This window comes from Clarias gariepinus, chromosome 1, assembly GCF_024256425.1.
Source record: "Clarias gariepinus isolate MV-2021 ecotype Netherlands chromosome 1, CGAR_prim_01v2, whole genome shotgun sequence".
NCBI lineage: Eukaryota > Metazoa > Chordata > Actinopteri > Siluriformes > Clariidae > Clarias > Clarias gariepinus.
In genome coordinates this window covers 31400366-31472454 of record NC_071100.1, presented here as the reverse complement: position 1 = coordinate 31472454, position 72089 = coordinate 31400366, and the positions used below count along the sequence as shown (strand labels likewise).

At 39.0% G+C, this 72089-nt stretch overlaps 1 protein-coding gene across 1 annotated transcript; it reads right to left on the bottom strand.

Annotated features, from left to right (window-relative positions):
- Positions 1-37968: 37968 nt before the first annotated feature.
- On the bottom strand, positions 37969-57041 carry LOC128524543 (cytochrome P450 26B1). The gene is made up of 6 exons (XM_053497157.1): positions 56359-57041; positions 46621-46845; positions 43009-43284; positions 42764-42919; positions 41943-42224; positions 37969-40395 (listed from the first exon to the last, which is right to left on the bottom strand). Exons 1-6 carry the CDS (start codon positions 56560-56562, stop codon positions 40003-40005), a joined length of 1536 nt encoding a protein of 511 aa, XP_053353132.1. The 5' UTR covers positions 56563-57041; the 3' UTR covers positions 37969-40002.
- Positions 57042-72089: the final 15048 nt, after the last annotated feature.

The following is a 72089-nucleotide window of genomic DNA, read 5'->3' as shown; positions in this document are numbered from 1 at the left end:
TTTGTGTTTTTGTTTATTGGACTTCATTTCCCAGGATGCACCTCAGTCAGGTGATGGGAGCATCTCGACACAATAGAGCATCTTTGATGTGGTGTAACGGGAGCTTTGTGCCCTGGATGTGCATCCCACAAATCTCCATCAACTGTAAAATGCTATCCTATCAATATGGGCCAACATTTCTAAAGAATGCTTTCAGCACCTTGTTGAGTCAATGCCATGTAGAATTAAGGCAGTTCTAAAGCCGAAAGTGGGTCAAGCACCGTATTAGTATGGTGTTCCTAATAATCCTTTAGGTGAGTGTATATATACATTATTGTTGAACCTAGTGGTATGCCCTTGTAAGTATACTCAGTTATTGTAAAGAGTTTAAACAATGTTTTCCATGCATGTTCAATTAACCATAATTAATTAATTAACAAGCACCTGTGGAATGGTCGTTAAGACCTTAACAGTTTACAGAAAGTAGGCATTTAAGGTCACAGTTCTAAATACGCAGGACACTAAAGAGACTTGTCTACCGACTGTGAAAAACACCCAAAGAAAGATGCCCAGGGTTCCTGCTCATCTGCGTGAACGTGCATTAGGCATGCTGCAGGGAGGCATGAGGACTGCTGATGTGGCTAGGGAAATAAATTGCCATGTCCGCACTGTGAGACGCCTAAGACAGCGCTACAGGGAGACAGGAAGGACAGCTGATCATCCTCGCAGTGGAAGACCACGTGTAACAACACCTGCACAGGATCGGTACATCCGAATATCACACCTGCGTGACAGGTACAGGATGGCCACAACAACTGCCCGAGTCACACCAGGAACACACAATCCCTCCATCAGTGCTCAGACTGTCCGCAATAGGCAGTCCATGAGGAGGAGATGCACTGCAGTACTTCAAGCAGCTGGTGGCCACACCAGATACTGACTGGTACTTTTGATTTTGAGTCTCCCTTCATTCAGGGACACATTGTGAAACATTTTTAGTTTATGTCTTATGGTGTTGACTCTTTTAGTGTTCATACAAATATTTACACATTAAGTTTACTGAAAGTAACAACAGTTGAAAGTCAGAGGACGTTCATTTTTTGCTGAGTATATATATGCCTGAATGAGCATGTTAAGAGATAACTTAAATGGTTCATGAAATCAAATTGTAAGGAGAAAATAGTAATGATTAGAGCATTTTGACAAGCACAATGTGAAGGGAATAAATACAATAGTCACCTACGGACCCTAGGTTCCTAGATGGATGGGGATATATACATTTTGTTTTATTTATATAATTCTTTATGTATGCCATATTCTGAACCCTGAAATCAAATGGTTATTTTTACTTAATCAAAACAACCTCAAATCTTTTTGACTGACATTTTCTGGAGTGCATAATAAAATATTATTAACTGTTCTTTTATATATTGTATATACTGTACATATACTGTTTCATTATTTCACACTCAATTCTCCACAATTAAAACATAAATATAGTTGGTTCTTATATAACAACTATATGTAGTGGTTTTTTTGATAATCTTTTAACCACTATGGCTGAAATATCCCATTTATATAAGTGCTTAGATCATGTCCAATGACACCTGTAATTGAGCTTTATCTTTTTACTAATCGCACTGGTCCTTGCAATGCTTTTACAACTTGACGGAAGTCCACCTGTGCTTAATTGACTTAATTGGACATAATTAGGAGAGGCCCACATTTCTATATAAGGTCTCGCAGTAGATGGTTTATGTCAGAGTAAAAGCACAGCCATGAGGTCAAGAAAATTATCTGTAGACCCACAAGACAGGGTTGTGTCAAGACACAAATCTGGGGAAGGATACAAGAAACATTTGTTACAAACATTTGGTTACATTGGAAGTGCCTAAGACCATGGTAACTTTCACCCTACAAATGGAAGCGATTTGGAGTAACCAAAAGTCTTCCGTGATCTGGCCGCCCAACAAAATTGAGTAATCGGTGGTAAAGGACCTTTGTCAGAGAGGCAACCAAGAACCTAAGGGTCACTATAAATGAGATCATGATTTCCCTTGTGGAGATGGGAGGGACTCCTAGAAGGACAACCATCACTGCAGCAGTTAGTCTGCAAGCATTTTGCAAGACAAGCAAAATTTTGTAAACAAGCAAGGTCTTAAAACACGAGTAGTATATGCGCTTTGTCTGGCGAGCATCACACTCTTATGTTGCGGGATTGTGGGTAACCGTTTCCCATGCTCAGTCTCAGTGCATGTGCGCCACTTGTGTGCGCACGTAAAGTTTTTTTTTTTTTCTTGGCCAAATGTAGTCATGGTTCTTAAGTAACTGTACTGCAACAATGGTCTTTGTAAAGAAAAGGGTTAAAAAGGCTTTAGCAGTATGGGAGATAAATCTGTTTATTGACAATGCAATGTCACATTTCGATGAAATCCTCAAAAAGAGTCAAAAGCAAGTGTCATTAGAGAGGTTCCTTGTTAAAGAAGTTTGCTGACAGAGCAGTGATTCCGCATGTGTGTTTATTTGTGCGCGCATGTGTGCGTGTAAAAGTCATCCTACACAGAAGTCCCCCTTCTCCTCCTGTCTTACTCCAGCCATGATTCCTTTCAAAGGTAAAGTGTAAAATAATTAGCATTATTTCTTTATATTTTTTATTAATTATTTCTATATGAATATCTTTGGGTTGTGGAATGAATCATCTGATTTTCCATTATTTCTTGTAGGGAAATTCGCTTTGATATACGAGTGCTTTGATATACTTTATAAGCACGCTTCTGGAATGAATTATGCTCGCAATCGAAGGTTTAACTTTACTTTGGAAATGGAATATTGTCTTTATTTTTATTTTTTTATAAATTAACAAAACACTCCAAACACATGTTTTTTTTACTTTGTAATTGTGCAGAAACGTGCATAGAATGATAAAAAGGGGATTTTAACTTAAGATAAGTGTGAAACAGAACAAATGTGGAAAACTTAAAATGTTCTTTAAAAAGTTTCCATAGCTAATGTGTATGTATGTACTGTATGTATGTATGTGTCTGTGTATGTATGTACACTATATTAAATTCAAGCACCTAGGCCTGTGTACCGCTTCTACTAACATTTGTAAAAGAATGGGTTGCTCTCAGGAGCTCAATGAATTCATGGTACGGTGAAAGAATGCCATCTGTGTAATAAGTCCAGTCGTGAAATTTCCCTGCTACAAAATATTCCATGGTCAACTGTTAGTGGTATTATAATAAAGTGGAAGCGTTTGGAAACAACCAGAGGTGGAAAGAGTAATCAAATTTTGTACTCAATTAAAAAGACCTGTTACTTCAGTGAAATTTTACTGAAGTACAAGTAAAGTTACCATTTTAAAAATCTACTCAAGTAAAAGTAAAATGTAGCTCATAAAAAATTTACTCAGAGTAAAAGTTGCAGAGTTACTTTTTTAAACAGTGGGGTGGGATGAGGGACGGAACACCTTCGCATAATAAATCGGTTGCCTATCTTGTGCTTGAAATCAAAGTGGTTGCTTAAATATGGACAGGGGTTTGTTTCATGAGAAAATCGATGGCAAATATCGCTTTCAGCTGGGGCTGCATCACGGGCATCTGCTTTGTCCGTCTCCATCGTTCTTGTGAGGTTAGCATGTTTGTTCTCCATGCCCATCAATCAATCAGTGCAGTGGTTTCCAGGGTTTTATTTTCATTAATTTATTTTTTACTCAGTAGCGACTAAAATTTAAAATGTAGCGAATTACTACAATACTTCAAACAAAACATATTTAATTAAAAGTGAAATTACAGATTTTAAAGCTTCTTTAAAAAATAGAAGTACATAAAAAATCTACTCAATTGCAGTAAAGTGAGTAAATGTAATTCATTACTTTTCACCACAACAGCAACTTAGCCATGATATGGTAGGCCACGTAAAATCACAGTGTAGGATTAGCACATGCTGAGACACACTGTAGCGAGTCAATAGCTAAATACCTTCAAACTTCATTTGGCCTTCAGATTAGCATAATAATGGTATGTAGAGTGCTTCATGGAATGGTTTCCATGGCCGAGCAGCTGCATCCCTTACATCACCAAGTGTAATACAAAGCATTTTATACAGTGGTGTAAAGCGCACTGCCACTGGACTCTAAATCAGTGTAGATGTGTTCTCTAAAGTGACAAATCACACCTCTGTCAGGCATCTGACAATCTGATGGATGTGTCTGGGTTCCGCTGTGACCAGGAGAACGGTACTTGTCAGACTTCATTGTGCCAAGTGTAATATTTGGTTAAGGGGGATTATGATGTGGGGTTTTCAGAAGTAGGTCACTTAGTTCCAGTGAAGACTCCGAACTGCTTTATTTTACCAAGACATTTTGGACAATTTGATGCTCCCAACTTTGTGGGAACAGTTTGAGGATGGCCCCTCCCTGTTCCAACATGACTGCGCACCAGTGCACAAAGCAGGGTCCATAAAGACATGGATGAGCAAGTTTGGTGTGAAAAACTAGACTGGCCTGCATAGAGCCCTGAGCTTAACCTTTGTTATGAATTAGAACAGATTGTAAACCAGTGGTTCCCATCCAACATGAGTGTCTGACCTCACAGATGTGCTTTTGGTAGAATGGTCAAAAATTCCCATAACACACTCCTAAACCTTGTGGAAAGCCTTCCCAGAAGAGTTGATGCTGTTATAGCTGCAAAGGGTGGGCCAAAATCATATTAAACCCTATGGATTTAGAATTTAATGTTCAAGTTCATATGTATGTGAAGGCAGGAGAGTGGAAATGTGTATGTTTTTAATGTTTGTATGTATGTATGTGTGAGTACTGTAAGTGTGTGCATTTGTCTAGATATACAGTGCTGATAAAACGTGTGTGTGTGTGTGTGTGTGTGTGTGTGTGTGTGTGTGTGTGTGTGAGAGAGAGAGAGAGAGAGAGAGAGAGAGAGAGAGATACATTTGCAAAGTCAGCCATTCTAATGTCTTTCACTATTATTGTCTTCCTTCTACCCTTGGTAGTGCCATCACTGGCCAGCTCTTCCACATCTGCCTCCACTTTTCACATTTCCGACCGCAGATATCCAAACATCTAGACAGAGCTGCCCTTCTCTGCAATGTTGCCAAATGGCAAGTGGTTATGATTCAGATACCATTAATAGTTTCTCTAGGCCTCTAACCTAACATACTATGAACAATGCAAAACATAAAGGATACACCTCTGATTCTGCAGTATTTGAGCATCTGTGTTTGTAACTGGGACTTTAAAACAAACATTGGCTAAAAGAGGAATGTATCTCACTTCCTTAAAAATAAATTTTAGGGTATTACAAAGGAAGCACTTGTCTCAATACCAAAATCTAGGAATGTGTCATTGGTTTGAGGAGGCAAGGGGCTAAACACACATTATAAGTAAACAAAGTAAGGGCAGGAAACTAAGTAATCAGTATACATTCAGTCTGTTGCTTCATATGTACCTTGACCAAATTTTCACCACTGTAACATCATTCCATTTATTTTATCAGCAGCAGTGTAAAGGCAGCCAGGGGCGACTTCATGGTGGGTTTCACTGTTGAGCTCCAGCAATTTATCTTAGTCAGCCTAAACTCTGTCAAGGGCCACAGGCTTCCAAAGTGCAATTACAGGGTTCCTGCTCAATTTTCATTTTCTATCAGCTGAAAAGGCCACAGCTGCCAACTAACTTGAGCTGACCCCGAATCCTCCATCATCAATACATAAACACATATGGAGCAAGATAATTTTCACTCCAGCCTGTTCATTTCTGTTAGTTAAAGGGTGAAGAAAGTAGTGCTGAAATGTCAATAAGAAAACAAAGATCCATTATAAAATTACAAGAAATATCTTGTCTATCTAAAACAATCTATAATTATTTTCCATTTTACCTTAACTTCAAAAACAGCAATATGACTTGTAACATCCATAAGTGCAAGCTTGACTGTAATCCTTGTGCAATGTGAAAGGAATACTAGCTCTCCAAGTTATTCCCCTGGTAGGTCTTCTCAATACATCTGTCCGGACTACACAGTCATTAGACTCTCATTAAGCATTTCCCCAGATGACCCTTAGAAGGAAAGTCAGCGTGAGGTCACTTGGATAAGCAGCAGTGGCTCAGAGTGGGCTGGCTGAATGTGAAGCACATTTAGGCATTGAGTTTCAGTCACTTTACGCTTCTTCTCTGTCTCATCAAGACCCCCTGAGAACAAGAGTACTCAGAACACAAACATGCACATATATGGCCAGCATAAAATTCTGTCCCAACATCATGCTGAAACACAATACAGCCAGGGATCCACCTGTGTCCAAAATCTATTCTCATTGAAATTGCACAATATCACTTTTTCCCAGCAAAATATTTACTGCATGTATGAAAGAAATCACAAGTGTTTATAAAGTGCTAACTGCCAGACATTTTATTCCATGATTACTGAATTGTAGTCTGAATAAAATGATGTACTTCCACAATGAGTGTTAAGGCCCACTGGACCCTAAGGTTCTGGCTATAATACAGTATGTGTTTGTAAGAATTTGTTTGTGAAAAACCCCACTGTTGTTTTGTGTTTTTCAGCCACTCGCCACTTCATGCTATTGATACCACATACTGTATGTTCACTTACAGTAACTTTAGTTTCTGGCAGCTCTATGTGGTGGCTGTTTGAACCCAGGGTCTAATTTCAAACCTCTGCTGCAGCAGGATGATGTAGTAGCCCAGCTATGTTGAGGTTTTGCCCTCTGTGCTGAAAACACAAGCTCATAAAAAAACAACAGAGGAGAAGAAAAAAATAGCTTCCTGGAAGGAAGACAATCATGACCTTGAACAAGGCCCAGGTCTCAGAAGCTGGCCGGTGTAACTGTGTGAGTATATTTGTGTGTGTCTGTGCGCACGCATATGTGCGTGTGCGTATGTGTGTGTTTGGTTAGAAGGCCAAACAGTCACTTCACAGTTTTCTCCCCCTTCTCCCCTCGGCTACCATGCTTATGTGCTGTGATTATTTTACTGGGATGGAATGGGTAAACATGCCAAACCTGCAGTGTGTGTGTGTATATATGTGTATTTGTGAGAGAGTCAAAGCACAGGCACTCGTTCTCACAGGGAGCAGCCAGAGGTGGACATAGTGACTCACCTCCGGTCAGGTACGGGTGAAAGAGTATAGAACTTTTTCTATTGATAAAATGAATTTTAAAATCCTTTTACAGTCATTGTGGTTCACAGGAAAATCATCAGCGAAGGGTCTTTACGTAGATTTGAGTGTGTCAGAGGAAATGACGTCTGGTATAGTTTCTGTATATTTCCAATGGTAGGTATTGATAGTTTTTATACATTGATCAGATCCAAATGCCCCTACATGCGCAGGGATGTCTGAAAGGTTTGACATTTAGGGGACAATTGCTTGCATATGGTAAGAAATTTACTATTTAAAAATAAATGAAAAGCTGAAAGTGTTTTAAGGGGTTCTTTTGGTTGCTGAAATTACCATCAGGGTTAGGTTTAGGAATAGATATTGCATCAAATAGCTGCATTAATAATTATGTCAGTAAAAGGTTCTCACAAAGATCATGTGACTGTGTACACATGCATTTATCACTGTGTGATAACCAAAAACAACGATAATTCTTAAACAAGAAGTATTCCAGTCAGCCCAGTTCACAAGAATCTGAAAATGACTTTTAAAACTGAAATAATAAGAAATATTTAAATAGTCAAAATATTTTTTTCTAGTTGCTGTTGTACATTTCAAGGTGTGTGTGTGTGTGTGTGTGTGTGTGTGTGTGTGTGTGTGTGTGTGTGTGTGTGTGTGTGTGTGTGTAAAAACTTGGTGACTTCTTTTTGGTACCAAATAAAGAACTTTGTGTGAGGTTAAGGGTATGCTGAAAATTCTGGCAGTTAATTAAGGCTGTTATTATGATATGTCCAATGCACGGCCAGAAAGCAGAACGTGAAAGGAAGTAAAGTTTGACTGAAGTGGCCCACCCACACCCGTAAAGAGTTTCTGTTACGTTTAGGAATGTGAATGCCATAAACACACATAGACAGACACACACATACATATACAGGGCCGAGTGAGTGGGAATTGGTCAAAGCTTAGGCAATGACTTCAGGACAAACACAAATGTCATAATTACTGTATCATGAATTATTGCAGTATAATGATCATACACAGGTGTCAAGTAACACTGGCTTTCTGTGTTGGTACTGAAGCATTTTTCTTCTGCACTCTCATGTAATTGCAAACAAACACATGTAGTTTATGCTGATGTGTAGAAACAAACAGACAAGGTCACTTTACCCATTCATACATCCTGTCTGTATGGCTAGAAACATGAATAAACAGTTTTTCTCATAAATCAGTGTTGTAAGCTGATTGATAAAACTCTTTTCTGTGCAGGTTGACTTAAGCACTTCTACCCTCTGCTCCAAATATCAGAATAAACATGCTCACTCTCCATCACATCTCTGTTATTGTGAAACACGAACATGACCTCAGCGCTAACAATGGAGTAATTGTCAAGCATGCATTCTATCTGGTATTTTCCAGCCTTCATTCCCTTCATTGTTGCTCTCTCTGTCTCTTTTCTTTTTTCCCCTCTCACTTTCAGAAAAAGTAGTGGCCGTGTCAGCAGACTACACAGGTTTCATACAGCTGTGCAAACAGGTTCAGGAAAAAGGAGAAAAAGGGGAAGAATAATCTGTCAGAGAGAATAAGGAAGGGGGTGGGTGGCAGGATTCTCACTTGTGTTAAATGGTGCAAGGGAACATTAAAAACAAAGTGTCCATATTACACCTACATGTTTCAAGATGTCTGCCGCAGACTGCTCAGTCAACACACCGCTCTGAGACTTTAGAGACAAACAGCTGGTGCTGGCTGAGTTTTTAAAGGCATATACACACTTTAAATAAAAAACATACTTACATAAAAACACCAAAATGTGCTTAAAGTTAAATAAATAAATAAATAAATAAATAAATAAAGTTTTAAAGAAGTAATTCTGGTGGCATATGACTATATGAATAACTGACATTTGGTCAAAATAAAAGTAGTGCACACTTCGTGCATATAAACTTTATAAAATGTGTTGCAGAGATGAATGTGTGTAGTAGTGATAGTAGCTGACATGAGAAAGATCAGCACCTTGGAGAGCGCTCTAGTGTTTTTCTTTGTGTGTGACCTTCAAGATTTATACAAGCAGTAGAACCTCACTCATCTCAAGTCGTCACAAATTATCTCAAACAAAATACATTAAGACTTTTATTGCCTGACAGATAAACCATATTTAGAAGTATAAATGATTGTTGCAGACTAATACACACACTAAATTGCTTTCTTCAGTAAATCATGTGTAAATCATTCTACATCTATAAGTTGAAATTTCCATGCTGAATTTAACTAAAGTACAGGTGAAAAGGCACATTGGTAGACATCTTAATTAGCATGCACACTTTGTTCTTTCCTACCAAGCCTGGTCACTTGTCACTTTAACATACTGAAACTTGCGAATCCATTTCAGATAATCATCATCCCTTGCTGAGATAGCTTAATATTTTTATTTACTGTTATAGTTATGGTTTAACTATAAACAGAAGTTATTAGTTACTTCAATGGAAAAATCACATTTTAATTATGTATTAATTCTGATCTTTGTAGTAAGTGTGCCACAAGCTTTAAACCTGTCTGAAACATAGAAACACAAGGCTGAGAACAGAACACAAACAACCTGATTGTAGTTGTCCCTGAATAAATGATAAAGTATGGACATCTGGTCTGGGTCAGATAAAGAGTCATGAGTTTGAATGTAGGAACTTCATGTACGGGGCGTTGATTATGTTAACAGAGATGTTTGTGTATAAAATAGGTCAGCTGGGAGAAAGAGATCACCTTTCTCCATGCTGCAACTGTTTGCTGTATAAGGCTGGTCCTTCTGCAGAAGTAAAAAAATTAAACTTTTGTTACTTTGCTCTTACCCACTGTAAGAATTACTTGTCTTTATAATATTTTCAGAATTTCCACCACAACTTGGCGCCCAATATGGGGCTCCGTGTTTGAGGAAGGCATTGGAGAATCCCGGGGAGGCGTAAGCGCTGACGCCTTAAAGGCTTTTTCACTTCATCTCAAACGCTTAATTGGCAATCGAGCGCGGGATTCACCATGTCACCTCAACACCGGAGTGAGTTAAAAGAACTAAAAATCGTGTGGTAAACTGGTTTCGCCAGTTTACGAAAACCTGGTCGTTTACGTACGCGCTCGTACGCGCTCGGTGTAAGGACCTCCGGAGGTAAATCAAGTCAGAATGCAAAATCAAAAGTCAATACAATATTAATATAAGAAGTTGTGCAAATTTGTGCAAACATCCTTGCATGCATCATGGACAGCCTGCCACAATTTTATATATACAGTATATAAAAAGGCAGGTATAAACATAGATATTAAAGTGTAAATTGTGCCAAGTGTCAGATCTTGTTTGGTTATGTTGCTTAAAAGGATTATCAGCTTGTATTTGATTTTATTTTATTGGGTAAAGATAGTGAAGATAACTATAACATATTAATTTAGACAGTTAATATCTCTTATAGAGGCATAAAACCTGATAGCCATTGGAACTTGTAATACTAAGCAGAACACTTCTACTGTACATTGAACATGAACTTAAATAAAATATTGCCAATATTTTCCAAAGAACCCTTATACAAATACTGTTATTTTTTTTCTCTTTTGACTGCAGACTATTAGTGGATTTAGAACAGAAATGCAAAACAACAGTATAATGAATCAGTCAGCCTTATTATTTGTTAGGATATTTTTGAAATGTTCTCTTTTTTGAATGTTCTCCAGTTCTGTGATCTCCTTGCAGTATTCCACACTATATTGTTTATCTCTAAAATAAGCGTCCTTTTGACTATGGTTAGTTATACCTGATTTAGAATGATGTCATAATTTTATAGAATAAAGAATTATTAATTGCTTATGGATCAATGACCCAACTATCCGAAGGTACAAACACATGACTCAGTCTAAGTGTTAAGCACTGCAACATAATCCTAAGGTTTACCAAAATAGGTTTACTGAAATACAGAGCAGTTGAAGAAGCAGAAGAAACTCCTTAATCCAGTGGGTATGACGTGGACATTGGTTTAGAAGCAGTGCCTGAAAAATGTGTTCTCTTTCTGGGGATGAGGTTTCTATGTCAATTAGAAATCATCATACCAGCGAGGCTGTAGGAATGGATACTATTTAGCCAGAAATATTGAAGGGCAAGGTCCGGGTTTTATAGTTAATATGCCACTTCAGTGTTTTTGACTGCCAAATAGAGATGGTGTTCCATATTTAAAACCTGTCAGGGGAGACCAAAATAATGTTGTAATTACAGGGGAATCACTCCTCAGTGAACTGTGATGGTGAAACAGTGAACAAGTTCTTTAGTCTGGCACAACTTTGAGGAAGAAGTTAAGATAGCCAACATGTTGTGGATTTTGATAAGGTGTTTAATTATATTTTTAAGTATAGGGTTATTTTAGTCTCTAAAGAATGTAAGACTTGATCATGGCTCAGAATATGGAGAGTCTGTCAGTGTTTGGAAGGGTCACAGTATGGGAGGTTTGTGTTAACTTGACATAAATCCCATATCCCTTGGATATGATTATTTTTTGGGGATAATTTAGAGTAGACCCCTATACACATTTGACTATTTCACAGCATAACTTTTGAAATGGATTGAGGGAAAAGAATCCTCTTAGGCCAAAGACCTGTCCCAGAAAATGTGAGATGCTCCCTTTAGGTGATGGGAAAGACCTGACACCTGGTGGAGGAGTATGTCTACAACTACCCTGTGGTCTCTGGAAGACAAGCAGGAGCTCTGTTTATCAGTCATTCTACAACCCAAGCCTTATCTGTGATGACAAGCTGTGGGTGGGATGGCTGCGATTTGGTTAAAATGGAAACTATATCAGACATTTTGCTGGGTATAGATTTGGGTCAAACCTAGACTACATTGAAGAGATAATATTCCACAGCTTAGAATTATCTTGGGATCTCTTTTTTTTTTTTTTGGCCCCAATTAAATAAGTCTTAAATGACCACAATAGCTTGTTGCCACTCTAATTCTGACCAGAACCTGCAATTGACAGTGAGATTCTTGGTGATTTGATCTGCAGTGTTTAACTGCTCAGTTAAAATGATTTTTTTTTTAAATATTAATTTGTGGTGATTCTTATGGGTATTTGAGATAAATACAACTATAGCAAATATTGTTTAACAAATCCATACTGTTGTTAATGTTTATGTGAGCTTACCGAATACACCTCTCAGCCATAGTATTAAAACTATTCAAATAAAAACACCTAGGTTTTGGGTTCTCCTTGTGCCCCTGGGGCATATCTGGCTCGGGGTATGAGATCTGGCTCTGCAGGGCCTCTGAGGCTGTGCTGTGGTGGGTGATCAACTGGATTGGGATCTGAGAAGTTTTGAGGCTGGATCAGTGTCCCTGTGGTGCACTGGTTGTGGTGCCTTTCTGTCATGCCTAAGTGGCCAGCATTTATGTCTTTCAGAAAAGCTGGTCTTTGCTCCCTGCATGTACAGTATGGGTGAGCCTTGAGGGCCCATGATCCTGTCACCAGTTTGGCTGGTGTACAGTTTGAGATCAATGTTGTTCATCCCCTGGTGGTTTTGATGTTATGGCTGATCAGTGTATAAAAAGAATATATTCTCTTAATAGAATCACAAATTAAATTATAAATAAAGCATTCCGTGCTTTTAAGCATAATTACATTCATTTTCTGTACAACTTATCCTGTACATGGTCGCAGGCCAGATTTTGGGCATGAAGCAGTGTACACATACACACACATATACACACACTATGGGAAATTTGGGAATGCCAACTAACCTAATCTGCTTGTTTTTTGGAGTGTGGGAGGTAAGCAGAGTACACCGAGGAAACCAACCAAGCATGGGGAGAACATTCAAACTCCACCCACGGCCCTGAAGCAGGAAACAAAATCTTGACCCCTGGAGGTGCGAGGCAACAGTGCTAACCACTATGCCACTGTGCCGTCTTGATTCACCATGTCCAAATGCTGAGAAAATAGCTACTGGAATCACTTCCCTTTTTGCAGTGATTAAAATAGCTATCCCTATAGTTACCAAGCTTTTCATCTATAATAAGAACTAAAATTTCAAAGAATCTTTATACAAACCATATGTTTTATGGGGAAAACCTACACTTCACATATGTCTCAGATTAGTTTGGAGTGAACTAGCTTTATGGTTTATAACTCACTGTGTATATTGTTAGCTTAATGCTCATGTTCATATGTTTCTCCTGACCTTATTTTTGCTATTATAGATGCACTGGGTACAATGAAAGTGACCTTCCTCGTGGTGCATGAAAATAGAATAAAAAGGGTAAAGAGTAAACATGGCCCAGCATGGGCACTGGTGGCTCAGTGGTACAGTAGGTGTTACGCCTGCCATGGAGGAAGACCTGGGTGTTCAATTCCCAGCCAGTACCCAAACCCCAGCCACTGGATGCAGTGCCGGTCCCAAGCCCGGATAAACTGGTAGGGCTGTGTCAGGTAGGGGATTCGGCGTAAAAACTTGTGCCAAGCTTGTGATGGTCCACTATGGTGACCCCTTGCCGGGAGCAACTGAACAACATCAGTGTGGTCCAGCAGGATTATAAATGTTAAATATAGCAATAAGACTTTGCACTGATTAAAAAAAAAAAAACTGCCATCTTGTTTTCACCATTTAAGGTCCATCATTGATACCAAGTCAGTAAGGCTAAATTCTAAAGCCTAACTTAAAGTAGTGACATTTTCATCTTTCGATATGACCGCTTATCTGTTAGATGGGTTTAACAATCTGCACCACATTGACAAAAAGAGAGACTGAGTTTCTTGAATGTACTGAGGTAAATATTTTAGTGGAAGAACCAAACAAGTGGCATGCCACAACTGGACTCCATTATGGCTCTTGCTTACCATGTTTAGGGTTCAGGAAGGTCGCAAGGGTATGCAACACCCCTACATTTATACAGAGTGTGTTTGAGGTTTGGCACTTGTTCACACACGCACAAAGAGACATACACATATGCATGTGCTGTCTGAACATTATTATTGTTTTCCTGTTGAAAAGAAAAACAGAGGGAATGTAAACAAAGGTGAAAGAGTGAAAGCAGAGGCACATTTGGCCCCGAGAAGCAGAGAGTGAAAGAGAAAGGGCAGAGGAGGAGGGGTTGAAAGGAGGGCAGAAAAACAAACTTACCCGAGGCACCATAAGTGGTGTCAAAAAGCTGACAAAAGGTCGAGAAAGGTCAAAGTTGAGAGAATTACCTTAATACTTTCTCTCTGGTTGCAAAGTTCAGATGTTGCACCAGATCGCACTTTCTGTCCCTTTGCTGCTATTAACAGCATTAATAAACACAATGTAAGCAACAGAATAAGTTTCCCTTTTACTAACCAGTGGAGAAAAGAAAATATAATGAGGACAACGCACTCTTCCCGGTCAGTAATTTATCATCTGCATTCCTATACATCTACTTGATGCTTCTCCTACAGGCAAAGCGAAGACATTACAGCGGAATCATTACGCAAAAAAGAAAATAGCAGCTGCCATGTGCAGCAGGGTGGTTTTTAGTCCTAATTCTTTATGTTCCTTCCCTGTGGAAACAAAGTTCAAAATCGGAAATTCACGTCAGCAGATTGTAGTGAACCATATTAGCACACTCCACTACAGCTCATCCAGTTTTACTCCCCACCATGTTTGTGTGTGTGTGTGTGTGTGTGTGTGTGTGTGTGTGTCTATCTGTGTGTTTTGCATATAGCCATATGCCTATTTAATGATAACCACAGGATTTTTTTATTGTTCATTGGTAGCATATGGGACTCGCATGTATGCCTTGCTCAGGAAGTTCTGTAAGACAATGCTGGGCTTGAGGCCAAGGTGTTAAAAAAGACCAGTGCCCAAAGCTCATCTACAGGACCTGGACCTGGACTCTTAACTCCTCTCTGTTGAAACAGTGTACAGATGTGTAGATGAACTAAAGGTGCATCCCGGGCTAGGGAGGGTGGGAATAGGATTTATCTGCCCCTGGTGGGGGTTAACAGTGGGTTTACTTAATCCCAAACTGCTTGTCAGGTTAAACACATTGATTTCCTCTGTGTGTGTGTGTGTGTGTGTGTGTGTGTGTGTGTGTGTGTGTGTGTTTGTCTGTGGTCATACATAATAAGCCATTTGGCTGGTACCCACGAGGAAAACTGTTTTTGTTTGATGATTTTTAAGACAAAAAAAAATTGAGAATTATTTGTTTTCCTTATATTTTTTACGTTTCTTTTTAATAACATAAAAATTATGGTTAGATTTAAATGTAGGCTTATTAACTACATTAATCATTTTGTTCACTTTGCATCACTCATGCCAGCAGCACAAACGCTTGAGCGAGAGGCTCTTTCCATCAAATGGGCCATAGAGGAACTGGCTTTCATGAGAGCCACTTTCATCATGGTGCTTGATAGGTTTTGCAAATGCAGTGCAATGCAGTGTTTATATGTATATATGTGTGTGTGTATATATATATATATATATATATATATATATATATATATATATATTATTATTATTTTTATATATTTTTTTTTTATTATTACATTATTTCATCACACACGGACCTACACAGTATGCAGTTATGTTCTTGAATATAAATAATGCACTTGGGTTATATGCTTATATGGAGTATATGCGCAGGTAATTTGGCCTGGTGCTGTCGTAATGTTTTTGTTAGCATTGTTAAGATTCTCATAGTAGTCAGTTAGCATTTCACTGAAGCTTAAATTTAAGTTTTCCAGTTTAGTTTATCCCACTGTTTTTTACTCTGGTTTCATTTCACAGTCCAAAGATTAAAAGGTTAGGTTAATTAGCATCTCAAACTGCTTGTAGTGTGTAAGTGTGTGTAAGTGTGTGTGCTCTGCCATGGATTGGCACCATGTCCAGGGTGTACCCTGCCTCGTGCCCTAAGCCTCCATGGGATAGGTCTCCTATAGCTAGATAGCTAATCAGATCAGTGTGAATGCATTTGCATCAACTTCAGTCACTTGTCTGTGAGTCTGCCAGCACAAATGGAGGAAGAACAATAAGTCAGGAACTGACATGTATAATAGCAGAATGTAAACAGTGCTGATATTCTTCTTGAACAATGTTTTGATTTATTAAGTAAGAGGTTAACATTAAATCTTTTTATAAAATTTAGAGAGCGCTTTAGAATTATTTGACTTGTTGGTTTTATCCTAAGAACAGGAGACAAAGAAAATTGTGTTACTGTAAAAGAGTGTTGGTTGTTCAGGTTTGTGCTGTATGTTTGTGAATAAAAGATGTATATATTTTTTTAAAACCATTTAAAAAATCTCACATCTATTTAAATTCACAGCCTAAATAGTTTGGTTTAATTATCTTTGTTTTTATTTAAAGCATTTCAAGATCAAACTCTTATATAAAATGATTCTTATTGCTATTATTATTGCTCTCAACTTTGGCCATCTGCATGATTCCAAAAATGTGGCAGAAAAAAAAGTTTTTAAATAGTCTCAGTGTTAAAGCACTACACAGAGAAAACCCCTGAGACCTAAAATGTGTGTGTGTGTGTGTGTGTGTTTTTTTTAACTAGGTTAAGGGAGAGACATGAAATTGGCAAGAGGTAAAGTGAGAGCAGGCAGTCAGAGGGAGTTGATGTTCGTGGTAATACGAGTAATTGAGTGTGTTTCGGGTCAGTCTGATTCTGCTGACCTGAGTCCACACACCATCCCTGACCCCACCACCATATTTCCCAACCTTTAACTGAACATCTCTCTGGGCCAGGAAGCTTTTAGCTACCTTTCAAGAACACCTGACCCACACACTTTCTTCGCTTTGCTTTTGTTTCCTGGCTGTTTTCCTCAACTGTTCTCCATTTCATACTTTCTGACTCTGTGTGCCTGGGAGGCTATGCAATATAATCATCAATCTGTAAGCGTCTAAGCCATTGCAGCCATGACATCAGAGGTCAGTGTTGTCATCAGCATCATTGATTACGTCATTAAGGCGAGACAAAGCCTAGTCCTTATAATCACCTGTCATCATGGGGAATGTCAATTTATATTTTTGTACCCTACAACCATAATGTTTAAAGTCTTTATTAAATGTCAGTGATGTAATGATTAAATCATTTTTTGTTTCTTGAGGTCCTCCTAAATAATTACAGCTGTTAAGTGACGGCATAGATCTCAGGAATTAAAAGCTTTTTAACACCTTGTCACAGCAATTAATCATCTAATTTTACATCTGGATCTATTATTAACATTATCACATTTAATCTCTACCCTTTACATTTGTGTTCATGAATCAGGAATGAGTGTTTGTTTGAATCCTGTACCACATGAACCAGGATAAAATTTAACCATGACTATAATTATTTTCTCATTGCTCAACATATGATTAATGGTTTTTTGATGAAAATGAAAGGATAAAGAAGCTTTTAGTCAAAAATACAGCAAACCTAACCCTAACCGCAGACCATGTGTTCAGTTTAACCATACATAAGTTTTGGAGAATTTGCAAATGCTGAAGAGGTTACTGATAGTTGGATAGTAAAGCTGTTTTAGAATAGACACAGTAAGATTCTGGCATGCATATCTATAATGAGCCATCATATGAATTGATGATGTGAATAAAATCTAATGCGCAAATTATAATTAACAAATTACACCAATACTAAAGGAGGGCATTCTATACATTTACTGCCATAATATGTTCAGGCATTTTGACATTACCCATTGTGTTAGAGAATGTAAAGGTGACTGTTTTGGATTTGGCAACAGCACATCAAATGTTTAAATCTACTCTCTTTAATATCATACTGTTGATGCATGTACGTCAAACTTTTGCCAGTGAATAACAGTCTTTCTTTAAAAGAAAAAGCCATTTGAAGCCCCTAATATACAGTAGTGCTATATTACTATAGTTGCCTATATTATGGCATTGTAAAATGAAAAACATCTGCCATACTATAGGCAATCATGTGCACCACAGATAAAACCACCAAGCCAAATAATAAAATTAAAGTGCTTGCTAAATTTTATATGAAGAGTTAACATTTTATTTTAAACTTTTATTAAATAATTCATTAGAATATCAGCTCTGTTTACATTGTTATTATACTGTAAACACTGAACATGTCAGTTCCAGACTTATTGTTCTTCCTCCATTTGTTGACTGACAGACAAGTTGATTCAAATGCATTAACTTGGATCTGATTAGCTGTTTAGTGCCCATGCTAAAAAACAGTGGGATAACTGACTATTATGAGAATCTTAAAAATGCCATCAAAAACACTACGACAGCACCAGGCCAAATTACCCCCTGCATATATATATATATATATATATATATATATATATATATATATATATATATATATACAGTGGAAGAACATCACTGGAAGACACTAAGTGAAGATCCATTCCACAACTTGTGACTGATCATCGGAGAACAACCGATGTTGAAAGTTAATTTTTTCCCTATTAATGTACACATAGCACCCCATATTGACAGGAAACACAAAATTGTTCTTCCTAAGAGCACAGTGGCCTTCATGATCCTTAAATGGAAGATGTTTGGGACGACCAGAAGACTTCCTAGAGCTGGCTGTCCGGACAAACTGAGCTATCGGAAAAGAGCCTTGGTGAGACAGGTAAAGAAAAACACAAAGATCATTGTGGCTGAGCTCCAGAGATGCAGTAGGGAGATGGGAGAAAGTTGTAGAAAGTCAAACATCACTGCAGCACTCCACCATACGCGGCTTTATGGCATAGTGGCCCGACGGAAGCTTTTCCTCAGGGCAAGACACATTAAAAAACACCTGAAGGACTCCAAGATGGTGAGAAATAAAATTCTCTGGTCTGATGAGACTTAATTCTAGGCGGTATGTGTGGAGAAAATCAGGCACTGCTCATCACCTGTCCAATACAGTCCCTACAGTGAAGCATGGTGGTGGTAGCATCATGCTGTGGGGGTGATTTTCAGCTGCTGGGACAGGACGACTGGTTGTAATTGAGGGAAAGATGAATGCGGCCAAGTGGGTTATCCTGCTTCCGTGCCTTTGGGGGGCGGGCGAAAAACCTTCTCCAGAGTGCTCAGGACCACAGATCCTAAGCACAGAGCTCATATATATATATGAAAAATGAACTTTTCATAAAATATTTTAATAACCACCAGTTTCCGCTGCAATGTAGCATGGAACGAAAAAGAATCTGAGCACCATATGTTGTTTATTCATATTCATATGAAATTAAGAATATTGGGAAAGTGGTCATGTTTTCCAGGTGCTATCTAAGTAAACAAAATCAGAAAATAATGTTTTGCTCCTCACTTCTTTTTTCTTTCCTTCACTTCTCTATGTCTGGTATTAATTTTAGTAGCATTTGACAATAATTTTATTTCAACATAATTGCTTATTTTATATTACAAAGTGTGAGGAAAAACACAGGTTCCAAGCTCATCAATCATCAGTCAGCAGTGGGAGAGGAAAAATTGTTGTTTATGTTTTCTGGAGTGTCGATGAAGTATTATTGACTGTAATCCAGAAGCTCATGTATACAGATATACTGATACAAATGTATGTATTATTTCTCAATCTCTCTCTCTCTCTCTCTCTCTCACTTTACCGCTCCCTTGCTTTTTGCTCCCCTAGTCCCTAGTCGCTTCTCAGTTCTGAGAAATCCCTCCTCTCGGCTCTGCCTCACAGTGGCTTGACTGGATGTAAACCCCCTCAGGGCTCGCAGAGACATGAATAAACCAAACCAGCACTACCACCAAATTACTTACAGATCAGCTCAGAATTCTTCATAAAACTTTCCCTTTGTCTCCTCCCTCTTTCTCTCAGTCCTCTCTATTTGTTTTCCTTCATGTGGTCTACAGTCTACAAATGATTTACTGTTGATGATGCAAAACATTTGTATAGACCTAGAAGATATACAATATAAAGTATAAGAGAGACATTCACTTTACACACTTAGACAGATATGGCATACCCTACTGTACCATGCAACAAGAGTCTCAATGCATAGACTTGGTTACAATCACAGACCTTCATGAAGACATGGAGAAATGATGCACATCTTGCATCAGTTTGAGAAACAAACAGATTGGTAAAGGTCCAAAATGTTTGCTGATACACTGTGCTTGGGACATGAGCAAACAACCTTTTTTTATTTATTTATTCATTGTGTAATTGAAAACATGCAAACAGGATATAAAGCTTCGGAAGTACTTATTTTAATGAAACATCTGCCACAACTGGTAGTTGGTGTTGGATTGGGGTGGAAATGGGAATCAGTTATGGTCTCCACTTTATTAAAATAGTTGTGGGATGAGCGATTATGAGAGATTAAGAGAGATTATGGACTTCAAGAAATTATTAATTTACTACATTTAGGATACATTCCTCTTTAAAACTATTGTAATGGAAATACCAGTTCTTTTGTTTCTGGTATATACAGTAATTCAGACATTTGGTTTTGCAACTAAAAGATTGTTTAAAAATAAAATTTGTAAATTGATACTCATGATTTCAGCTTTCATTTCCAAATATCTTCATAAAAACTTAGAAAATGGCACCTTTTGTTTAATTCCGTATGTGACTAAACACTGACTTATTATAGGTTTATGATACAGCGCTGATGTTAGAAGGTGGATCTATCACATGACTGTGTTTTACCAATCAGATGCAGCAACCCTAATCACATGACTGTGTTTTACCAATCAGCCGAAGTAACAATAACCGCATGTAGTCAAAACTGTCGGCATAGCGGGCAAAAATTGTCAGCCGTAGTAGACAGGAATGTAAACAAAAAATTAGCAGAGGCATCTGTCTCCAATGCTGCAACAGAAGAGGATGAACACCCCTGACCTCATATACAAAGCATGTTTCGCTTACACACATTGTAAAAGAACAGCCTCATAATGCGGCGTCTTCTCCGTCTGCCAAAACAGACTGAGATTTCAGCATATAAAAACTTGACTTCTAACCTGAGGAAACATGTTGCAGTAAGTTTAGCTGTTTCAGTGAAAGTTACAATGTAAGCATATATAATTTATTATGTATTATGTATACTATACTGTGTGTATATATGCATTCTGTGCATGTCTATAATTATAATATATAATTTGTATAATTTCTAAAACATAATAATAATAAATAGGAGAATACAATTGAAACAGTTACTTCAGAGTACAGACCATTCTAACGCTACCAATGAATAGGATACAGTCTTCTTCTGTTGTTTTCTATTAAGCTTGGATACAGCTTAGATAGTTATTGGGGTCAGGGTCAAGCTGTTTGTGGCTGGAGAATACAGTTACTTGCTCCTAAATGCTGAGCTTTTTAGATGATGAATTTAGAGTATATCTGTGTGACCTCAGGGATCTGAATGTTTTCATTTTCCCTCCTGCACACAAATGGCTAGTACAAGGTTATGACATAAAGAAAACTAATAAAGCCACTTAACAGCATGTCTTTCTTAAAATGGGTAACATTTGCTGGTAACGGTTTAATTAGTATAATGATAAAGTTGCTGTGCACATAAGAAGTAAACCTGCAGTGGAGAAGTTCACCATCACATCACATTCATTACAAACCAAAGCCCACTAAACAAGGTCACGTTTAGGCTAGAAGACATTTCTGATCTGCTTTTTGGAATGGAAATAAGTGTGTGTGTGTGTGTGTGTGAGAGAGAGAGAGAGAGAGAGAGAGACTGCAACAAGCAGAAGGAGGTCATGTGTTATGCAGTGGAAAGCAAAAAAGATATCAAGATGACAGCTGAAAAAACCCTGCAACAGGTTATGAAGAGGACAAATCTCATCACTGTAGATCCCTGATAGGTGTGCATGTCTTAGTCGGGGATGAAATGTCTTATACGTTTTACATTGTGCTCCTGAGGTTACTGATCTCTATTAGAAACTTATGGGGCCACAGACTGTACATACTGTATATGCAGTTGATTTATGCCGGGTCAGACCTTATAGAATGCATAAGGCACTGTCATCAAAATACAAACTGAAACTGGTAGAGGAAAAAAGCTGTGGTCCTGTAAACTGAAGTCTTTGCATTGTTGTAAATGTTGTTTAAAATTAATAAGATTATTGCCTCACACCTCCAGATCTGGTTGTTCAAATCTCACCTCTGATCTGTGTGTTTGAAGTTTCTCCCAGGTTACCTTCTTCTCTCAGCCCCCCCCCCCCCCCCCAAAAAAAAAAAAAAATTCAAAATACATGTTTTCTAGGCTGATTGGCATTTAAAAGTTTCATGTACTGTACTGCATGTTGTGGGGGGGGGGGGGGGGGGGGTAAGCTTGATCCCTGAGATTGCTTGACACCAAATCCAGGGTGCTGCCCCCCTGCCCCCCCACCCCCTGCATTGAGCCCTGACCGTTCTGGGATAGGTCTGCAGGCCCCGCGCAATGCAATGTCTCTGAACCTAATATGGGGAGAACATGTAAATCCCTTGCATACAGACCAAAGGCAAAATTCTCCCAACCCTAGAGATGCAAGTAAATTGTGCTAACCACTAAGAAAATGTACCAATACACAGTGCTTGCTTTTGCTTTTAACTGTAACCGTAACCTGGCCAAAAACAGCACATGCTCTAATATTTTGTATAACACACATTTTGCATGGCATACTGTAGTTTTAACAACTTTTACAATGTCACAACAGTTATTTCCATCCAGTTGCTTTTATTTTTGGCCCGCGATCTTGTATTGATGAGAGAAGAATCAAACCACTCCATAAAGTCTTCTCCAGGACATCCCAAAGACGTTCAATGTGGTTAAGGTCAGACCTCTGTGGTGGCCAAGTTATGTGTGAAAATGATTCCTCTTGCTTTAAAAAACACTCTTTTATAAAGTTAGCTAGATGCATAGGAAACAAGAGGAAGCCCCCCATTCAACCCCCCCCCCCCCTCCCCCCAAAAAAAAGACTCAATAATAGATACACTATATAGACAAAACGTATTTGGCCACACCTGTTAATTATTATATAATTATCCCCAGTAAAGGACAATCATAATGCTTCACCATACCAAGACGCTTCCCTGAACTGGAATCTAACCTCACACGTCTTACATCATTTCACTTTAAACATGTGCCCATCAGACCAAGGACTGTGAATATGCAGTCTATTTCTCTACAGTATATTAAGTATATTTCTATACAGTATATAAAGAATATACTGTAAGTAAAATGTGTCAGCTTTTAAAGCTTTTAATTTAAAAACTTTTTTATAAATTTATCCCCCTTTTTCCAAATTTTCTGATTTTCTCCCTTAATTTAGTATGTGTCCAATTCCTCCCAGTCACTGGAGGCTTCTGCTTTTAAGATTCTACTGCCAATCAGTCGGGAAGGCCACAGACCGACCCACGTGTTTTCTCCAATCCACGTGACGTCACCGACCATTTTTTTAAAACTGCTCGTTCACGCACCGCTGGGGGTGGCGGAACAGCGCTATCCGCTTCCTCCGCCTGCGTGAGCTCACAGACATTTACATTTGGCAGACGCTCTTATCCAGAGCGACTTACATTTTTATCTCATTACACATCTGAGCAGTTGAGGGTTAAGGGCCTTGCTCAAGGGCCCAACAGTGGCAACTAGGTGGTTGTGGGGTTTGAACCTGGGATCTTCCGAACCGTAGTCCAATGCCTTAACCATAACTGAGCTACCCCTGGCCCAGATGCCCCTGATTGGCTTGTAGAGTCATAATTTTTTTTGGGAGCACTGAGTACCTCTCATGCCTCCCCCTGAGAGAGCTCGGCCAATCAGCTCTCTCTAGGCCCCTGGCTGTGAGAGGTTACAGCGTCACCCGGGGATCAAACTAGCGATCTCCGGATGATAGGGCGAGCGCTTTACCACTGCGCCACTCAGAGGCCAATCATTCAAAAACTTTTTTTTAACAAACTACAGTTAGCCTTCATAAGAGCAACAGCTTTAAATAGTCCACTTCTCAACAAATTTCTTTCTATTGTTAGCTAGTTGCTAACAACAGCTTTGACTAGTGTACTTCTTAACAAATTCCTACATATTGTTAGCTTGTTGCTAGAAGCAAGATATACTGTATATTGCATACCAGAATGTTGTATAAAGTTGAAATGTAATGTTACACACTGTGGACTATCACACAGACTACAAACATTATGTAAATATTTGAGAATCAGTAATACAACCAGCAACCTACATACTGTACAGGGGTGTGCCTAGTTTTCATGCTGAGATAGTGATACCCAGCACACAGGGAAAGTATCAGACTGAGGTATAGCCTATGAATGAATATTTGATGTTTGTTTTTGCTTGTTTAAATCTAAATTGCAACTTTTATATTGCAACACAATTTTGCAATTTTAATTGCTCATAGGTTATATAGTGATTTTGCATATTTCTACAATGTAGTGACCCTATCAAACATCACATATGTACAAAAGAGATGTGGATGAGTGTAGTTCAGTGTTCTGTATTTCTCCTTCTGTTTGTGGATCATCTGGAGTCAATCCTACTAGTTGTCTTTTTTAGTTGATAGCTACAAGCAAGTGAATGTATGTGCATCAGTAGACAGGATCAGCAAAGCTGGAAGTTACGCAGAGAGAGAGGAAGAGTTTCTGTAGTGACCCTTGGGAGGTCTTCAGTATCAGGAGCCTAGAAATGATCAAAAGCACTTTCTCAGGTTAACACACAATTTCACCTCCTCCTCTTTTCTCCCAGTTTTACATGCCTTGCTCTTTACAAAAGCATCTTTAGCCATTTGGTCGGCATGGCAGCTCCCTACAGATCCATAATAATGTGTTGCACATACTGTACCCAAATATGAAGCCAATAAAATGGTTTAGATTGACACTTACTGACATGGCTGGATGTAATTTCTATGCCTTCCGCTCTTTTGTTCCCTCCCTTATCCATGCCTCCTTTAATCTGTAGTTATTCTTTTATATTCCAATTTGTCTGCATCCTCCCTTGTTTTCTTTTGCCATTTTTCCTGCCTTTCTTACTAATCTTATCTTTCATCTTCCTCCTCTCATCCTCCTGTCTACTCATTTTTCAATTTGTAACATGTAGACCCAGCATTCATTTCACTCCTTCATCTCAACAATAGTTTCGCTCCCTTTCAAAACCACAGAATATTTCATAACTTCATTCATATAAAACATGTGTTTCCAGAACGGGGGAAAAAGAGCTTGTCATTTAAAGACACCTATCAGCGAAGGAGGCAACCACATAAATTAAAACTTAATTCAGCCAAGGCCGCAATGCTGAATTTAAAACTGTATTTAAAATCACATTCCATAAGCCAAGGAGAGTTTATTTTTAACATTCAGTACCACTATTAATGCCAGAGGCCTGGAATGAGTCATCAGATTGTTTTTCGAAAGCGCAGACCCCAGGCTAGACTCCATACTTATTGACTATTCGCTTTGGCTAGACTTTTTGAAGTCTCTTTTAATCATGCTTTTATAGACAGAGGACTTGATATGCACATAGTGGCTGTGGTTTAATTTGTCCTTTAGGCCAACTGATTGTTATTCATTCTAATACATTTAACTAGTACCAGTTTTAAGATATGTGTTTGCCTCTTAATTGCCCTAAGGGATTCATAGCTTTTTGATAAAAAAAAAAAGTTAAACTTATCATAGGTTTCAGAGGTTCCCAAAATGGGTCTGTTAATCTTCCAAATGAAATACCACTCAGATCATGCATTTTGGCATGGTCTGAGTGGTATTTTAAATGAGCAGTTTTGGTGTCCAAAGCTTGATGTCCAAATGCAAGTTAGCTATTTACCCCTACCCCCAGCACACACACCCTTTTTGTAACTTTTTATACAAATGGCAGTATCCGATTCTGAAAAATTAAGCCAACCCGGAAGTGGCAAAATGTACAGTTGCTTGAAATTCTACAGGGAGCTGGTTCCAAAAGTGAGTCAACCCCCATAGATCCCCATGTAAAAAATGACCCAGTTTACATAAAAAATAAATGGATTTAACTCTCTAGTACAAAAATCTGATAAAGCCACATTGCATGTGTCAAACAGCAATCTTGCTGTCCACTATGCATCACCATAGCGGAACAGAGTTTAATGCTGCAGTTTAACTTACCACAAGAAATTGTCACAGGACAACGTGAAGGGTTCAAGCAAATGCAAAGTAATGTTGGTATATAAATTAGCACTAGGCACCATAGAAATTCTAATCTAAGCTAGCGAGCTTGTGATAACTGATAGAAGTAGGTACTGTATGTTTCCGACAAAAGCCAGGCTGTGTTTGTTTCAGCCATTTGCCCACTAATATGGCGTTATATTCCTGCCACAATTCTGAGCGCGTGGTTTGACATTTTGAGAGCAGACAAACCACTCTATGCGCGTGCAATGTCTCCACTGCGCGCTCAACAGGTCGATTCTGCGCGTGCAGTTTCTCCCCTGCTCGCTCAACATGTTCTCAACGCACACGCGACTTCTCGATTCTGTGCACGCTCGACTCTGCCTGTACGCTCGCTCAACTTTGTCCAGTGTTACAAAACTGCCACAAAACCAGCCAATCACAGACTTCCACACATTACTTCTGATTGGCTGTTTCTCCTCCAATCAAGTGGCACTATTATCGACCGCTTAACGGAAGCATTGTAAATAAAGACTTATACAGTAAGTGAAGCGACCGAGTTGTCCGATTTGAATTTTAGTCGATGTAGTCTAACAATGAGCTATATGGATAATTAGATAAGTAAATAAAAACACACAATGGACAAATGAAACTGGTATATACTAATACTGTACTTCATTAAATAAAAATAAATACTATTATATTTGTTTATAATATTTATACATAAATGCAAATGTATTTACATTGCTTCTCTTATATAATTTATTTTCATTTGTATATAATTATATATAATAATATAATTTTAATTTCTTATTATTTTCTTTTGATTTTGTAAAGCTGCTTTGAGACAATGACCATTTTAAAAGCACATATTGCCAGCTGATAGAGAAGGAACAGCCAATCAGAAGTAGTGTGTGGAAGTCTGTGATTGGCTGGTTTTGTGGCAGTTTTGTAACACTGGACAAAGTTGAGCGAGCGTACAGGCAGAGTCGAGCGCGCACAGAAAACAAACGTTGCACGCGCGTGCAGACAGAGTCGAGCGCGCGTAGAATCGAGAAGTCACAGGAGAACATGTTGAGCGAGCAGGGAAGAAACTGCACGCGCAGAATCGAGCTGTTGAGCGCGCAGTGGGAACATTGCACGCCCATAGAGTGCTTTGTCTGCTCTCAAAATGCCAAACCACGCGCTCAGAATTGTGGCAGGAATATAACGCCATACCATTTATGGATTAACCAGTGTTTTAGGCTGAGTCAGAACCTTTCAAAGATTGTGATGACCAGCATTGCCACAGTTGCCACTCAAAACATCTCTTCAGAAAACCAGTCAGACATTGTCTGTATTATGTTATTGAGTGTGTGTGTGTGTGTGTGTTAAGTGGTGGGGGCATGACCTGGCTTTTCTCAAGGTTATCTGTGCAACCACTGGCATTACATGTGCTCACTACACTCTACATTTGTCAGAGATTAATTAACTTGAACTCGACATTAGTGGTTAATAATGTTATTCAATCATGCATTTGAAATATTTACTGGCACCATTGCAATAGATTTATGCTATTGTGTTCATTTCAATTTGAAGCTTTGACCCCGAAGCTGTATAATAATCAGCCTGATGTTGTATGAAATTTACAGTTTGAATGAGCAAGTGCTATTTTAATTAATTTCATGTGTGATGACTAACTTCACTGGTAAGAGTGAAAAATAACCTTTGTAGCTTTTTATTTAAATTAAGTTTTCTATTATTTTACAAGTGATACAAAGTTGTTATTAACTGCATCTACAGTACTTTGGCCTGAAGGGCAAATGTTGCTTTTCCTATGGGGTTACAAAAGCACCTATAGATAATATGTTACATTTTAATTCCCTAATTAAACTAATATTCTTGATTGTTTAATATTAACATATACAGTACATCATTAGTAAATTATAAAAAATAATTGGTATTTAAATAAAAATAGAATACTAATTATCCAGAATATGATTTAAAATACAGTCCAGCACATGAACAACAATAAAATCACAGGACTCTGACCTCCTATTGTAAATAATGAAACTTGATAATGTCAGCTAAACTGCAAATGTTAAACAACATTTTTATTAATATTGGTCATTGTGTGAAATGCTCATGTTACTCACAATCCGAGGCTCCACTCGGATTGCGAGTAACATGAGCATTCCTCAAGAAGGGCAAAGATTTTTTAATAAATTTTGACTTGGAAAGTGAATTAGTTTTGGTGTATGAGTACCAAGTATCATGTGCTTCGTGTTTGTACCAGTATCATGTGCTTCTTGTTTTGACATTCGAGCATCAAGTGATCACAACTGAGCCAATGGTTTTTCTCTTTCTTGCGCTGCAAAATTGTGAGTTATTGTCTCCCAGGTTCATTTGTTTTATTTTTACTTTATATTTTGTATTAATTCATTTATTTATTTATTTATATAAACTGCTCAGTTGTGATCAAACGTATAAAACCAAAGCGAATTTTCCCATATCCACTGCAGGCTTGAGATACAACCACACCGATCTTTCACACAGAACAGAGCGGCATAATGAACAGTCCTGCCTTGAACAGGCTGTGTGAAAGGGGCTTTTGTCTGAGAAAAGGAAAAGGTGAAACACTAATTAGCCTAGCATGTTCCCAGAGCTGTGTAGAGAGTGTATGAAAACACAAGCAGAGGAGAGTTTGGCTGCCCCTCACCTCTAGTTCAGATTAGTGACACCTCCTTAGTGTCTGTCCAGAGACATGTCTGAACTTCTAGCTCATAACTGTTTGTTCCTTTAATTCTGGGAATCCTGTCTCTTGTTGATAGCAAATCTTTACATATTCAGTCATTATGAGGATGAGAGGGAGCAGAAGAGGTATGAACATCTAATGTTTATTTGTGTTAAACTTTTCCAGAAATCATTACTGATTTTGGTTTGGACTGTGACCTGACTTGACGCTACTAAACATGAACTTATGAACCCGGAGTAGCATTTTCATTTAATTTTCATTGTAGCTGATTGAGTTGCATATGAATGTTTTTGTGTGTGTCTTAATTCTTATTTCCTCTTTCACAGCTTTCTTTAAGTTTTTATCAACTGTGCTTTTAATTTATTGCTCTTAGTATTAGTTATGGATAAATAACCACATTTAAATATCTGGACTGTGTGTTTGTGTGTGCGTGTGTAAGAGAGAGAAAGAAACATATGTTAGAAGGACGTTTGTGTGTGGGTTTGTGTAAGAAAATAGCTATAATGGAAAAGGAAAGCAAGTAAGCCTGGTTGTGTCATTGGTGATCATTTACAAAGGCCAATGGTCTCAATTCTATTTTGCATTATCCATGGTTAACGGGTTGAAGAAACCGGCTGACTGATCTCTGGTGAAAGGTCCAACGCTAATATAAGACAGACAACTTTGGCAGCTGCATCAAATTCATTTTTTAAGCTTAGTGGTTAGCACTGCCACCTTGCACCTCCAGGGTCCGGGTCCACCCACAGTCCAAAGACATGTAGATTAGGCTAATTGGCTTACCCCCAAATTGCCTGTAGTGTGGGAATGAGTGTGTGTACAGGTATGTGTGCCCTGTGATGGATTGACACCCCATCCAGGGTGTACCCTGCCTTATGCCCTAAGTCTCCTGGGATAGGCTGTTGGGATGAAGCAGTACAGACGATGAGTAAGTGAATGAGTAAGAGTGAGTACTTGTCACACTTAAATGATACAGATGATTTTTATTATTACACAAAGATAACCAAAGTAATTACCAAAATGCTGTTTTTATATGATTATTTCATTTATTTAGGGGGAAAAAGCTGTCCAAAACCACCTGGCCCTATGTGAAAAATACATTTTGGTGGCAACAACTGCAATCAAGATAACAGGCAAAGATTCTTTCACATCATCGTGGAGTTCACATCGCTGTGTTGTTTTGGCCACTCCTCTTTGCAGAATAGTATAATTCTGCCAGTTTGTCGGGTTTTTGAGCATGAACAGCCGATGTCATGCCACAGCATAAGTCTTTGACTAGACCACTCCAAAACTTTCTTTTTTTAAGCTATTTAAAAGGATTTTTAAATGTGAGCTGGAGGTCATAAACTGATGGCTGGACATTCTTCGTCAGGATTTTTTGGTAAAGTGCAGAATCCATGGTTCCATAAATTATGGCAAGTCATTCAGACCATCACACTCCCAGCACCATGTTTGACTGTTGGTATGATGTTCCTTTTATGAAATGTTGTGTTAGTTTTACACCAGATCTAAGGGGACGCCTACCTTCCACAAAGTTCAATGTCAAGTTCAAAAGTTCCCATCAAATTTCAATCACTGATGCTTGCATACAAAGCTAAAATCAGCCCAGCACCCACTAACCTCAAAGCTCTTATCACACCTGTAAGAAGAAGAGAGAGAGAGAAATGGAATGCTGCATCAGATGACCTAGTCCGCACAATCACCCGATCTAAATCCAGTTGAGATCATTTAAAATGATTTGGACTGGAGAATGATGGAAAAGCAGCCAACAAGTCATTAACACCTTTTGGAACTTCTTCAGAATAGTTGGAAAACCATTCCAGGTGACTATGAATGCCAAGCTTTTATCAAAGCAAAAGGTGGCTACTTTGAAAGATAAAAAATATAAAACATATTCTGGTTAATTTACCACATTTTGGTAGACTACATAATTCCGTATTTGTTCTTTCATAATTTTAATTTCTTCATTAATATTCAATTTGGAAAACAATAATTATAAAGAAACAAATGCTGAACATGTCCTGCTAACCATCAGCCCTGCTAACTCATCAGCAGGTCTGCAGACCTCCATAAAAGAGAGAGGTTTTGGAGCATTCAGGCCGAAGCAATGTGGTGAAGAAGAATGGTGATACAAATAATGATTACTTCAGGTTATTGTTGCTAAAAGTGGATCTACAAAATATTGAATCAAGAGGGTACTTAGTATTTCCTTTTTTCCTTTTTTTAAATAAAATAAATAATACATTTTGTTGTTCTTCTGAGGTTGTATTTGTATTTAAAAATCCATGTGGGAATATGACCACTCTAAGAGAGCAAGGTATAGAGGGAGTGTGCTTGAAGGCGCATTGGATCCTCTTCTTGCCACCAAATACAAGGTACCTTCATAAGTCAGTGTGCCAAAAGACATTGCCCTGTGTACATCAGGAGCTGTGCAACTGTTGCTATTCTGACCACATGCATTACCACATACACTATTTCATCATCCACAGCAAGTTAGAACAAACAGCAAACTTGTTCGTCTGCGTGAAACTTGGCAAATCTGCCAGATATTAAACATAATTCAGCAAGTTTACGGTGATGCTGCAATGACTATTTGCGGTGTTTTGAGTGGCAAATGCACTTCAAGAGTGAAAGAACATCACTGTAAGACAACGAGAGATCAGGAAGACCTTCGACGAACTCAACCTCCAAAAATTTGCGCCATTCATTGTCTATCGAGAATTCATCTCCAGGGGCCAAACCATCAATAGCGAATTTAACTGCCAAGATTTTAGGCGTCTAAGGGGAGGCATAAGGCAAGAGCAACTAGATCTGTAGTGCACAAATCTCAAAACCTTTTTAATACCTTCTTTTATTTATAGCCATGTGGATTGGCTGCTGAAAGGTCAAGGGGAATGACATCATACAACAATCTAACTGATTTCTCAGTAACCTCAGTAACAGCTACTTGATAGGATCTTGGAGGTTGTTCTTAGTAAGATAGACAGATTTCTGATTGTACATAGCACATCAAAGGACTTTAAAAAAAAAGAAAAAAAAAAAGTTAGCAGTTACTTTTTGTTCTTGGCCAGATGTTATAATTCCTTTATAATTTCATTTTATTATGTAGCACTTTTAATAAACAACATATTGGTCACAAAGCAACTTTAGAGTATTTTATATTACATTAGGTTAAATAGGTAATAGCCAAAACATGGGCATTGATAAACTGGAATGATAGGAACTTGGAAAAATTACAGGGTCCTATGAGATGTTCTAAAGAGGACAGAGGAGGTCAATGGACAATGTAGTATTGTTTACCGATTTGAGATTTTAGGTAAAGAGAAAATGATGCTGGCATCCAGGAAGGAAAAAGAGCTTGAATACAGGTTGTGATGGATACAAAGTGGTGATCAAGAAGATGGACTGGAGTACCTTGATGTTAACTGCTGAGGAGGGCCAGCTGAGAACCAGGTGCAGGACATTTCCTCCCTTGTATGATGGGGTGCTGCTGTTGAATGTCAGGTTGAAACGTGCAAAAAAAGAGACAAGGCAGGAGGACTGGATCTTGTCAGTGCGGATGTTAAAGTCCCTAAGAGAGTGAAAGAGGTGACATCAGTAGGACAACTTTCCTACTGGAAGATGTCCAGTTTGTTAAAGAGGACCTATTACATTTTTAGACAGTCAGATGGGTCTCCTGTCTGCATAGACGTACAAACAGCATGACAAAAAAAAAAAAACATTTTCTGCTGTTTGTCCTTTTTCTATTTTTGTATTGGCAGGGGCTTAAACAAGGTTTTTTCCAGATTTTCTGCCTATTGTGAATTATATTCCAAGAGACCCTCCCCTGGCTCAATGCTCAGCTCTGCCCTGTTCTAAGTACCTCTACTCTGCTGCTTTGGGCACAATTTATGAGAGCTAGAATAAAAGGCTAGGCTAGCGGACAGTGTCTAACTGTTAGCAACTGATCTAGACTTTTTAAGCTCGTAGGAAAGTTTACATTAGCCATTAGCTCTGTTTTAAAATTGATATCACTAAATAATTAAGATGTCATAATAAATGTTTCGTTGCACATTTGAAACAGAAAGAAAAACAGGCTTGCCAAAATGCACGATTTGTGTTTCAGATGGAAAATCAACAAGCACACTTTGGAAACCTCTAAGTTCTATGCAAACCTGTTTATAAAAGTGTATAATATGTGACCTTTAATAAAGTTTCCATGGGAGGTAGGAGAGTGATAATAGCGTGAATTGACTGAGTGTAACAGTATGTAACAGTATGGAGTTCAAATGATAAATTATTAAGACAGTGCAAAATGTGTGATGTGCCAGGTCTGAGAAACAAACCTGTACCCCCAGCTCTGCACTTTCTTGTGGAGTGTGAGTGAAAACAGACAGTGTTCTAGAAGTCCCTTATGAAAAAAAGATTCAATCCAAAACAGAAAAAAACGTTGAATTTGTCATATGTAGAAAATCCTTAAATTTTAGTAAAGAGAATCTTAATATTCTGTTTGTAAGGCAGGTATTCATTAATTAATTTATTCATTTATTTTTCTTCTATACCGCTTTATCCTTTGTCCAGGGTCAGGAAGCCTATTTTTTGAGACTTACTGTAGAGCACACACATACTACGGGCAAATTTGGGAATGTCAATTAGCCTAATCTGCATCTCTTTGGACTGTGAGAGAAAATCGGAGTACCTGGAAGCACAGATAGAACAAGCAAACTCCTCGTACACACACCTGAAGCGGGAATCCTACTCCTCGTACACAGAGTACTCAACTCAACTTTGCAGGTGACAGTGCTAACCACTATGTCAGTGTGCCATCAGGTATAGTAAACAGGTTAATTTCTTTGTCTATGAATTGAACTTTTGTTATTATAACACGTTAAGCCACATTTGTCCAAAACTCAATGTACACCATGTACTTGGCAAAAAAGAAAAAATAATTTATTGTGAAGACGTGATACGATTTCTCTTTTCAATATTGGCCGGGGTTTTGTGTCCAAGTCTTTTCTGGTGAGTGTTTATGAGTCATGTAGTTGGTTTCCAACTATTAATCCCCAAAACGATCCCAGATTGAATCATTTTTTAAGAAGCAAACCACAAGCGATTAACAGAACTCTGCTTCCTTTCCTCTGAAAGATTTTGTTCATAAACAACATGGAACACATATACACATACATGAACACACACCCACATACACACGCACATTTATACACAGACCCAAGCCCACTTACTGTCAGAATACAATCAGGAGAAAGAGGCTATGCATTTAGTCTGCCAGATCTGCAGTACAATGGGAGGATTGTGAATTTAGAGAGAAAAGAAAGTGAAGCAGAGAGGGATCATTTTTATCAATGTCTAAGAAGCACATTAAAACTCTTAGATCGCTTTATATCCAGACTAGTCCTGCAGGTTCTGCACATTTAAAACTTTCAAATAGACTTCCTGAATATTTGAAGAGTCAGAGTTTTTGTAAATCAGCTGAGTAATATTCAGTAAGAGCATTCTGCAAATGGTCTTATTTTCTATACTGAATTTGGGAGACTTGCTGGACTGCAATGCAGAGAGCTACATGGGAACGAGTTCCTCCGTACTTATGGAACCACATTTACCTTCATAGTACTTCCTCAGGGAATGGCTGTAGTTCAGACTTGGTTCAAACATGGACTCACATCTTAAAGTCTTGTCAACACTCTCATCTGCCTCTACAGCTGAAGGCTTAAAGCCCACATCAGCTTGTAGCAATTATGTCCAGATTGAAAACATGCATTGCTAGGGCTTTGTGATGATGCATGTTCCAATATTAGTATATCATTGGCAAACCAAAGTTGTTCACATCACTGGTGCCCTAATGAACAACTGCGAAACTGGAGATTATAGATTATTTCATGATTAAGACACAAACATACTATCATTTTATCATACTATAATACTATTAAGCAAATCAGTTGTGCATAGTTTTTTTTTTTTTTTTGCTAGAGCCAGCTTTTATTTAAGATTCAACCATATCGGAAATGTTATGTTGCTTTTTTATGCTGCTGATTTTTATAAAACAGCATTTGTAAGACACATTTGTTCTTTTGTTCTAACACAGTTAGTTTGATACAAAAAAAAATCAGCTTATTTTGTGACTGATCCTCCCACCCTTAAAAAAAAACACTCTTTGCCTGATATATCTCATTTCAAATGATACATCCATGAATAACAAAACACTACATTATTTCCTCATCATAGCTCAGCACTTAAAAGCATGAGGCTAGCATGCCCAAGGATCTCTATATCTACTCAATGAAACCTTTGTGTGCCTAATTGAGGAAAATTGGCAAAATGTCTGCAGCAGAAATACAAACATTTGAAACCTCCTCAAGAATTTTGTGGGGATGAGGGACTTACTGGCTCTAAGAGGTCGAGGGCCAACAGTGACTGTGGCTCCCTTATTGAGCAGTTTCCTCAGAGAACAAGAATCCAATCACCCTAAACGCATCTCCATGTTGTCCAAATATCTGCTCCCAGACACACTCCCAGATACTGCGGTCGGAAATCAGAATACCTGGCTTGGAGGTGGAGGTTTGTGGGGGATGGAAGCTGAAAGGAGTCCATTGTTCTAAATATGAACTGATAAGAAACGTAGAGCAAGTGGAGTCACTGTGGAGAATTGTATTTAATGAGACTGATGTAGGGATGAGTGATTGAGTTTAAAAGTGGACAGTGAGTAAAATAATTATATATGCCTAAAACTATCAAGAGAGCGAGAGTTATATACACACACACAGAGATCAGCCACCACATAAAAAACACCTGCCTTTGGGGGGGGGGGGGGGGGGGGGGTTGGGGGGGGTCAAGTCAGCACCCTAAATTAATTGTCATTAAGGCCAAAGACACATACATAGTAAGCATAAAGTCAACCCCTGATTATATCATATGAATGATACCTAAGCAATATGACATAAAAAGGAAAGCACATCAACAATCCTTCTCAGCATTATCATGTCATAATGCTGTCATACAACATTTCTCATTTTGGTTGTGGGCTTTAAGAGGCAGCTGCTCTCCCGTCTTTCCAGTACGATGTTCTATAAAGACCTACTTTCACCCCTGCTGCAAAGGAAAGTAATAAAAACCTATTAGTAGGACCACATTCAGATAGAAGTAAGCTTTCTGACCACACAGTAACTCTGACTGGCCTTTCTGTTTTATCATGTACAACCTTGGTGAGATCATACAGTAGATTCCAGTCTTTCATTTGAAGCTGATGTAGATAATAGAAGGCGTTCAGTAAGTCTCTCCACAGTGGCCACATAGAGTGCATTGACGCGTTTTTGTTTGGCACCACCAGTCTGTTGTACAGTTTATATCCGTATCCAAGCTCTGGTTAGTCCAGGATGCAGCAGTGAGAGTCTTCATTAGAACCAGAAGATATGAACACATCACCCCTATCTTATCCACACTGCACTGGCATCCAGTGAAATTTCACATTGATTTTAAAATGCTACTATTGACCCATAAAGAACTACATGGTTTCTCATCATAGGACCTGAGTAAACTGCTAGTGTCTTATGATCTGCCCATCTACTTACTTACATACAAGTGGTATTGTCCTGTACAGTGTCATGGAGGCCCCAATCCATTTCTATTCGAAGATAAATAACTGAATGATTCTTAAGTCACTGAGTGGCTGAACAAGCATAAAGCATTCCTCTGAAATGAAAGCCAAAAACCAAAAATCAGAACCAAAAAAAATCTTGGGAAGGGTTCTTCAAAATTACATTAAAAATATATATAATCATCATTAATCTGATTCAAATCTGAGATGTAGGACACAGCTTCCAACAGTTTATTTCCTGTCAATTCTTGGCCCCTTGAGGTTATTATCAATCGCTCACCTATTTTTTGACCACTTATAGTTACACAGGAGATCAATCTGTTATTTCATTCACTAGGTCTCAAATTTATACAGCTAACATGTGGTTTAGGTTAAGTCCTCTATTTGTTCATCATTATTCAGTAATGTTTAATAAAGTAATAAGGGAATTACATTAATCAGAAAATTATACTGATTCATATAATCCACAAAAAACACTAATATCCCCATTCTTGGTCACATACAGTATGCCTGTATTAGAATAATTCTTTCATAACTATGTTCCCTGTAGTATGTTCTGTGCTAAAAAAAAAGAATTTATATTTTAACAAATTATGCCTGTGTGTGTTTTTCCAATGACCAATGTCTGTGTACCAACACTGATGTGAACGTGCCAGTCGACACATCTTGCTTCTATTGGATTTGGCTGTTGTGTGCTCTGTGGCTGTTCCCTGTGCCGCTCCACTTGAAAGGGAGAGGAAGTCAGTGTTTGTGTGTGTGCCTGCAGTGACGATTAAACAGATCATTATGGAGGAAATATGATGTCATTCGACTTTAGGCAGTCTATATGCTGAAAAACGTACATTCATGTGCACGAATGACCCTGGTTCACCAATATGACGCAACATGAAAGGAAGCAACAAAATATAATTTATCATTTCTTTCTTTGTCACAGAACAAGCATTAACTGAAGGCAAGGTTTCACCGCAGATCATCAAAAGAGTGTTCTGTGGTCTCCGCTTAATGTGGGACAATGACAAATAACTGTGGTTGACAACTGAACTGTGTTTAATCATAATCAAAAACTTGTGTTGCATGCTAAAAAAAACTTCGCAGGGAACTTCATTCTTCGGTTGATGGAGCAGATTCAGTATTTTGTAAATATTTTATATATTTGTGCAAAAAAAAATTCTATTATCAGTATTTTTCCTAATTCATCTTCAGTACTCATCATATAGGTTTTAGGGTTACAGTAAGTCCAGAGTAACTGATTTGGGGGGCAATGCAGGCCGAATTAAATACTTTTCAGAGCACTGTGCAACAAACACATTCACAAAGTCATTCATGGCTACAGCAGTTTAGAGTATCTTGCTGGCAAGTTTTCAAAGGTTTGAGGAAAAATGGACACACAGGCAGTAATGCAACTCAAACTTAGAACTAAACTAGAGAGCTGTGGAGCAATGAGAAGCTAACACTACCCGCTGTTCCGCTATGCCACCCAATATGAGTTACAACAGCAAATAAAAGTCACATGTAGTGGCTTTTCACATTATAGTTTATTACAGGGGTTTATAAAATTGCCAAGTACATTTAAGAACCATTGTAAAAAGGAACGAAAAGGGAGATAAAACATTCATACTTAAACTAAGTAAAATGTGGATTTGTAAAAAGAAAAAATAAAATATTATATACAGACGAACTCAATCATCAACATGTAGTCGCATGGCACTCAATATAAACATACCCCACAAGTGCTTCTGTGTTTATTAATATTAACTAAATGCAATGATGGTAATAATGATAATAGAATAATTAAAATAACATAAAACCATATTAACATTTAAACACTGTTTACAATATAACTGCCATTCATGTCGTTCTAAATATAACAATATTTACCAATTCAACCTTTATTTATACTAAAACTCTATTCTGAAATATAACAAAAATAACACTTCAAATAATATTTATTACAATAATATTAATAGTAATAATATTACAATATTAGACAATGCAATGATTTCCCAATCCCTATTTGGCTACACAAACCTCATTTGCATGTAGAACAGGCAAATTTCACTTGCACACTACCATAGCTATCTACTTCCTGTTAGAAAGCGGTACATTTTAAGCAGCAGACTTAAATTTCATTTCATTCAATTATTAATTACAGAAAGATCAGTGGCATGTTTTATAAAAATAAAAAATAATAATAATCCTTCGCATGATGTGAAAAAAGTGATAATGGTCTTCCATAGGGTTTTTTTTTATTCCACCAAAAGTCCTAGTGCCCCTTTTTTTTCAAGCTCACTGCGAGTCACTTACTTAAATAGTTTGTGTGAAGTGGCATTGAAGGTTCCATTTGACAAAAAAAAAAAAAAAAAAAACACTGATGATCGGGAAATCTTATTTCTTAGTCAAATGACCTTTTTTTCATTTGCATCATAGTGTTGCAAGGTGGAGCAGCAGGAAAAAGAACAGTCCCTCTCAGCAGAGGCCAGACAGTGCTCTGCTCCGACATGTGAATAACATCCTGACTCTCAAGCAGCAAAAATGGTGACCTGCAAACTCTGTGTTCTGTAGTGATCTTTTCTGAATCTACACTTTGCAGTTGGAACTCTCTCCATTCCCAAAATATAGCTTGTTTCGAGAGTCTCATGTCTATTCAGACATTTATACACCTGATGCAACCTGACATCACAGAGACAACACAGAGAGAATTCAACGTGACATCAGTGAAAAAAAAAACACAAAACAATTACAACAATTATATTAACACACAGGTTGATCATTTTTACATTCTCTTGCATTCTCACTCTCCTTTCATTCTCTCAGACACACATACACAGCCAATCATGCACACGCTGGTTGAAGTAATAATATAATAATAAATTGTCGCTTATGTGCAGGAACAGAAATAACATAGTATTGGGTTAATCTAGACAGTCCTCCTATTCTACTTTAACACCTGAGTAATTACATCCTCCTCTTATTCTTTCTAGCTTACACTGTTTTCTACATTCCTAAATGCCTGAAGCTACCCCACCCCTCCGAATAAACACACACACACACACACACACACACACACACACATATACATACATTTAAGAATACCCCTGTACTAGACCTCAGGCTATAAAAAAGTATGATTCTTCATGTCCTCACGGTACTGTGAGCACACACTTGCCCATACCCTGTGATATCTACTTAGCTGGACACAGCATTCCTTTTCGTTTCTTTTTTTTTTATGAAACTTCCAGTCCTCTTTTTAACATTCTTTCATCTTGTGCCCCCCCCTTCTCACAGCATCATTTAATGGTCTTAGCATCGCTTAATGGTCTTTGCATTACAATTATGTTTTTTTTTATTATTATTATTATGCCTTTCTTTTAAATTTTTATAGAAAAAGATAGACTGTACATTTTTGGCAAACAAAAGTGACAACTTGAAACTGACAAAGAGGAGTGTCTCTCTTAACTCACTAGATTTTTGCCTTAAAAAAAAAAAACAACATTAACCAAAACTGTCAAAAATAACTCTCTCATTACTTTCCTCCACCTTTCTTTTTTCACACAGTGGCACCCAGCAGCTCATCTGTCTTGGACATTATCTGGTTCTGATTGGAGTCCAAGCCGAAGAACTTGACCCGGAGGCCATCGGTAGGGTGGACCACAGGGACGGAGATCAGACGAGGAAATGTCCGCGTGGCCAGTTCAAAGCGGCTTCCCCCTGCCAGCTCTATAGCCAACAGCTTAAGGAAAAGCGTGGCCAGCTGTTTCCCCAGGCATGACCGCACACCCCCTCCAAAGGGCAGGTAGTGGAAGCGCCCCTCACGATCCTCGCTGCGCTCTGCACTAAAGCGATCAGGGTCAAAGGCCGCAACATCCTTAAAAACGGCTGATGTGTCATGTGTGTCTCGGATGCTGTACATGACACTCCACCCCTTAGGAATTTGCACACCCTGTGAATGAGAGGAAAAGAAACGGTATGAGAAAACAGAGTGAGCATATTAAGTAAATATATATTAAAATGTAGACTTTAAAGCAATGATCACCTAGTTATATGCTCAGTCTCAGTATGCTAGCAGGCTGTGTGTGTATGTGTGTGTATGAAAGTAATTCTACACATTAGCCTGTCTGCTCCTGCTTCTTCTATAGTCTAACATCAGTCATAATTCGTTTATTTGATTTCTTTTTTTTTATATTTTGTATTATTTAATTTTATATGAATATTTTGGGCTGTGGAACGAATCATAGAAGTTTCCATTATTTCTAATGGGGAAATTCACTTTAATATACGAGTAATTTGATGTTTTGATGTACAAGGTCCAAAGTTTAAATATATATAGCCTACTGTGTATATAAAACTCTAGACTACAAGCAACAGTAATTTTGCAGCACTGATGCTTTAAGGACAGCTCACTCCTGTTCAATCAATGCTGCTCTGTTCTTGGTGCATTTTTTTCCCCTTCTGAAACTAGGGACATTAAGTGAACGAGTAAATGTCAGTTTGTCTGTGTAGACAGTATCTTTCTTTCTAAAACTGCTCTGCATGTAAAACAGATGGTCTGTCTTGCTGTCTTGCTGCCTGGTGCATTGCTTACACTGCCATGTCGTATAAAGTCAATTTTGACTACCATCGTTGTTGGTGATGTAACTGGTGATTTTTTTTTTTTTTTTTTGGGCTGCACTACAGCCAGTCAGAACTTCTTATGTATAAGTGTGAAAACCTCAGCCATTTTATTAACTCTGGAATGGGAAAACAGTAAATTAGCTTGGTTTATGACTGACAGGAGAAAATGGCTATGGTTGTATAATTATGTAGTTGGACATACAAAGTACAAAGTCATAATCACTAAATTAAATAGCGAAGAAAATACCAAAGTAAAAGCCCAATGTAACTGACCTTTTTTTTTTCTTGGTTCACACATCCAAATTTTGCAAGAATTTGGAAATTTGTGAGACTAAATGTTCCCTAGATTAACTTAAAATTAATGAACCACTATGGGAAGCAAACATAGCATTCATATCCTGCATCCGTTTCCTTTTCAAGTGATCTTGCATTGCTGCCAGGAGAATCTAATGCTTGTTTGGTTTGACTGCTTCTTTATTTTTTTGCACTACAAAGCAAATATTGAACATTTTACAGCTGGATCTGTATTAAATGCTAACCACTGTATCTCAGGAGACTACTACTTTACTGTACAATTTGCACATTTTTAAATAGGTACATATTGTACTATAGAAGCTAATCTTGATGTGTCTTTCATAATATCCTTATATGCATTGCTATCAATGGATCCTGTAGATACATATAGATAATTTAAATTGAATGATGTAAATATAAATTGTCTTAGCACGTTGTAGAGCCACCAGAACAACTTTAGTGTATAATTTCTTGGAAATTCTAGGCATCTTGGTGCATCACGACAGCATAACAGAGCCACCTTTTCCCTTTAATTTGTCACTCATTTTGAATAAATTGTAGAAAGACTCCTCAGTAACTTACGTCAAGCTCGAAGGTCTGCATGGCGGTGCGGTAGCCCCCTGACACTGGTGCATAGAGACGCAACACCTCCTTGATGACACAGTCCAGGTATTTGAGGCTGCAGATGTTGTCAAGCCGTAGTTCACCCTGGCACAAGCAGCCATCATGCAAAAGACCACAGTTGCGCAGCTCCTCACGCAGCTTTTCCAACACCGCTGGGTGTCGCAGTAACTGCATGACCAGGGAGGTACTGGCACTGGCCGTGGTGGCAAAGGCGGCAAAGATCAACTCAATAGTGGACTCCTGGAGATCAGATAAAGAAAGGTAAGATATATCATTTTTCAAAAGACCTGCAGGCAACATGCTGAACTGCTAATATTAGCACAGTAATTACAACAGTAATCTTCTCTAAGAAAGACATGGCCTATGATGCAGCAATCCCTATGACCAATCTCTATTGGTGTCTTTTCCTTCTTTGAATATGTTTTGTGAAAGAGAGTGGGAGTGTACTCCCACTCTTTGGCTTGGCAGGCATATTGCACAGGTCAGGTTTTTGCTTTCATTTGTTTAAATGGTATGCTAGTGAGCCAGTGTTGACAAGTCTGAGGGAACCACCCGTCTGCTTCTTTCAGAAAAGGGAGCAGAACTGATCTCTAACCCAGGCCGGTAACAAAGCCCGAAGAACAAGGAAATCAGCTGTTGCCTATCATTTGTGTCAGAATGAGAGATCAAAAAATGGGGAGTTTATATTTGACCTTACTAAATTTGTCTACTTTGAATGCTCCAAAGAAATATCATATGCTCCATCTGGAACTATGGATTAACAAGAAGGGGATACAAACCTTAAGCTCCTGCATGCTGAGCTCAGTCCCATTCTCTTTGGCACTCTCCAGAAGCACATCCAGGGCATCACTATAGTCCTTTCCTTGTGTACACAGTGGCTTCTCTTTGATGGCTTTCTCTATGGCTTTCTGAAGGGTATCCCTTGCACGAATCCCCTACACAAGGACATCAAAATGTATATTGTAATTATAAATGACCACTAATTTTTTTGCAAAAGTTTTAGTGTGATGCTGTAGCCTCTTACCTTTCTGTAACCACTGAATGGCAGGTCAATGGGCAATGAAAAAACATTGTCCACAAAGTCCTGGAAGGTGTGGAATAGGATGTGCATCTCTTCATCGGAAATGCGGAAACCAAGGAGGACTCGGATAGCCATCTGAAAGGACAGGTACTGAGACTCACGGTACACGTTGATGGGCTTTGGGTTAGAGCTCCACACACGTAGGGTCTCCTGAATGACCTGCTGGATCTTGGGCAAGTAGCTCTCTAGGGCCTCATGGCTGAAGACTTTAGCAAATATCTAACCAGAAAGGAAAGGTTAATTCAGTTAGTACTCTTATTTCACTTTGTATATTTCAGACCCATGTATGTTCTTTAAATGAAATAAAGAGACAAGTCATATGATTAGGTTATCTCACTTTGACTGACAATCCTTTTACTTATGAACACCCTGTTGGCATTTTGATTCAGTCCTGCCCTAAATAAGCACGTATGAAGGATTCTGGACACAAGGAAGAGGTGTGTGGATTCTCTTGTTAAAACTTAATGTCCCATAATTTCATAATTTCCCTGAGCCAAAAAAAAAAAAAAAAAAACTGAGAACAAGTTTAAAACAAATAAGAGTAGAAATGTCATCTAAATATTATACTGAAGCCACACAACAGCCTCTGTAGCATTGGTTTATTTTTCTTTCATCATGGTACATGGAAAATTCTCATTAACTCATAAGTTCCCACTATTTTTGACCTTTTCGCTTTTAACTGCCTCCCCCTCAACATCTCTCTGTTATAGTGACCTGGACAGAGAGAGTTTCCCTCTCCATCAGCAAAGAGAGAGAGAGTGAACAGGGAAGGTAAGATTTTCCTGGCTGCAAAAGTGCATTTCAAATGTGCCTCATTCGCACGGGTTTGTTTGGTGAAATAACATCTCTGTTCCCCCTTAAAAACTACAGCTCTGCCAACTAACAATAGTACTTTTTATATGCCATCTTACCCCCAAATACCTTGGCTCTGGCTGCCTTTTCCAGAGTTGTAAAGATGATGGCTTGGACCTGGTGACAAAACTCTTAGGTCCTCCCTTCCATCTCCAACTTTCGTTCACTGTCTCTATGCAGCATGGCATTTTGCTCTGTCTTTACTCTCTTAAATCCAGCCTTTTTTTGTTCAGCCTGGTCTGATTTCAAATCTAAATATATCGCTTTCTTTCTTTGCTCTGAATTAATGTACAATGGCTGTTGAGATTTAGAGAACACGGTAGATCTAACTGCAGTGAGATCACAGCCTGTGGAAAAGTTAGGTACTCAATATTTCTCCTAAATGCCCTGCTTACCTCGATTACTCCCTTCCCTCCTTATTGCATCATCAGTCATTGTGCATTTATTTACTGTCACTTTCTTTTAAAGTAAAAGTGTGGGGGAGATTGTATAAGGTACATGATAAACATAGGAAAAGTTTAGTTTATTTACTACAGAGCACACATGTGTAATTCGTTGTTATCCAGTAGTACATTCCATGTTTATTAGTGCACATGAGAACTTCGCTTTTCTCTCGAGGAGAGCACTGTGTCTGCCGTCTACAGTACATGTAGGTAAAATACATCTAATGCCACTGCACAGGATTGTGGGCTGCTCTATATTTTGCTAAAGAAAAGTCAAGCCACTTTATCTTCATTACAAAAGAGAGGCTTCTTGTGTTCGCTTATAGGCTATATATACACAGACATACACACACACACAACCCTTCTGAAACGTCCCCACCTTAATCATTTCCATATGTCTTAAATTATATGAAACAGCTCGAAGCTGCTGGTTCGAGTAGAATGTAAAGGCTTCTTTCTTCTTTCTTCTTTTCTCACCCCCTCTCCACGTCTCTTTGACTCTTACTATGCTACGCTCAATGCTCCTCCCCCTCTAACTCTCTAAAACACAATCCTTTATTCAGAAGGGGGAAATCTGTTGAAAGGTCTGGAAACTGTTGGATTAAAAGACTCTGACCTCTACTGGCCAATGCAGTAGATGCAACTGTTTCACTTTTTTACTTTGCTGTTAAAGTGAATGATTGAATGACATCTCATGTCACTTCATAAGCTTCCCACATGAGAACTAAAACCTACATTTCTTCTACGTATCCCTCTATGTACCCGCTCTTGCTTGGAAAATGTCCTGAAAATGTGCCAAAAGTACAATGAAAACAGATGAAGAAGATAGAATGTAATACAGACGGCACAGCAGAAAGGTCCAAACAACGTAAGATGATAAATGTTAAAATAGAGCAGAAAATAAAGATAATTGCCATTTGGTTTGGTTGTTTTTTAGTGTAAATCTTATTGAATCGTCCAATGGCTACAAATCATCAACATCTATTTTTAACTAAATTCTACACAGGATTTGCAGGACCAGATTTGCTTCCAGGGAATGCCTGGGGCCAGTGATCCCAGAGGTCTTAGGGAAGCAGGAAGAATTAGGGTTTTGCCCTGGCCCGTGTTTGTGTTATTGTTGTGAGTGTTGTTTTAGTGTTAGAAGCCCCAGGCCAGCACAAGGCTCTCCTCATGTAGCTTTAGTGATGGATTGGTTCAAGGGCTGAGTCTTATTGGCATAGATCCTAGAACAGCTTCCAAATGTGCTCAGGGGGAAAATTTCCATCACAGACATAATGGAGACATAAGCAAGGAATTCATCAATGACACGTTTGTCCAGGAAGGTGATGGAATATGTCTACCAGCATTTGATTACTAGTCAACTTTTGAGGCCCATAGCACATATCTGAGCTCATATATAAGTATATAAATAGTCAATTATTAAATTTTGCCCCATATTTGAACATAAATGTGTGTGTGTATATATATATATGACACTGCAGTCTGTGTAATGCGGCAAGCACGGCTCCAGCCTGCCACAGGCCTCGGAGTAGATAAGGCCGTCTTTGTGCGTCTGAGGCGGGCCGACTAATTAGTGATCATTAGTGCTGCTTGCATGAGGCCCCAGGCAGGATTAAGCAGACTGATTACACTTCTCTGACCCCTTAATGGGACAGGTGTGTGAGGGGAAACCCGAGCCGATGTCAGTCTGGATGGGATCCAGACAGAATATTCTGCTAGTGAGCTGATATGTAGCGCCAAAATGGGATGGGAAAAAGACAGGGAGACAAAATTTACTTTTCTGCCTCCATCTGGTCTACTATTTTTTTTTTCAGGCTTTGTCCCAGAGATCTTACTCTGCTTTGAGGCTTTCTGTACTGCTACTGTATCTGCAGACGTAGATTGATACCTATAGTTAAAGTTTTTAGTGGTTTTAACACCTATTATCACCACTCATCGTATCCCTTTCATCCAATCAGTTTGCTCAGTCAGAACTAACTGTTATAGCACTGTATAATACAGCTTTTATCACTGAATAGAAGTCAACAGGGGGTGTGTGTCATCGAAAAAATATGGAAATATGTACTTGTGGAAAGTCACAGATTTTCCAATTGTTCCTTTTTAAATGGAAAGTTTATAATTGATCCTTAGTTAAGATGTGCATGCACTGCATTGTCTATTCTATTTGCACAGATATCGTTTCAGTTCATTTGCATCTTCAATATTTTATGACAAATTTATTTGGATCCGAAATGGGTGGTTTAAAAAAAAATTATCTCACCTTCCTCTTCTTGCGGTGAATGTCACCAATGGAGTTGGCAAGGCTGTTGGGTCCTAGAAGAGTGCTGGTGCTCTGTGGCCAATCCACACTCACCAGGCTGTGTTCCCCCATCAGCACCTTCCTCACATTCTCAGCTCCTGTCACCCGGATCACTGGACGGCCCAGCAAGTGCGTTTTAAACACGTTGCCATACTTCTGTCTCCTCGAAGAATGGAACCCAGCACCCTTCATGAAAGAAGGGAAAAAATTATGGTTAGGAATAATTCTGCTTGATTAATAGACTGTAAATAATATCAAGCATTCAGTTTTGCAAGCTGAGACTTAAAATCATTAGTTATGGTGTGAGCTAGAAAGCGTCAATGTAATTCCCATTTCAATAGTATGGAAAACCTGAAACAGGACAACTGGATATGTGCTAAATAAGCTTAAGTAAGGACTCTTAATACAGATAGGGTTCATAGGCCTCTTCCTCTCCCTCTTAATGAAAGCTGCTGGGCTTTTGGAGTCGTTAGCAGGATATTACAGCACGGATGAGGCGTTAGCACTAATGCCTACTTAGAGCAAAGTAGTGTTAGCCCCAAAGGATTACCCCATGCATTAGTTTCTGTTTTGCAAGGTTGCAGAGGTCCAGTCCTGTAATTGGATTAGTTGTAGCGATTAGCAGTGAGGGGCTCTAGCTTAGTCCCTGAGATCACAGGAGAGAAGTGATCTAATGCGCACTTGTGTCAGTGACTGAGCTGATCCAATACATCCTGTAAACTTTCTGCTCAGGTGTAAGATTTCAGCAAAAAAAAACCTGGATACCTGAATAGTGGCAGTCAAGGTTTATAACTAGTAATTACTGATCTTGATAAACATATCAAGATCCACAACACACATACTGACCTCTGAGGTCACAGTGCATCTTGGTTTCTTTATCATTACGTGAATAATCCTGTTCTAAATGTCCCTCTGAGGCACTATTGACATTACTGTAGCTCAGCTCAAGTTCATATTTGACCAGCTCCAACCAGGTTAATTGTAATCTTATTATAGAAACTCACTGTTGGGAACATGATCCTAGTAGGGGCATTTTATTAGGTACCGGCCACTTTATTAACTATGCAATAGTAATAAACGTAATAGCTTAGATCACTCTTAAAATATTATTTAAATCTGTCTCCAGGGTTACTTTTGGACTACCAAAAATTAACCCTGGAGTTTGTCAGTTTATTTGATATATCCACCAAGTTTAATGTTGCCCCACAGTCCAAAAACATGCAGATTAGGCTAATTGGTGTTTGCAAATTGCTGGTAATGTGTGGGCGCGCAAGTCAATATTGACCGAAGATCCTACCACAGTCATACAAATAGGAATAAATACAATGGTCACCATTGGCCTTCACGGCCCTAGTTGGACTACAGAGGTTCCTAGATGGATGGATGGAATGTATTATATTAAAATGCAATGCTTAGTTGCTGCACATACAGTAAGATGGTTGAATAGTCTTGCTTCAAACAGTCTTTTTACCCTAGTAAACATTTTCCACACCATTAGACTGCTGGTCCCAATCCTGCATTTTTTTTTACCAAAAAAAAACAAAATTATCTCAATGATACCCCACATTAGAGCCAAATCTGAATTTTTTTTTCTTTTTGTAAACCCACAGACTTTTATTTTTAGGACAGCTATTTGGGACATCCTTGAAGTTAATGTTAGTGCCAATTACAAATATCATGTCATGTTTAAGGTTAGCATATTTACTATATATTTTCTGTTTTATGTTAATGACAAATTGCCAACTCAGTGTACATGTATATATTTGTAGTTATTAGGTTTTAGCTGACCACTAGTCCAGGAGGATCTCACATAGGCAGATTATATTGTGGCACTCATATGGAGGTAAAACAGAGATGAGCTTCATGGCTATGGGCCAATTTGGCTTCAATGGCCTTCCTAATCAGAGTAATAGCTAATGCTCAGTGCGGGGTGCGGCCGGAGGGGGATAATCGCAGTGCAATTAAAGCTTTCTCAGACAGCTACGGTGATGTGAGGCAGAACAGTCCTGCACACAGGCAAGCCCGAGCCCTATTCGAACTGGGTTAGCTTTAGATGTGAAGGTTACGTAATGCAGTTATTAGCATCCATCTCTTGGATCTCTAGAATACATCACGTCAGTAATTTATACAGGCTGGGCATTTGTCCATATAGAAAAGTGTCTTTTACATACTATCGATTCTATTTTATCTCATCAAAATCATTGTGAAACATGTATGACATTTAAAATATATGGTTAGGTCAGTTGAGTTTACACAGATATAGTCCAGATACATGTTATTGGGCATACAGTATACCACAACCCTAGAACAAAGAGTTATAATAAAGCTCAAACAATTAGTGTGTATTAATATGGAGTGTGTAACGTGCATAAAATGACTATGTGTACATTCTTAAGAAGTGTTTGCTTGACCTTGCAAAAAGGATATATTTTTGCATATAATTATTGACATCCTCTGGGAACAATAATTAACAAATATCCAGAAAAATCATCCCACGTGAATAATACAGTTGATTAGTGCAAGATGGGACAAAACAAACCCACAAAAAATCCTCCTAATCCTAAATTGGCAGCATGCAGTATACAGCGGTGTACAGCTGCATGCTAGACAATTTTTTAATATATATATATATATATATATATATATATATATATATATATATATATATATATATATATTACTTTACTTTACTTTATATCTAAAGCACTAAAGTAAGGAACTATGACAGAGTTCTTAGCACTTAAGCCTCTTGTTCTTTATAATATACAGTAATTGACTGCAGCCCTTAGGACTTCTGCAAAGCACATAAAGACCCACTGTAACCTCACAATCTTGTACTCATATACATGCGCACTCGTATACTGGTCCAACAGCAGGGAGCTTAGTTGGAGCTGTTTGCTAACCTTTTCCCCCTCCTCGATCCCTAATGCAAGATTTGTGACCTGTTTCTTATAGCACGCAGCACACAGATGCTTCTTTCGAACGGATAATTTTAGCTGCATGGAGGGCTTTTTCCTGCTTTGGCTGATAGTTCAGGTTGGCCTGAATACACTTAACCTCAGTACACTGGCACTGCAGTGCTGACTTGTGGATGTGTTTATGTGGGTATTATAACACGATTATATTTAAAAGTAAAACTATCAGGTGGATATGAAAAATATATTTTCCAAAGAATGTTTGGCAGCAGTAACATACAGTTATGTGTTTATCATATTCAAGGTCAAGTAAACAGTTGTTTGAAGGATTGCAGTGTATTGGACTGTTTATTTATGTGATGGGGAGATGTTATCAATCTGTTTCAGGAAAATTTGTAGCCGAAAAGCATTTTTGGTTGTCGCGCATGTCAATCAATCATTGATGGATTCCATTGTATGCAAAATATATTTTCCCTTTTTCAGTGGAAGATTTTAAAAGTTCACTTATGCCACGAGGAAAGTATAAGTTGATTAACAGCTTTAAATAAATGATTTGAAGCGCCGGTAAGCCACCGTGTCAGAGTTGTCATTGGAGAAAAATCCAAATCCAGAATTCCTAAAGATGTTCCAGGTATGCTCCAACATGAACAAAAGCTGTAACGTTGATAGATTATGAACAAATCCTATTTCCAGTATTAATACATGTGTGCCGAGGTAGAATTCACCCCAAAATTTTAAATTAATATTATTTTTAGAATAATATAAATTATGGTCTGTGATTTTGCTTAAAACAAAAAACCCTGGGTTGCGTATCGGTCATTTCTAGGTCTTTTTATTTTTAAAACAAGCATGCATGACCCAATACTGCTATAGCGATGAGAGAGCCAACATGGGAAAGTCAGAAAGGAACTCATTGCAAAGGTGAATAAATTATGCTCCTTCCATTCACCTCTAGTTCACCTATGTAATAACCTTTAAAGTACCTTTTTAAATATTTTCCTTTTTTTTTTTTTTTTTACAAAGTCAAAGTAATCAAGTAGTGAAGTCGGACTTACAAAACTGAACTCTACGATTCATCTGATCTCTAGGATTTAAAACATGACTAGATAACCTCCAGTTGATGTCTTGGTAGGCTGAAGAGAATAAATGGCAGATATTATTGCCACCTACTCAGTCACCTACCAGAAAGACTAATATGGTATTTGGGTGTGTAACATTTGCCCTCTGGAGCATGTACAGTAGTGATCTGGGTAGCATGTTTGTGCGCAGTGAGGGTTAGATAGTCACCACATCCAGTGTTAAGGTAATGTGATGGAGACGTGAACATATCAACTGAGTGTGAGGGCAAGAGGTAACTCACGTACATGCAAAAACACACAAGTCCAAATTCGTCCAAAAAGCACAAATGTTGCACCTTTCACCTTGTTGTGAAAGCTGAGTGTTTGGGTGTACATTTATTTTCTCCTGAGATGTATTTCAGCCTCTCGCTGACACCTAAATCTCATCATTGCACACTAGATGAGCGTATGGGCATGCTTGTGTGTGTATGTGCGTGTTCATGCCTACACTGCTGTCAGCTTCTAGACTGCTCACTCTAAAAGAAAAGAGCAGTTTTCAGAGCAGCACTATAGAGTAAGGACAAGGCGGTCTTTCACACACATGCAGCATGGGAGCGTTCTCACACACCTACATACATACACAAATACAGAAGCCTCATAAGGTGCATTTCACGGCAACATTAAAAACCCTGAAATCCAGCGGTAATGTCCAACAGTAAAGTGGAGACACTCTGACGAGCATGCATGCAATTAAAATGCAGCAATTTCAGGTTTATCCATTAAATATCACACTAGCGGCAAAGAAAAAAGAGAATGAAAAGTGGCAGTTAGAAATCAAGTGCACTGGAGATAATAATGGAATGATTGAGAGAGTTTGAGAACAATGCGATGAATGATAGAAAGGGATAATGCAAAATGGGCTGCATAATGATTGCAGCTTAAATGCTGGATGAGTCGCTTCTCTGGAAATAGAAGAGCAGACTGAGGGACAAAACATCGAGGGAAAGCGAGTGGGGTGTGTCAGCCCGAATGACATTTGGCTAGAAGGTGAGAAATGTCCGCCCCCTTTTCACGGAGCCACCGAAGCACAGACATGCAGAAAGAACAAGAAAAAAAGAGAAGGAAAACCCCAAAAGGGCGACTGACGCACGAAAGTGCCACACACCCTGGAAAAGCAATGAGGTAATAATCTGCAGTTTACTCTCTCTCTCTCTCTCTCTTACCCTCACTCACTCAGATACACACACACTCTGTTGTACACTTGTCTTCTGGTGCGTGCACGCACACACACCCGCAGCACTATCAACATATTTTCCATTTTTATGAAGATCACCCATACACTGTCCTGTCTCAGGCAAAAAATCGGAGTATTTTGCATAAGTGTTGCATCAGTACAAGATCGGTACAGGTCCCGTTCTTCAAATTAAAGGGGGAAAAAAAGGATGAAGTGAATGACGTTAGTAGACTCACGGGGGAAAGAAAAATTTCATCGCTGAGTTTAGGTTTTGTTCTTTAGTTTCCTCCTCTTAACCCACATGTACTTAGACTGTCAAGCTTATTTATGTGGAAAGCCTAAACCATGCCTCACTCAAAGGAATGAAGGGTTGGTAGTGGTGGTAAAGAGAAAGAATGAGGAAATGGCCAGATTGGGAATGTGTTTGGAACGAGAGACAAGAGGATAGCTGGAAGAACAAACAGAGATGAACTGCGCCACACTGGATACTGGATACCCAAACACAGGACACAGGTCTGTTCTGGCTTAACCTGGCTTGGTCATGAAGAGGTTAAGCCGGCGTTCTCAATAGTTCCTTTTATGTTTGAAAAGAAATTTATCAGATATTTTACAAGAGGTGCAATAAAGGGGACTACTTTTTTCCACTGGCCCCTTTCACACACTGTGCAGCCTAGAATACAAACTAAAAATACAAATTTCTGTGTAAATTGGACACCGGTCGAGTCTCCCGCTCCATAAATGTAGCCTTTGTGTGGCTGTGGAAATGTTATACAAATGACCCCTTTATTACAACCACAAAAACTCTTTTAATTATATTTATTCAGATCAGCAAGGGGGTGACCCAAACGCTGGGCTGCTTAGCGGTTGTGGGGGTTTGAGGAATAGAGAAGAAGACTTTTTTTTTTTTGCTATACTATTTGAAGCACTTCAGAAAGACACGAAAGGAAAATGACAGACAAAGCAAAAGTGATTTGAAAGACGTGATGCCTGTTTAGATTAGTGCTCACGTAGACTTCATCTATTTCCACCTCCCTGGCTTTCCCTTTATTTTTTTTATATCCATTCACCACATCAATTCTCGCTCTATCCCCAATACATCAGGAGATTATTACGTGTTTCAGTGGCTAGAAGCTGCCATTTTTATTGATTTAGTGTTGCATGTAACAACATTGCGTGGGATAGCGGGTCCTCCATACTAATCTGCACCTTCACTATAAATACACACTATAAATACACATAATATATCCATGTACTAAAATAGCCAGCTGGAATGTCTCTGTGCATTGGAGAGCATCCATTGAGGTAAAAATAATGCGAGAGGGAGAATAAGACAGATAGACAGAGAGAAAGAGAGCGAGAGATTAGAGGAAGTAGATAAAGGAGGGAGAAGTGGAGGACCCATTATTCTTCGATCCATCATCCCGAAAGAGAGCCCTGCACCCGACTGCCAAAGAGGGTGCTGGGGTGGGCCAAGGGCTAAAAGAAAGCGTGGGGTCTTACTGTAATGGAAATGCGATATGGGAAGTCTTGCATTCAGAGCTGAAGGCAGGCTGGTGCGTAACAGGTAGGATTCGCCAAAAAAGAGAACTCTGAACAGCTGCCAGAACTCGCCCAAAAAGAGTCTAAAGCTGGCTCAACAAGGCTGGGCCAGGAGAATAGGATCCCCTTTGACCTGGAAACAGTATGTGGAAAGAGATTATGGTTGTTCAGTGCAGTGTGAGCGTTCACCCCAGGACCTCTTTTATTCTCATATTCACCCTCCCGATTGCCACCTCCTGCTGGCGCTGCCAAGCCCCTTGCCACCAGCTTCTTTCTTTCTCTCCCCCCCAACCCTAGTCCACCCCAAAGACAAGAGGCTGTTTGAAGGGTTGGTGGTGCGTTCCAGGGGTGAAAGAGGGGCCATGCTGCGGTGCTGCCACTCACTCCCGTTTCATGCCCAGTAATCCCGGATGAGCTGGGAGAGAGAGCAGAGGAGTGAAGGAGGTAACGGTTGACTGAGTGAGTACCGCTCTTTTTGTAGAAAGTGTGGGAGTGCATGAGCGAGTGGGTGAACGAGATGCAGAGAGTATGAGTTTATGTATGTCTCAGGAATGCTGATCAGACTCCGGGCCTTGTGTCCTTTATCCCATCAGGGGGGCTGAGAACAGTGTGACACACCCCCCATCAATGGAGGGCTTTGTGGCCCCCTCCAGAACCGAGAATGATCTGGGTCAGGGTGAAGGAGGGCTTCTGAGCTGAGCGAGTGGCATAAAGGGCTGCTTGCCGGTGCCCGCTGTGTGACCTGTGCATCATGGCAGCAGGGCTCACCCATTGGAAAAAGACTGACATTAAATCACTAGTAATCACAAAAAACATTGATTTGTATACATTTTTGTATGGAAAAGTTTAAGTTGCACTAAGGATATTTCTCTGAACATGGTATGTTTTGTGTGGGTTACAATGTGGAACGAAATTCAAATTCTAAAAATAACCATGCTCTGTGGCACGCATCAAACACCTTGCTGTGTATAGCAATGGCACACATATTAAGACTCTGTAATGTATTTAATACAAGTATTCAATTCAATGCATAGTAAATATAGTGTATAATGTTTTATATGTGCTCATGACAATTTTAATAAAGAAGATTCTCAGCTGAATGGCCACGAGCCCAAATATCATCTGCATTCCTTGGAGAAAAAGAGCAAAAATAAACAGGTGTGTGTGTGAGAGAGAGAGAGAGAGAGAGAAAGACTTTTCACAAGTAAACATGTCTCTACAGGGCTGAAATATCAACAAAGTAAAACCATATCATAAATTGTGCACAACCTGGTCACGTGCACCCACATACTGTATACGTCAGTCCAAGCCTACTATATAGTATTTGTACTATTTTAATCGTAGCACATGGCGTTGAGCCAAACTTAAGTTAGTCAAGAATGAGAGTTTTGCGTGGAGAGTCTGAATCTGAAACTATAACTGCAGCGCTGTGTGAGGAAACACGACACTTTAAATAGCTCTCCAAAACGTGTCGGGGCTCACGTGCGCACGGTGGATCCCTCGTGCAGAACAAAATGCTCCTCTCTAAAATACAGAACGAAAGTTTGGCGTGTGAACAGGGAGTTTAATCTGATTGACTAAATGTACGGCTCACAGGCTTTTGCTTTTCCTTTGCTGCCAAATTTTGGAGAGTGTTACGCACAGAGGAGCTGGCTCGGGAGGTAAACACCGCAAACGAGATTTCAGCCACTAAAAAGCAGGAAACACACACAACTTAATAAAAGTTGAACTCTTAATAGCTCAGTGTGTGTTCATGAGTCTGAACCTTTTAGGGGGAATTGTTTCATTGAGCTTTAAATGGGAGCAAATGCCGCTTGTACCGCAAGAATTAGCCTCTCCTCTGGCAGGAAAAAAAAATGTTTCAAAACTATTCCATTTTTTTTTTTTTTTTTTTTTGTTCAGTGGCAAACAATAGGGCTAAACGTTTACGCTCTGATGGCTGCTTATTTTGCAGCGGTCTCGGGCAGCTGGCCATCACTGGAAAACACCCAGCTGAACGCAGAAACGTGGCACTCAGCTGCTTTACTCGGATTCCCCTTTTTCCAGCAGCGCAGACTACCTCAGGAGTGCCGAACGGCATCACAGCTCTCGCTTACACAAGACAGCCCCGACTCTGGCTCATTAAAGCTGCTCTGTTATGCTGGGATGAAACCAAACGCGCAATTACGCACCAACATATCCCGGCCATGGCAAAGCCAGCTGAGTTTGGTGATTTCCCGGCTCAAAGTCAACAATTCAACCCGCTTGATTTACGGGGTTAGAGCAGTCAAATCACCAAACAGTGCCAGAACTCACCTCTGCTTTACGCTCCGCTGAGTCATTGCGACGGAGCCCTGGCGCGCGGCGGAAGCCGGTAATTAGACGCCACATTTTCGGAATAGCACGCGTCTCTCATAACAGCGGGAAAAAAAAATGTATTCCACGTGGACTGACCGCTAACCGTATGGCAAGGAAGGGGAGGCTTTTCCTGGACAAACTCTGCAGCGATCCTGCTGAAACGCGAGCGGGAATCGAGCGCACGTCCATGAGCACTGCTGGAGCGCGTGTGACAAGCTGCGCACGTGCGTGGATTTTATTGGGGCATCCGCAGCCCCAATAAATCGTCTGTGCGCCGATTTACAAAACAAACGACGCGTAACGAGAAACGGAAGTCAGGCTTTACAGTAAAGAACTGGCACTATAGCATGGCACTAAACTATAAAACGCATAATTCTCAAATAAATACATTAAAATCACCTTAAATCACCCCTAGTGACTGATTGACTACTAAACACATATTGATTACAGATTGATACAAATGCATCGGTAATATAATCATTTGATATGAGCTACCAGTAAAGCTAAGCTGAGAGGATGAAGAAGAGAGTTGTGGTGACGCGATGGACCAGACACGCGTGGAGCGCCTGTTGCGCTCGGACATGAGATGAGAACGCAGCAGAAGAGTTGCGCTTACCTGAACCAACCAGTGGCACGTCTCTCCGACGATAGGAAAGCCCATGGAGCCTTTTGGCATGGGCAACTTGCAGTTCTTGTCCCGCGTGGCGGTCCAGCGAAGCTGCCACAGCTGCTGAGACACGGCGATCAGGAGCGCCACTGACGCCAAGCACGCGGCCAGCGTGGCCAGCGCAGACACCAGGTCCAAACTCCCGAAGAGCATTGCGACGAGCGTCCGGGAAAGCTCAAGTCGATTTCAGCCTCACTTTAGTGTGATCCGTGCCTTGCACGAGTTTTTTTTTTTTTTTTTTATCCTAATCTGCAGGTATTTCACTAAATGATATCCTAGATGATGTAACAAAATTTATCTCGCCTAAAACTAAACTACAACCGTTCAATAAATGTGCGAAAAGTTGGGATTTTAATTAATTGTATCCAAATAGAAATAAGTCGAATTGACACCTTGGCACATCATTTTAAAACTAAATCCCTCTGTGGATGGTGGATTTTCGTGCCTTTTTTTTTTTTTTTTGGAAGAATGACAAATTGCCGTGAACTTGTCAGGCTATAGTATGACCACGTGGGGAAGATGATATTTTCAAACTAGTCTTCAAAGTATATCTAAGTGAGAAAAATGTGGAAAAACACAACCACAAAACTTCCCTTCCCTCCAAGAAAAAACAAAAAACAAACAAACAAAAAAATTTTGTATAACTATAAATTATTTTGAGACACTCAAATTCAATCACTGGTCATAATGTTAAATAAAGGAGTAAAAGAAAAATGAATAATCCTCTGTGCTCTCTTGTGCACGGATGCTGATGTCTACAGAGCGCTAGAAAATCTCCCAATGACTGTAGTGCATCTGTCTACCTTCTTTTCTGATGCTCTCTCTCTCTTTCTCTCTCTCTCTCTCTTTTCACATAGTTTCTCAATGTGAGTTCGAGTCGCTAGGCGAGCTCCCAATGTGTGTTTATATAGCGGAGGCAGCGAGGCGGTGGGCCAGGGCGCGCGCGGCCTTTAGCCCCCCCCACCGGAGCGAGGCGGAGCGCGCTGGAGCGTGCGGGGTCTGGACACAAGCCCAAAGCCGAGAGAGAGGGAGAGAGAGCGAGAGAGAGCGATGGAGAGAGAGAGAGAGAGCGGGGTTAAAAGGTTTCCAAGTCTTTAATTTCATGTCCCCCACTAGTATGAACTTTCCACCTGCGTGCCGGTAACGTGCGCACACTATGCGCAGAGGTCAGCACGTCTTGCACCGCTACAACGACGCGCAGCCTGAAGCGCTACTACTGCTGCGCAGCTCAAGATTTTACACAGATAACTTCATTTGGCGCTGGTAATGAATAAAACCTGTAGGGACCAGTGTGTTAAATTCTGGGCATGAGCAATGCACAGTCGTTTTCATCTCCAGGATCATGTTTACTACTGTGTCATGTGAGAAACGGTGTCATTAAGAATGATTTGTGACGGTCATGAATTAACACCATAAAGCCTTAAAGGTTCAGGCAAACGGGCAACAGGTTGAGAGTCGAGTCGGGTCAGCACGGGGCTGAGTGAGACGAGTGATGAATCGTATGTGACATGATGATACAGAAATGAATCGGTGCACAAATCAAAGAAAGAGACGCGTGCAATCTAAAAGAGCGCGCGAAACAGCACGGGGAATCAGGCGGGAACTTTTTAACGAATGAAAATCTAAAGATAAAAAAAAAAACAATAAATAAATAAATAACGGCGGTGTATGATTATATTCATCCGTCGCGCCCTTTTAAGAGCAAGCGAGCGTTGTGCAGAGAGCCAGTCAGGTTCCAGTGTCGCCTGTGTGTGTGTGAGAGCGCAGATATGGTTTCAATTAGACTCAGCTCAGGAGCATCATTACGCCGCGCGGTCAGTTATGTAATAGAAGAGAGAGAGAGAGAGAGACTTGGTTAACTTCAAAAAGAGAACTATAAATTGTATTGAATTAATCGAAATCTTTGTCTTGTTATCGTTGCTCGTGCGCAGTAGCAGGCGCGCGTCAGTGACCGTGAGACAGAGGACAGGTATAGGGACATGTCTCTCAGCCTGCCCACTGGCGTTTAAACCGCAGCATAATCCCTCCTTCCTCCTTATCTACTTCACATCGTGTAAATCTTTTTTTTTTCTTTCTATTAATTCATCGCCCTTTTACGTTTCTTAATGATGTCTTTCAACGGTGGTTTGCTTTGCACTCGCCGGTGCGCTGCTGCTCAGTGCGACCTGCAGCGCCGCAGCGCCGCCTAGCGGCTACCTACGGAGGACCGCTCAGCCGCGAGGAAGCAACCCGCCGACACACCTGGAGCTCTGGGCGCCTTACTGACACCCAAGATCGTGTTTAATACTGAGATTACATTCGTGCAAATCACAATTTCAAAAAAACAGCACTGCACATTTATGGGTTCATAAAAACTCATTTAACACACCAGATTCAATGCATTTGGCTCTTATGGTGAATTTGGTGTGTTAGAAAAAAAAAGAAACGTTGTTTTAGTACGAACCTAGCTACATGCCATTTTAATTTATTTTACCTGTAAGTTTTTATAAATAGGATTTAGGAGTTTTTATAAACTATTTATATCATTAGTTGTGCATTATATCAATCCAAATCTTTATGCACTTTGTGTCATACTGTGTTTATGGATATTGAATGATCTTATCTTGTTTTATCTTATATTTTATATCATTATCTGATGTAAACATTAATACACTGGATATATATTGAATGTTTGTTAAAGTATTTTGTTCATATTCCTGAAAAATTAAGTAAAGTTCTTGTGAACACTTGGGAAGATATGTATGGTGTGTGATGGAAAAGTGGTGAGCCCATAGCTGCCGGCTACTCCATTCTGTCTGTTATATATATATATATATATATATATATATATATATATATACATATATAAATTTTTCATTGTTGTAGCTTTTTGTGTGCATAAAATTTTCTTATATTGATTATTTATTTATTCAGTAAATAGATTATGTTGTCTATTCTTTTACCATTGCCTGCATACAGTAGGTACGGAAACACACAACAACGTTAAGGCAAAGATGTTAGTCACCAGAACACGGCTAACAACTTTTCTCGGGTAAATCCAGATGAAATCAACGGTTGCGAGATGGGAAAACCCCAGTAGTACACATGCAGTTACATGCGAGACTTTCCCCCCTTGTCATCCACATGGGCAAGCTGCCTGCACTTCCTCCATCTGATTTAAGGTAGAGACATCGTGTGTAATGTAGCTGAAGAGGTTTTGGGGTTTTGTATAATTTCATAACACTTCTGTAGTTGTCACAGAGCTGCCTTTATTCAAACTGTGCAATAGAACTTTAAAGGAAGATTTTTGTGTAGATGTTTATTTCATTTGTAAACAGCAAACTTCTCTGTGACTGAAGCATCCTGGACAAGAAACATAAAATGATAACAAATGAATGGTGACAGAGGGCTGAATAGTCTTAAATGAAGCATCATCCCTACAGAGGAATTTTGTGCATTTTTTTTCACAGCACCACTTCGCATTTTCCATTAGTATTGCTCATGTATTGACATCTATGTAAACACCACAAAAGTGCACATTGTCAATAGACTGTTGCATTGTTATCTACATGGTCATCATGAGTGATTCTTTTGAAACAACAGTCATGATCAGCTTCTTTGATAAGTTTAATATGTCACAGCTGTTTATTATTTCTCCTATAAAGGCTATAGCGGCCATGGTCATTACTGGAAACGGTAGCTGAGTCACACTGATTTTCCAACGTAAATAAAACTAGGACATTTCCCGGGTGTTTAAATTTTAAAAATCCCAAGGGATTGTAAAATGTTACTCAACCAAACGTCATTAAAACAGGTCAATTAAACATATTCAATAGGGTCTCAGAGCATACAGGAAACATGAAGAATCAGGATGAGTTCATAGTCTTATATAAAATGTTAATATACCTTTAGTTAAGCAGGTAGAAAATATTAAAATTATTGAATTTTATGATCATTACATCTGGAGGAATAGATGTATTCCAACCTAATACACCATTTCTTAAGTAACTTCTGGTCAAGTTCACAACACTATCTTCTAACATCTATCTACTTAGTCATGAAAAGTGATTAAAAATTCAGAGGAACAAAAGTATTAATTTGTTCAGAGTTGAGCTACAGGTTGTACAAGAAATGTCAAAGTCAAGCACAGACGTGATCATAGTGAGATTCCCCTTTTCAACGGCACTGTGCCAGGTGTGAAGGGTGTGAAGCATTCTGCACGTTTGTTTCTTCAACAGGTCATGATACAAATATCGGAAGTTGGTTTCTATTTCTTTTAAGAGCAATTTGCTAATTAAAACACTCCTTTTGTGTCTGTGACTGGGTGTGTGTTCACCCTAAAGCAACAGTGGCTGATAATGAGGATTATAGTGTGTGAATGGCATTTGCTGTCTTCTGATACACCCATCTATAGAAAAAAGAATATATAGAGGGTGAGACAGATAGAAATTATACCTACAGTCTAGTACCTTGGGCTGATATTTCTAATCCCAGAATCCTTGCCCTTTTCACAAGCTCAACTGCCACAGCCTCCACAACTGGCACCTAGATCATAAAGGGTCATGCACTTCAAGCTAAGCCATTAACTGGCAACTAAATGATTCCTAGTCATAAGATCTTAAAGAATACGGAGATGAAATTTCCTCCCAACACTTAGCAACCACCCTATTACAGATCTTTAAAAAATTATTTTAGTTTTCTGTATTAGAAAACAATTATTATTATTATTTCTTTTAGTGTTTAATGGGGCTCCTGTGGGTGAACCATTGAGCACTTTTAGCAAATTTCTTTCTTTTAACTAATCATTTAGCTTGATTGGGGAATGCATAGCTAATATGTAACTTTACCCAGGTATAAGGGGATATACAGTATATCAGCTACCCGGTTAATTGGAAATTAATAAGCCATATTAACACTAAACAGGCAGAAGCCCAGAATTGAACCACTCCTTTACTTTGAATTAAATTCAAATGTCTGCTTTAAAAACAATTAATTACCAGGTGGATAGAGCTTTTATATTACAGCTATATGTTATGAGCTCATCACTGTTGTCTATACCGATTTATCCTGTTTAAAGGGTCATGGGGGGCCTGGAGCCTGTCCCAGGTATACTTAGGGCACGAAGAGGGCTACACCCTGGACAGAGTGCCAATCCATCGATAGACATACACACTCACATGCTACGGGCAATTTGGGGATAGCAATTAGTTAACTCGGCATGTCCTTGGACATATCTTAGGAAACTGGAGAACCTGGAGGAAACCCACCAAGCACTGAGAGAATGCAAACAGACACGACGTGGGATTTGAACCCAGGACCTTGAGGTGCAAGGTTACAGTGCTAACCAAAAGTGCACACACAACTGTGCCTATGTTATGAGTTATATAATATTATAGCTCATATACTATGAGTACAAGTTTTTCAATTTTGTTTTACATTACATGGCCGTGTTTAATATTTAAACAGGTAGCAAAGGTAGTCCTAGAACTTTAAAGAAATACACAAAAAAAACATTTAATTTGTTTTTGGGAAACTCTCAAACTTATCAGATTTTTTTTTATATATATATACAAACAGTTGCCAGATTGCTTAAATGCCCACACCACAAATGGTCTTCTGTTTTTTATATTAGCCACGTGTAAATTTGCCACAATCGTCTAAATTAGCCAGGGAAAAATCACTATAATTAGCCATTTAGACTTCTATTTGTAAGATTGTTAACTTTAACACTAATATTATTGTGGATTTCCCTCTTTAGACACACACATCAAACTTTTTTTTTCTTAAGGCATCTTAAAATTATTAATGCCTAAATGTAATATTATTAAAAGTATGATCAGAAAAAAAACAGTTTATTTTCCCTGTTGTTTACATTTGTGTGACTATGCCTCCGGGAAGTATTTCACAAATCAAAAATTAACTGACCCCTGCAGTAATGAGCATTACCCTAGAAACATATTTGGTTAAAGATATGTACATCATAATATTTTTACACTGTATAGTTCACCATATAATAGTTAAATAATACTGTGACGACACCGTATGATAATTTTGGAATAATAATGTTCCTGAATGTCTATTTTATGTATTACAACAGTGTAATGGTCATCAGTATGCTAAAACAAAAAAGAAAAAGATTAGATTTTTTTTTTTTTTTTTTTGTGTGAAGCATCAAATTGCATGTCAGCTCTTTAAAGGAAACAAAATATTTTACTTGGCCTTCACTACCACTGAAACGTTTTATTCCACCCCATTTTTCCTTTTGAATTATTCCTAAAATACAATCAATACATCATAACAGCCTAATAATGTAGGGCTTTTCCTACAAAACACAATCTGATCTTTTATTCATTTATTTAATAGATTTTTAGAAATTATTAATAGAAATTTTTCTTTTTAAAAGAACTAAAAAAAAGTCTGAAATATCTTCACATGTGATAAGACCTTGACTGGGGTGAAATTTAAAAAGGTAAAACATTTTTCAGAGTAGAGTCAGTGTCTTGTTTGTTGGCCACGAGTGCAACCTCTGTTTCCACCTTTTCCCTCTCTAATACTCGGAGCAAACCCAAATTCTGACCCATATGGAACCCCTCTACTTCACTCGATCAAAAACCCATGTACATAGCAATTACTCTAATATCATCAGACACTTTAATTCCACTTGGAAATGAGATCTGAAAATCAAAGTCAAACCTTTTTCCCCTTATAAAAACCATTATCATTTTATTTTGTTTTAGTCTCCTTTACACACTTGGGTGTTCTCCAAAACAGAGGGAAGGTTTACTGGAAGGAGACAGAAGGAGAAACATGTGGAGTTACTTTGGAGATAAACCGGTTACTCCAGGGAAAAAAAAAAAAAAAAAAGAAAGAAACTATTAATAGTGCATTTCGCAACATTTGTAAAATGTGTTATGAACATCTATTACCCCTGGAATTTTGACTGTTTGCACTTTAAACCTTAGCAGTGGAGACCAAAATTAAAGTTGTTAATCAAAACTGTTACTAGAACTATAAAAAACATACTGGTGGTTTGAATTTCAGGCCAAATGACTATAATACAGATATTGGCACTTGGAGAGTAACAGAATCCAAAAGAATCTGAAAACTGAGCAAGTTCAAATCTAATCTAACAGAATTCCGAGCAACTACATTCCAGTACAGTAATTCGATATGCTGCGTTATACTCTGTCTGGTAAGGAAATGGATAAAAGGCTAAACTTTCAACTGTAGCTACTACTTTCTTCATAGCACTTTATACAATATGAAAGCTTTAATTGTACCGAGCTGATGTCAAAACAAAACCTACTAGTCATTAGTCTAACAGCCAATTTAATCTCCAAAAGGCATGAAACTCTGCAAGTCATCTACAATGATGAATGTCTGCTGCACCTGCTTCCATTGAGAGATACTGTATAATCAGTCAGTGACAATTAAAGGTTAGTTATTAGCATGCAGTTACAAAGGCAGTAGGACAGTATTTCCCTAAAACAATCACAGAAGTGTTTTCTGCACCAAATGCGGTGTGCGAGTGGAATTTATGTAATGTCTTTATTTTATAAAAGCTAGTAATATTTCAGGCTGCATTCCACGTGATTGATAGTAATCGACTCTGCAGACTGTTCCAGTCAAAGCAGAACACTAGGAGACCAGTAAATCTGAGTGTAATTGAACGGCTCGTTGGTCTGAAGGATGGAGATGGATGGCTCAATGATAGCTCCCACTGACTACTGACTTTGTGTGGGGCCTATTAGCATAACCAAGGATTTGGAAACAGATATACACACACAAAAACTTATGATACAAGGCCAGTTTGACATGGGCTGTGTGTATACACACATACTTTTATGTTGCTTACCAGTGTATAGGCATGCATATAAGGTAGGCTTGAAGTGTGAATACGTGTGTTGAAACAAAGCCTGCACACCCACCACCACTTCTCGCATCTCGCCCTTCTTCGCGATCTCCCAAGCACCTTGTCTGAGGGGGAGACAAATACAGAGCACACAGAGGAAACAAGAGGTTTTGTTTCTGTACCCTTTGACCCCTGGAGTCCATCAATAACCTGGGAGGAGTAGCAGAAGAGGGAGGGTGGCCTTACTAATCCATCTTCATTTGAAGAGAGGAGAACGTGCGTTCGCTGTCTTTCCTCTCTTCCCCTATCACTCCATTTTCTGCCTTGCTGCACTTTCACCCTTCTTCTCCCTCCCTCCCATCCATCGTCCATGTCAAGTCTGCCTTCAGCGCTCCAGCGCACAGCGTCTCTTTATATTATTGTCTTATGCCAATCAGATATCTATACAACTACAAAATGTGAGGTTGATATGTATAGTACTGTAAATGCTCTGTTGCTTTTACTGTATAATTTACAGACTAGAGTCACAGATCAGTCACAACAGTATCAACAGATCATTGGACGGCTATAGCTAATCTACATGTACTGTAAAGACACTACATGTTGTTTAGGAAACAATATTTTTAGTCATTCATTTATTCATTGAACTCCAAACAAGTCAATAGTTCTTCAAACAGATTTTTCTGCTAAATTGCATCTTACCCAACTATTATTAAAACTTTTGTTTGTAAAAGCCCTGTAAAAAAAACATCAGTAAACATATAAAACATGTATTTTTTCTTTTAGATTTTGCATTGGATTTTCTATCGGATTGAACAGTTTGGCTTTAAATACACAGTTTGTACACCTTTGTGCCTCCATGTTATGACATAACAAATATGGAATTATGTAGTCAAAATTATGTGTTAAATAACCCAGAATATGTTTTATATTTTCAGATCTTCAAAGTAGCCACCTTCAGCTTTGATGACTGCTTCGCACACTCTTGGCATTCTGACAGTAAGCCTCATGAGGTCGTCCCCTGGAACAGTTTTCCAACAATCTTGAAAGAGTTCCCAGAGGTGTTGATTTCTTGTTGGCTGCTTTTCCTTCACTCTCCGGTCCAACTCATCCTAAACTATCTCAATTGGATTTAGATCGGTGATCGTAGAGGCCAGGTCATTTGATGCAGCTCTCCATCACTCTTTTTCTTGGACAAATAGCTTTTACATAACCTCGGGGTGTGTTTAGGATAATTGGTCTCTTAAAAACAAATGATGGTCCTACTATGTCCAAACATTCGATTGGTACTGGTCATATATACAGTGGGGCAAAAAAGTATTTAGTCAGCCATCAATAAAAAATCCTGCAATGTAATTCTTCACAAAATTTTCACACACTCTCGCTGGTATTTTGGCCCATTCCTGTTGATGATTTGGGGCTGTCGCTGGGCAACACGGACGTTCAACTCCCTCTAAAGATTTTCTATGGGGTTGAGATGTGGAGACTGGCTAGGCGGTTTGTTTAGGATCATTGTTACGCTGAAAGACCCAGCCACGTCAACTTCAATTTCCTCACTGATGGAAGGAGGTTTTCACTCAAAATCTTACGATACATGGCCCCATTTATCCTTTCCTTTACACAGATCATTCGTCCTGGTCTCTTTGAGAAAAACAGCCCCAAAGCATGATGTTTCCACCCCCATGCTTCACAGTAGGTATGGTGTTTTTTAGATGCAACTCAGCATTCTTTCTCCTCCAAACACAAAGTTCCATTTTGGTTTCATCTGACCATATCACATTCTCCCAATCCTCTTCTGGATCATCCAAATGCTCTCTAGCAAACTTCAGACAGGCCTGGACACGTCTGGCACTGCAGGATTTGGAGTCCCTGGTGACGCAGTTTGTTACTTTGGTCCCTGCTCTCTGCAGGTCATTCACTAGGTCTCCACAGGGTGAGATCTTGCATGGGGCCCCAGATTGAGGGAGATTATTTACATTTACATTTAAGCATTTGGCAGACGCTCTTATCCAGAGCGACTTACATTTTTATCTCATTACACATCTGAGCAGTTGAGGGTTAAGGGCCTTGCTCAAGGGGCAACAGGGGCAACTTGGTGGTTGTGGGGTTTGAACCTGGGATCCTCCGAACCGTAGTCTGAGCTACCCCTGGCCTGATTATCAGTGGTCTTGTATGTCTTCCATTTTCTAATAATTGCAGATTCAGTCTTTCCAGCCTGGTGCAGGTCTACAATTTTGTTTCTGGTGTCCTTTAAAAGCTCTTTAGTCTTGGCCATAGTGGAGCTTTTTGGAGGGAGTTGAACGTCCGTGTTGCCCAGCGACAGCCCCAAATCATCAACAGGATTGGGCCAAAATACCAGCAAGAGTGTTTGAAAACCTTGTGAAGAATTACATTGCAGGATTTTTAAAGTGGGAGAACTTGCACAATTAGTGGCTGACCAAATACTTTTTTGTCCCATTGTGTATATGACCAGTACCAGAGTGTGACTGTTGTGGCTGTAGACAGGTGTCTTTTATACCGATAACAGATGCCATTAATACAGGTAACGAGTGGAGGACAGAGCAGCCTTTTAAAGAAGAAGTCACAGGTCTGTGAGAGCCAGAAATCTTGTTTGTTTATATGTGACCAAATACATAGACATAAAAGTCCTAAGATGTGATTTTCTGGATTTATTTTTCTTGTTTTGTCTCTCATAGTTGAGTTATACCTATGATGAAAAAATTATAGGCCTCTCATCTTTTTACGTGGGAGAACTTGCACAATTGGTGACTGACTTAATACTTTTTTGCCCCACTGTATGTATGTATATATATATTAGTCGTCAACTGACCTCATTTTTTAGCACATAATAGACCGGACCAACAGAAGCAATACCAGATCATAACACTGTCCCCACAGGCTTGTGTACTAGGCACTTGTCATGATGGATGCATCACTTTACAGTCGATGCTTTATGCTTCCTAACAAATTAAACCTTACTAATGAGTAGGTTTCTTAAGGCTACACATCTGTTTAGTCCCAATCTCTTGAGTTCTCTTCGCATTGTTTTCCTGTAAATTATTTTACTTTCATTATTAAACAATTATAATTTTTATTATTTATAATTTTATAATTTAATTATTTTCAAGTATTTTCTCCTTACTTGTTTTCTTATCTAGATGCAGGACAATAATTCGACCCTTTTAAAAGAGTAATAACTTTGCCATGATCACAGGATAAGTCCTACAGTATGACATAATCGAGAAATAAGAAACTACTCGCTGCATTAGTTAGAGTTAAATAATGTTGCCAGCTAAATTATATTAATCACTGCAGTAGATTCCTTCCAATGTAGTTTTTTTTTTTTTACCGATTTGCTTAGTTAAATAAAGGTGATAGGTGATTTTTACTTTTTGGCCGGGCAGTGTATATGTGTATAACAGAAACACTCTGTAATTGAAATAATTACCCAGATCAATGAAAAGTGGTCTTAGACTGCAAAAAAAATGAGAAGCCCTGTTTTAGGAGACATTCTTATAACTGATATGCTACAAATTTAGTTTTATAATAATACTCCTATTTCAAAACAAACTAAACAGAACACCCTCACATTATTGAGCTGTGCGTGAATGAAGGTCAAAATTCAAATCATATATGTTTAGTCTGAGCTGCCACATCATTCTCTATAAATCACTGTATATACAGTATGTGGTACCAGTGACCCAGTCATGTGTAAAAGTTAGTACTCTTTTAATTCTGTGTTTTTGTGTAAAAAAAAAAAAAAAACATAATATGATAAAAACATCTAATCATAGCAAGGGGCAATATGGTGGCTTAGTGGTACGTACTGTCCCCATGCACCTCCAGGGTCGGGATTCGATTCCCGCCTCTGTGAGCATGTTCTCCCCATGTTTGGTGTTTTTCTTGCAGTTACTTAGTGACAGGTCTTGTGATTGCAAAACAAACCCAAATCATCACCCCTCCACCACCATGCTTGACAATGGGTATTACAGTGGGTATTTCTGCTGTAATGCTGTTTGGTTTTTGCCCAGCATGGTGCTGCAACGGCCAAAAATCTTGACCTTGGTCTCATCTGTCCGAAAGACATTGTTTTAGAGGTCTTGTGGTTTGTTGCAGTTTTGTGAACCCCAGTCTTGTTCGGTCTTCTTCTAATTGTGCTGTCATGGACTTAAACAAACAAACAAACAAAAAAAACACAAGAGCTACATCTCAGTCCATACAGACTTGACTTAGCATGATAAATGATAGTGTATTTGTGCTTTTGCATTTCTCTGAGCATCGCTTGGTCTGACCTAGGGCGAATGTGCTGGGACACCCACACCTGGAAAGATTGGCAACGCTTTAAATGCTTTCCACTTGTGAATAATCGTTCTCACTGTAGAATGTTGAACTCTAAATAGTTTGGAAGTGGTTTGATAACTATTTCCAGATTGATGCGCAGCAACAGTTGTTTCTTTAAGACCATTGATTATGTCTTTCCCTCTTTCCCCTTCCCTCTTGTGTTAACACACACCTGAATGCTCCAGACTGGCCAAACATCTGCTTTTAGGAGGTCTGCACACCTGCTGATGATCAATTAATCAAGGGCTGATGATTAGCAGCACCTGGCTACAACTTACCCTTTGAAATCCTGTGGAAGCAGTACGGGGGTGCTTAGTATAGCCCACATGCTTTTTCTCTTTTCTCTTAAATAAATAATAGCATTGTGGAAAAAAAGTTATACGTTATTGTTCATCTAAAGGTTGTAATTGCCTAATAGGCCTGCCGCGATCAGATATTTATTTATTTATTGATTATTTATGATGATTTTACACAACAACACAGAATTAAAAAAGGGGGTACAAACTTTTACACATGACCGTAAACTGCATGCTGCCGAGCCTTTGAGGCTTTATCAGAGTTATCTCTTGCAGCAGGCAGTATGCAAAAACAATGTCTAATCCACTACTGTCTGCTCTTTCATCTGAGTCACACGCTCCTATAGCAGGTACATCCGTCCCAAGCTTATGAATACACGCATATACACACACACACACACACACACACACACACACACACACACCTCTGTGGTTATTTTAATGGTCTTCCTTTTGAGACAAGGATTTGTAAGCGAACACACTATCAGCTCTCGGCATCAGCGAAAAAAAAAACTGTCGGGTATCTACATCTGTTTGAGGATTTATGCTGATGAGTGTGTGTTTAACATTCTTCTGCACGCAATAGTAGTTGTGTTTTCCTTTTGTCAAAGACACTAATGTAGTCGTCACTGACGGTGACCCCTCCTGACCTTTGCTACTGTGATGGAAACGCATCTGTTCAACCCACGCTGCCAGAACCCAGAGTATAACACAAGTCCAGGAATAAATATACAGAGCTGCTAACATGAACAAAATGTAACAGTTTACCATTTCTCTTTTTAGCGACTGTCCGATTCACCTCCGGGATGGAAAAGGACACGTCACTGCCAAAGTGTCATGCTAAGACAGAAGTTCCTCTCCCTGTCCCGCTCATCTCATACAGCTTTCGCAATGCCAGCAGCCTTCTACGACATCCAGAGCTACAATTATAAACAGTGTCTCTGAGTCAGAGAAGGGTCACATGCTGAGGACGGTCCAACGCAGGAACACGTGTGAGTTAATATAGATGGGGGGAAAAGGCAGAACGCAGCATTCGTCTCAAACAATGAAGGATGTGTGTTTGTAAACAGCGCCTCTGAGTCAGAGAGAGGTCACATAACGATAAAAGAGTGTTCACTCAGAAACATGTGCGAGTTCTTTCAAGAGTGTCACTCAGCCAGGAAGCGCAGAATAAACAGTATTTTAGCTCGAAATTAATCGCAGGGGGGGAAATTTCTGAGCTCATAAGAGAAATCATTTCTCAGAAATGGAATTAATAAATGTTGTAATGAAACTGTAAGAGAAAGAAGCGCGGTGTCTAATGACAAAATTAACACCCGTTTCCTTTTCACTTCAGGCAGATGAGCTGAAGCGGGACATTTTCATGCCGTAACATGTCATTGGGAACTCCAACAAATGTTATAGGTAATTTAAAAGCGATAAAAAAAAATTAAAATTAATTTTAAAGGATAAAATGCAGTAAGATTGTTTTTTTTTTTCACAGAGCCACGTTTGTGCTTGAAGCATCAAGTACAATAGTTTTACCATCACTCAGCAAAAATCAAAGGGGAAATGAGTCATCAATTCTAGGAAGATGCAAAAAAACAACACATAAACTAAGTGTCATACAAGAACAAAATCTTCAGCTGAAAAAAACAATCATATGACCCTAACCAAGCATGAGGCATGGATTATAAAATGACTATATAAGCTGACTGACTGGCTGATTTTCAGTTTCAGGGGAATCTCTGATTTGCCTCACTTTCATTTCGATCTGTTTCCATTCGATAAACAAAAGGACTCTTTAACGCAGGTGTGCACCTGTCATCTGTCTGAAGTTGTTGAAACAGTTGGAGGTAAAACGAGGACATGAACCCAGACACATTCTCTGCACTGTACTAAAAAAATTATGCAAATGCCAGGCTCGGACACACTGATAGAGATGATCAAATCAGTTATCGGTCAACGTGCAACATAAGCAGACTCTCCATAACAGATGATCTAAATTTGGCATGGGTGCTTTGCCACTGTGGTGCACATCATAACTGTGTAGAAGCAACAGTCACGGTTATCCCGTTGAATAATGTGGCATGCTGTTAAAATTCTGTAAAATATGCCACAACAGAGATCAATCATTACCAACCTTAATTATTTCCCAATAATATATAAAGTACACGGGGTGGCCATTGGTGGCTGAGTGGTTCCTTGCCTGCCCTACGTAAGGGCGGGGTTTAAATCCCATCCAATGCCCAAACTGCAGTCACTGGATGCAGTGCTGCCCCCGAGCCCGGATAAAATGGGAGAGCTGTGTCAAGAAGGGCATCCGGCCTAAAACCTGTGCCAAGTTGTGTGCGTGTGGCCCGGATAGTACGCTGTGCAGACCCCCTGGAGGAGGCAGACAAAACATAGACAACAAGGTACAGTATGAAGAACAAACCGTTTTTCATACTTTTGATTGTCCACAACAAAACACAGTTACTTCTGTAAGAGCTGCTGTTTAATAAGGAGTAAGGAGTTGCTGTTATGGGAACATTTTAGCACATGAATACAAAACCAGAGTTTATGTTACTGCCCAAACTACTGTCAGAGCTGCTGATGTGTAAAATCACTTGACTGATTTTCAAGTAGTTTCGAGAAGATAATTTTATTTTATGGCAAATTAATGAGATAAAAGGTCTGGAGTTGATTTCAAGTATCGAATTTGCAGTTGAAAGATGTGCATGGAAGTCTTATAACATGAGAAAGAAACTTTGAGTGGTCAAATCCACAATGTTTTTACACTTCTAAGAAGTAGGAATGCACACCTCAGCAACACCAAAAGGCCTGGAAGACAAGTAAAGTGAATGATTGATTGACAATGATATTCCTACTTCTTTCAGAGTTTTCTCGACTTGGCTGGATGTTGTGATGGGGTTTGTATTCACCAAGGAGTGACAACTTCATGCAGATGAATACAGATGTTTCACCTCAACATGCAAGCCACTGGTAACACTCAAGAACAGAAAGCCCAGATTAGACTTTACTACACAACAAGTCTAAAAGGATATACCAAGACTGGAACTTGGAACTAAGATTAACTTGTACCAGAGTGATGGGAGGAGGAAAATATAAAGAAGGAATGGAAAGGCTCACAGTCCACAGAATACAGTACTATATCATCTGTACACTGGTGAAGGCAAATCCTGGCAAAGCATCTTGAAAGGGGAACACTTCAGCTATTTTATGCATTATTA

Coding starts and splice junctions, on each gene's coding strand:
- LOC128524543 (XM_053497157.1), bottom strand. CDS start 56,562: ATGCTCTTCGGGAGTTTGGACCTGGTGTCTGCGCTGGCCACGCTGGCC. Junction 46,846..56,358: donor CGTGCCACTGGTTGGTTCAG/GTAAGCGCAACT, acceptor TCTTTCATGAAG/GGTGCTGGGTTCCATTCTTC. Junction 42,225..42,763: donor TCAGCATGCAGGAGCTTAAG/GTTTGTATCCCC, acceptor TCTGATCTCCAG/GAGTCCACTATTGAGTTGAT.